This window comes from Haliotis rubra, unplaced genomic scaffold, assembly GCF_003918875.1.
Source record: "Haliotis rubra isolate DU_JTF1 unplaced genomic scaffold, ASM391887v1 Scf857, whole genome shotgun sequence".
Taxonomy (NCBI): Eukaryota; Metazoa; Mollusca; class Gastropoda; order Lepetellida; family Haliotidae; genus Haliotis; species Haliotis rubra.
Window position 1 is genome coordinate 354,198 of NW_025767587.1, and position 72,089 is coordinate 426,286.

Below are 72,089 nucleotides of genomic sequence, written 5' to 3' on the forward strand. Positions count from 1 at the left end.
AATATGGGTGAATTTACTGAGCGAGAGATCTGTGTCTTGAAATATGGGGGACTTTACTGAGCGAGTGATCTGTGTCTTGAAATAACGGGGGACTTTAATGAGCGAGAGGATCTGTGTCTTGAAATAACGGGGGACTTTAATGAGCGAGAGGATCTGTGTCTTGAAATACCGGGGGACTTTAATGAGTGAAAGATCTGTGTCTTGAAAATACGGGGGACCTTACTCAGCGAGAGACCTGTGTCAAGAACATTCTGATGCTATTACTGGTAGAGATCTGTCAGTATTCAGATGACTTTCCTGGTCGAGATATGTGTCTGGAAAATACAGGAGACTTTAGTGAGTGGGGCATTACTGTAGAAATCTGTCCCTAAATGTCCATATATGGAATCTGGGACTGACCATTCCTTATTCTGGGGATGGCCTGGGACCGTGTGTGTAGACTACCCATTTATCCACTACAGATACAAAACCAAATATTTTTGTAGTTTAAACTGTGAGCCTAAATATATTTTGGAAAATAATATCTTGTAACAAAATGGCTTTTGTATGACAGTTATTTTTTAGCTAATTATTTTTGTCAAGCATTTTCTAGGATAATTATCTTTTCGATGAAATCTGAAGCTTTCCTGTCTCCCAGAATACCAAATGGTCAGTTCCTTACAGGTAGAAATTTTATAATAAAATCTGGTGATTCAGGGAGTAAGTATGGTTTTACACCGCTTTTAGAAACATCCAGCAATATCACATCTGGGACAACAGGAATGGTTCTCACACATTGTTCTTTTGTGAGGAATTGAACCTGGTCTCCAGCATGACGAGCGAACACTTTACCCACAAGCCCATTGCTCCAGTTTCCAGACTGACTGACTGAGTTTGGTTTTACCCCGCTTTAGCAATATTCTAGCAACATCACGGCGGGGGACTCCAGAAATGGGCTTCACACATTGTACCCATGTGGGGATTCGAACCCGGGTTTTCCGCGTGACGAGCCAACGCTTTAACCACTAGGCTACCCCACCGCCCCCCAGTTTCAAGAACAGTTACAATAATACTGGCACTGATCTGTCAGTTTTCAGAACATTCAAATTACTGAAACTAAATACAATAACTAAAATGACATTTCACTTTGATTAATTTATTTGGATCCTGATAATGTGACATAACAGTAACAAGTATTTGTAACAAGTATTTGTTTTGTTTGGTTCTGGTGGAGGACAATATGACAGCAGTATGTAACAGACAGTATGTAACAAACAGTCCACAGTGTACAGACAGTATGTACAGACAGTAACAGACACAGTGTAACAGACAGTATGTAACAGACAGTATGTAACAAACAGTCCACAGTTAGAGTACAATGATATTCCAGCACTTAAGTTATTCAGTCCGCTAATCTGTTCCATATGTCACTTTGAATCCCCAGCTTGGATTGCTGGAGATCAATTCTAATGAGTGAGTGAGTTTGGTTTTATGCTGCTTTTAGCAATATTTCAGCAATATTACAGCAGGGGACACCAAAAATGGTCTTCACACATTGTACCCGTGTGGGGAATCAAACCTGGGTCTTCAGCTTGACAAGCGGACACTTTGACCACTGGGCTACCCCACCACCCCTAATTGTAAAGCAGATAATGTTGAATGAGCATTATTCCAGCCATGGCATATTTGTTTGTTCATTAATTTGTTTGTTGTTTGTTTGTTTGCTGCTTGACTCCACACCCAGCAATATTCCAGCTATATGGCAGTGGTCTGTAAATAATCAAGTCTAGACCAGACAATCCAGTGATCTGACATCATGAGACAATCCAAGTTGATAAAGATCATGCATAATCCAATCCAGTAATGAGTTGAGATACAATGACGTTTCAGTCAAGCAATATTTGACCAATCTAATACCAGAATGGCTTACAGATCTCTTTATGTTGGGAATCAAACTGTAATCAGCTGGTATTTGAGATGAGCTTTGAAGTGAACTCTTCATCATGTAATCATGGGGTATTTGGGATGAGCTGAAGTGATGTCTTCATCATATAATCATGTGTAAACATCATAATCATCGAGCTGAATACAATATCTTCAGTCATGTCAGCATACTGGGTATTTGAGATGAGCTGAAGTGATCTCTTCATCATGTAATCATGGGTATTTGAGATGAGCTGAAGTGATCTCTTCATCATGTAATCATGGGTATTTGGGATGAGCTGAAGTGATGTCTTCATCATGTAATCATGGGTATTTGAGATGAGCTGAAGTGATATCTTCATCATGTAATCCTGGTTATTTGGGATGAGCTGAAGTGATCTCTTCATCATGTAATCATGGGTATTTGAGAAAAGCTGAAGTCATCTCTTCATCATGTAATCATGGGTATTTGAGACTGAAGCTGGGTCCCCCTGAAGCTGGAGCATCCAGGGCAGGAGTGGAGTGTCTCGTGGATGAACAGGTCACAGTCAAGACAAAACAACTGGCAGCAGCTCTCACAGGTATACACCTGGAAAAGGAAGTGTGGCAGTAAGCGAATGTGGTCACATTATAACAGGAACTTATATCACCAGGGGTAAAACAAGTTTGTATAAGTTAATGATATTTGCTGATGTAGGGATCATAAATATTCTGGGGACAAATCTTGAAGTAAAGACTGATCACAATATTTCATAAAGGCATATCCAAAACTATTATTCAAATTACATTTGGGACGATCAATTTGAGCAAATTTGACCACATATTGGATATTGTGTTATAGATATTGCTAACACCTTGCAACAAGGAAATACTCATAAATTTTCAGGTAACTATTTCTTGTGATAATGATATGTTTTGTTTATTGTCTAACGGCACACTCAGCAATATTCCAGCTATATGGCAGCAGTCTGTAACTAATCAAGTCTGGACCAGACAATCCAGTGATTGACATCATGAGCACTGATCTACACAATTGGGCTACAATGACAAGCATCAACAAGGTCAGCGAGTCTGACCACCCGATCTCAGTGTTATCCTGGAAAAGCAGCACTCACATGTTGTTCTGTGATTTGGACTTGACAAGAATAGCACCTGAAACAAGAGTAAACAATGTCAAATGTCTTGTCATCCATAAATCATCTAACATACATAATATTTCACCCACATACTGAAAAACGAAAGTTACCAACTTGCGAACACTCGATGGTCTAACAATGATTGGTGTTTGTACAGAGACATCCTGGGTCTAAGCACAGTGAGTATGGTTTTACGCCGCTTTTAGCAATATTCCAGCAATAACACAGCAGGGGACATCAGAAATGGACTTCACACATTGTACCCATGTGGGGATTCGAACATGGGTCTTTGGCATGATGAGCAAACACTTTAACCACTAGGCTACCCCACTGCCCTGTCTAATCACAGAGTATGGACAGAGTAATAATGGTTTTAGCATTCTTAGTTCAAGCATTTATTCTCCAGGGTTCTTGATTTCCCTTGTTATTAGATTTCCTCAGTAAATTGCCATGATCTAAACTTCACAATTAAACTAAACTTTCTGAACCAATCCAATGATGGATATCATGAGGAATAATGTACACAATTATATCAAACAAAATGAAAACCAAACACATCTACAGGGCCATAACATGACTTGTGAAATGTTTCCATTATAATTCCAGTTTGGGTGATTCTCAAGGATATTTACGGAAGGCTTGATGTCAAGCATCAGCATCCCAGTAGGTGGAGATAAATCACTCAGAGAAGCTTCAGAACAGCTCTCCAAACAGGACTACTGAGGTCAAGTTCATTAGAGCATTTCCCAAAGAAAGTTTGGCAGACCATAAACTCCAGTCCTTGATAGAGATAATCTCCAGGGTAAGCTTCTTACCCTGGATGCATCCATGGCTTTTAAGAACCCTTGGCTCTTTTTTATCCAAACAGGACTACTGGGAAGTTGAGCCGCATACTCACAACTCACTTCATTATCTAACCGAGCAACATAGTTTGTTTCAAAGGTGTTCTTTAATATTTTTTTAAAGTTTCATTTGGAATTTGTCATATTTTCCCCAAATATCTGAGTGGCACCATAAAAACTCCAGTCCTCTTTGTTGACACTGGCAAGCTTGGTTGTAAGTTTGTTGTGATTGTTTGTGAGAATCGTAATAAAATCATATAGGATTAGTGTTATGTCAGTTTGCATTTATATCCATAAATATTATATCTTTATATCCAATTTATATCTTTTCCAATGACACTTCTAGAGATGTACCAAAATCGTGCATATGTTTTTGAATATTTTATTTTGATTTTAAACTAAAACACAAACAAAAAAGTAGCTAAAATTCCTGTAAACAAACAACACGTAGTAAAGCTGTCTGAGACTGGAGATAATGAAACACGACTATCAACCATGCACACTGACTTTGGATTGGCTGACAAGTCTGAGACTGGAGTTTCCTTGAATGGTGGCAGCGGAAACAGGTGATGGTAGGACCGGGCGAGGTGGGGAGCGGACACCAGCGTCAAACCTGGCAACAGAAATATACTGTACAACCAACAATATTCGGAAAATCCTGAGTGAAAGATTTTGTTTTTCTCCGTTTCAGAAAAACATTGACACCTAAAACTCGCAAGTGTCAGGCAAAATGTATCCATTTTGAAAGTGTATTAATATTGTTCTCAGTGAAACACTGTCCACCATTTTGATGACTCAACTATTCATATCCATGTTGACATTTACGAGACAGAGGTAGTACCTACCAGAAGAATTATACTCTCCGGGCAGCGCACAGTGATTGCTCTCACAGAACAGAAATTGTACAAGCCCAAAGTGTCTGATGAAATCTCTTGTTATATCTGAGGTTTGTTTCTTGACGGTTCTCACTTACCACAAGCCTTACCTTGTGCAAAGCCCAGAGTAACTGCTCCCACAGAACAGAAATTGTATGAACCCAAAGAGTCTGAAATATATTTCTTATATCTGTGGTTTGTATTTTGATGGCTGGCACTTACCGCAGGCCTTGCACTCTATAGGAAGCTCACAGTACTTGCTTTTACACTGGGGACAGAAGTAACCACTGTTACTGAAACCTTGGCTCCCAGACTTTCCATCAGCATGGCTGGAAACAAATCAGTACTGGCATTATTCTCTTATTTCCATCAATTTAACACTGCAGAGGAATTTAATAAACCAGGATTGGCTTAAAAAGTCAGTCATGCAGTATAACATGGTGGCTATCTTAATTATTTTTGACATTTCTAAAATCACAAAAATAAAAGTAAAGATTAGAAAAAAAAAGTGTTTGCTTCCTGTTTTCTGGGATCACTGTTTCGTAAAGATCCTAATCTGAGTTATAAACCCGGATTCTGGTTAGACTAAGGGACATAACTCTGTATTGTATGTATTTTGTTAGTTTATTGCTTAGTAGAACACTAACAGAACAGCTGATTGAAGGTAATGAAGTATGACACAGACAATCCAGTAGTGATGTGAACAATGATCTGTACAGACATGCTTTGTTTGTCATTTAACGACAGACTCAGCAATTTTCCAGCTATATGATGCATTCTGCAAATAATAAAGTCTGGACTAGACAATCCAATGTCTACATCATGAGTCAACCAAGTCAATGAGTCTGGTCACTCTTATGACAATAATGGGATGCTGAAGGCCAATTCTGGCTGGAATCTTCAGGGGATTTGGCCCCGAGTGACACCTGACCGCGTGGGTATCTGTACCACTGACAGCGCTGCCTACTCACCACATGCACATGGACGGCTTTTCCTCCCTGTCTCGGTCTGCGTTCAGTGTGTGGTGGGGGAAGCCTGTAACAGCAATACTCAGTCTCAGTCTCAGGGTCAGGGTCAGGGTCAGGGTCAGGGTCAGGGTCAGTCTCAAGGTCATCAGTGTCAGGGTCAGGGTCAGGGTCAGGGTCAGGGTCAGGGTCAGGGTCAGGGTCAGGGTCAGGGTCAGGGTCAGGGTCAGGGTCAGGGTCAGGGTCAGGGTCAGGGTCAGGGTCAGGGTCAGGTCAGGGTCAGGGTCAGGGTCAGGGTCAGGGTCAGGGTCAGGGTCAGGGTCAGGGTCAGGGTCAGGGTCAGGGTCAGGGTCAGGGTCTGGGGTCAGGTCAGGGTCAGGTCAGGGTCAGGGTCAGGGTCAGGGTCAGGGTCAGGGTCAGGGTCAGGGTCAGTGTCAGGGTCAGTCTCAGGCTCAGGGTCATCTGTGTCAGGGTCAGGGTCATCTGTGTCAGGGTCATCTGTGTCAGGGTCAGTCTCAAAGGTCATCTGTGTCAGGGTCATCTGTGTCAGGGTCAGGGTCATCTGTGTCAGGGTCAGTCTTAGGGTCATCTGTGTGAGGTCAGTCTCAGGGTCATCTGTGTCAGGCTCAGGGTCATCTGTGTCAGGCTCAGGGTCATCTGTGTCAGGGTCAGTCTCAGGGTCGGCTCAGGGTCATCTGTGTCAGGGTCAGTCTCAGGGTCATCTGTGTCAGGCTCAGGGTCATCTGTGTCAGGGTCAGTCTCAGGGTCATCAGTGTCAGGGTCAGGGTCATCTGTGTCAGGGTCAGGGTCAGTCTCAGGGTCATCTGTGTCAGGGGTCAGTCTCAGGGTCATCTGTCAGGCTCAGTCAGGGTCAGGGTGTCAGGCTCAGTGTCAGGGTCAGGGGTCAGTCTCAGGGTCATCTGTGTCTCAGGGTCATCAGTCTCAGGGTCATCTGTGTCAGGGTCATCAGTGTCAGGGTCAGTCTCAGGGTCATCTGTGTCAGGCTCAGGGTCATCTGTCTCAGGGTCATCTGGGTCAGGGTCAGTCTCAGGGTCATCAGCATTTAGAGTGTGGTTGGGAAGCCTGTAACATCAACACTCAGTCTCAGTGTCAGGGTCAGTCTCATCAGTGTCAATGTCAAGGTCATGTGAAGTGAGCAGTAGGACAAAGAACATGTCTATATATGGTGAATAATTTGGCTATAAGTAACACACTGATATTTCACACAGTATTTTGTTGGTTGATGATGATGATGAAAATAACCTCACTTTCATTTCCTACCTCCTCAATAAACTATCTATCTCACTGTGAACAATCTCTTATGTTTCTATCTATCAAAATTTTACTCACCCATTCTGATCAAAGAAGATTCTGTATTAGACTGAAACAAACCAGCAAACAACAACATAAGGAAACTTCCAAGCATTACAATTGGCATAAAGTACAGCAAGATGTTTACTTCTAGATGGAAAATAATTTCAGAAAAACCCTGCGGAGACATGAGTAGATGGGCAAAATGGTACGTTCCCATCCCTCCAAAATCTTTGTCACACTTTCAAACATATTTATTTCTAAAATATCTGTGGTTTAAACCTTATTAATCACAAAGAGAAATCATGCTGTAATATATAAACATGCTACATCTCATAAAGAGGTCTTCAGCTATTGTCTGTCCCCGTATCACTGCAACGTTTAGAGTTTGTCAAGCAGACACTGTGAGGAGCTTACCGTCGCTGGAGGAGGTGATACGTGTTGGTACAGCAGATCCTTGAAGTGAGTCTCATCCAGGATCACATTGTACTTCCCTACAGACAGTTTATAAAGATACAGTTGAAATAACGTCACCCGGAGTGGAATCTGTCCAAAACCAGATTTATGTATAACTGATAGTTTATCTGGATTAGGTAGTGGTCAATCAAAGCTGTCATGTCATGGGATAGGAGGGTAACAGTTATAAATAACATATTGTCCTACCGGGTACCCAGTTATGACTGGGTGAGTAGGAGCATGTTTTTAACAAAGTCACCAGCCTAGAGAAACTGAGGAGTAGAGCCCTGGAGTACCTGGCGCCAGGGATGGGGGATGGTATAACAAGATATACAAGACTAACCGTGTGTTTTGTGACACAGTTTCTTGCACACTCGGACCTCAGCAGCCAGCCCTATCACAGAGCAGCGGACGTTCAACTCCTCCAGGTTCTGTGGACAAATATGAACAATCATGAACAAAGACATAAAGCATGGACATATCATGGACAATCATGAACAAAGACTTAAATCATGGACAATCATGAACAAAGACAAATCATGGACAACCATGAACAAAGACAAATCATGGACTTAAATCATGGACAATCATGAACAAAGACAAATCATGAACAATCATGAACAAAGACAAATCATGGACTTAAATCATGAACAAAGACAAATCATGGACTTAAATAATGGACAATCATGAACAAAGACTTAAATCATGGAAATCATGAACAAAGACTTAAATCATGAACAATCATGAACAAAGACTTAATTTATGGACAATCATGAACAAAGACTTAAATCATGGACAATCATGAACAAAGACTTAAATCATGGACAATCATGAACAAAGACTTAAATCATGGACAATCATGAACAAAGACTTAAATCATGGACAATCATGAACAAAGACTTAAATCATGGACAATCATGAACAAAGACATAAATCATGGACAATTTATGGACAATCATGAACAAAGACTTAATTTATGGACAATCAAAACTTAAATTTTGTTTGTTTGTTGTTTAACACCACACTCAGTGATATTCCAGCTTTATGGCATCAGTCTGTAAATAATTGAGTCGGCACTCACAGGTACATACCTTTATTGTGGTGTCAATGTCGCCTGGGTCACACGTGGACAGACTCCCTAACACAACCAGAACCTCCCGGCTAGCGTGACTTGGCATGTGTCTGTGATTGGAGAAATAAGACAACTGATCATATCCTTTTCAAGAGGTTCTGGTCATTTAGGAAAGTGAGTGAGTGAGTTGAAAGTGAGTGAGTGTGAGGTGAATGAATTGGGTTTCACGAAGGAGCTTGAGAATATTTAGGAGTGATATGAGCGGCGAGCATGCATGTGTATGTGTTGAAGGAAAGGATTGCTTGTACTAGCCCAGACTTAAGCTGGTTTTATAGTGCTAGCCCACTGAGATACCATGCCGCAGTGAAGCATGAATACCCCACAAATAGATCCCATATAATTAAACACTTACTGAAACACATATATTTGCAATTTTAGAAATGTTTCTCAAAAGTCACAGGTATAAAAGCATCTTCAGGAAGATTCAGTAAAAAGAACTGATTCCAAAATGAGTTTCACACCACTTTTGAAGAATGACATAAAGTGGACCAGGTCATGCATCATTCCCTTCAAATACACAGCACTAACTTGGTGCCAGCAGATAATTATGGTAAAATCTTGGTACCCAAGACCTGACACACTCTGGCATAGCTTGTAGGGTTGAGGGAGCTGGAGTGATGTGCGAAGTCTAGAATTAGAGTTAATGAGTGAATATTGCTTCACGTCACCTCAGCAATTTTGCAGCCATTTGAGATGAAGTAGAACAAAAGACCAAACACATCCTGCCATAACTAGGGTATGTAGGAGTAACATGCGAGTCTAGAAGTGAAGCCTAAAACCCTGATTATCCTCGCACATCTAGCGGGATTCTTTGTGGTACCAGGACAAATGGTCAGCCATGTCTACAAAGAGTCCGAAGATATACAGAGAAGGTGAGGTGAGGTGAAATTGGGTTTAGCGTCGTGCTTGAGAATATTTCGCTCATATGACGACGTGCGTGTGTATGTGCGGCTGCTTGTACTAGCCCAGTCTGAAGCTGGTTTTATAGTGCTAGCCCACTGAGATACCATGCCGCAGTGAAGCATGAATACCCCACTCAGACACATTATACTGACTCTGAGCCGACCAGTCCTTGTTGTACCCATTAATGCCGAGCGCCAGGCGAGACCAACAAGTACCATATTTTAACGTCTTTTGGTATGACGCGGTCGGGGATCGAACCCGCGACCTTCCGCTCTCCGGGCGGACGCTCTAACCACTACACCACGGAGGCGGTCAAATACATAGAAAGGCACATAACAAACTCCACCCACTTCAGAGTCTGCATGGCCAGCTCCATCGAGTTCTGTAACGACGGCTCTCCTTGACATGCTCTCTCTTCCAGTCCTTGTAGAGCTGTGATGTGGCGTCTTGGGTTGCCTGAAGAGTGAGTGAGTGAGTATGGTTTTAACACTATTCCATCAGTATCACAGCAGCGGACACCATAAAGATTGTCTGTTAGATCTGTTACTGACTAAACTCAAGGTTTTAACTATTCCCTTGAGCCTCAACTAACAGGGTTGATATTATTATATAATCTATTCATATAGGCGCCGAGTTCCAGCTAAGCTGCACACAGGTGCTTTGTTTTTCCTTGGATGTCAATCTCAACGGCATATCGTATGATCAATCTCAACTCCCTGGGGAGCATACAACTCATGCATCCACTAGGGTGATGCTAACGTCTGGAATATCAGTATTGCTGGTTTGATCCCACGTGCCTAAAGGTTTCAACCACAGTCCTTTATCGAAAAATGTGAATTTCAACACTGGGATGGTCAAAATGGACATTTCAGTTTGAAAACTGATTCAAGGGAGCATTTCAAAATTTCAGTGTCAATTAATAAATGTTAAAGATCTTAATTACATATAAGTGTATAGGTTTCAGGCACACCTGTACACCCCACTGTAAACATACTGACTTCCTAAAAAATATTCTTTCAGAAATGCAAACACATAAACACTGTACCATATTATTTGCATACATTTTATTCAACACTGTAGGTTGTGTAGCATCATATTGCAACATATCTGTTCATCATGTTTTCATGGTATTAGTCTCTTCATTGTCATTGTGTCACTCACACATTTTATCATATACAACACATACCACCATCATCATCATCATCATCATCATCATCATCATCATATATTCACATCATCTTACTCATGATGATACTGAGGCCTTTTAACGTTCAGTAACAAATGAAATAAAAGGAAAATACTTAAAAATTCTTTTTCTAACCCTGCTAAATTCATTCTGACAGATGGAAATGTCCATCAAAGTCAAAATTATTACTTAATCCATTACAAGGAGTGAGTGGAGTGAGCAGTATTCCAGCAATATCATGGTCGAGGACACTAGAAATGGGCTTCACACATTGTACCCATGTGGGGATTCGAACTCGGGTCTTCGGCGTGACAAGCGAACGCTTTAACCACTAGGCTACCCCACCGCTTCTATCATTACAAGGAACATAACCGGTGCAAACCTGCCATTCAAAACCCATTACTAGCAGTGCATGGCATGACTAAGGGAGACAACTCTGTATATATTCTGGCTATACAGCCACTTACCAGTGTTCTATGTCATATATGAGATGCTGATTATTTAGCATTAATCCTCTCAATGCTGCTGTCGAACCCCTTTGACAGGAGAGCAGCATAATGACAACCCCAACTAAACATGCAATAACTATTGACCAAGTAGGATTTACGTTTCATTTGAATTATTTCAGGATATTTTTGGATTATGATGTTAATTTTTCTACCTAGTATTAATGTACAAAATATTGATTCAGTTGATTCTTATTTAATGACACACCAACTGTTTGGAATCATCCACACTCTTTACAATGCCTTATGCTGAAATTAATTAAAGCTTAAATGAATTTACCTCCAAGTTCTGTAAGTTTTTCTGCACGCTTGTTCCTTGTGGTGAGAATGCCCAGTTGGCTGATCGGGTTCTGATCAAAGTATTCTTCGATGAATTTCTCACAAAGCTGCAAAAATGACAGTGTCCATTACTCTACTGATAACAGACTGAGTGAGCTTTCTTTCAAGCTGTATTGATCTGCTTAAAGTTTGGAGGAAATCCCAAAGTGATGAAGACCCTCAAACATTTTGAAGCCCTCAAACTTTTACCACCTTGGAGAAACCCACAAGCACAGTTATGGGACAAACCAAGAAACATACTCAGTGTGAATCAGAATTTGAACCTGTGATCATAGGTTCCTGACATGTCAAAGGGACATAACTGTGCACAGTGAATTACAGCATCTAAGATGTTGTTTGTTGTTGGTTTGTTGTTTAATGCCATACTCAGCAATATTCCACCTATATGGCTGCAGTCTGTAAATAATCGAGTCTGGACCAGACAATCCAATAATCAACATCATGAGCATTGTTCTACGCAATTAGGATACGATGACAAGTGTCAACCAAGTCAGCGAGCCTGACGACCTGATCATGTTAGTCACCTGTTATGACAAGCATGAGGTTACTAAGACCAATCCAAACCCGTTCTTCACGGGAAAGTGGTAAAAGTAAAGCAGGTTTTTACCTTTATGGACGAAAAGAGTCTTGTTGGTTTCAAATCTTGATCATTCATTGAGTTGGACATGTCAATTATCAAGAAAAGATGTCGCATCTGAAGAAAACACATTTCTTAAAATATGGGCACAACATTAGAAAAGATTACTGAAATGAGAAAAAGTTGTTATTTCAAAGAGAGATTGATAAGGAAATGATTTTACAATTCAAATATATTTAAGTTCAGCTGAATTGTGTCATTGAAAAAACCTCAGTAAATTTGGATAAATTTTTCAACCAATTTTCATGCATTCTGCACAAAGTTCAGCAATCCCGGAAACCCTCAACCCAAACAAGTAGCATTCAAACTTTGAAAATAACCCCATTGCTAAATGTTTAGATGGTAAGATGTTTAGATGATTTTGGTGAAACCCGGAACATAAACAAAGTAAACAAGGATTAGATAACTGGGCTCTCTCCTCCCACGCCCACTAATAGTTGCCATTACCATCCCCAGTCGTATGTTGCCGATCTTCTCCAGCAGCTTCCTCTTCTTGGCCTTCTGGATGATGTCATCCACGCTGGCCTGCAGCGACCCAGAGTCATCCTCGATAAGGGCCTCCCTGAAATACAGGATAGGTGTAATATTAATAATAATAATGATAATCCATTTTCGATGCATCAGATTTCATTCACTATGGAGATACTCATCCCGCTACATATTTATTATCACTTGTTTGGGATGGCGTGGAATCAAATCTTGGAGGTGTTTGCAGGTTAACAGTTGTATTATCATCTCATCCTTCCGGGTACCCATTGACTGCTGAGTGAACAGAGGAGACTTGCCTGAGGAGACACCACACATTGCCTGTGTTTCAGTGTGGGGCCAAAGCCCCCAAACACTCTCATGTATAAAGCTGCCGAGCTACATGGTCAACCATCCATCTCCAGTAAGATTATGAGATCACCTGCTAATCAGGTGTTAATACAAACAAATATGACATTTAGATAGGAGTATATGCCGCAGTCTTGTAATCTTACTGAGGGAAGTGATAACTAGTAAATTGTAGGGGTGAATGGGTATACCACTGTATTAGTAGAAGCGTGGTATTTTGCCTCGGTTCGGTATACCGGTTTTCATAATTTTTTTGTCAATATCTATGCATTTCTTTGCTTGACAGTCGGTATTTTCCCAGAAGTAAGGTTTCATATACCGAACTGAAACAGACCAAACTGAAGGCCTTGTACAGCAATACCGTACCATGATGAGAGCGCACTGTGTCACCCTAGTAAATTGATCAACTGGACAGACTTCTTCTAAATATCAAACTATCCTAGACACTCAACTGACTCTGGCTATAAAACGGTAGATAAAGGCATGTTCAATGTCGACACAACGATACCTTTAAAAACATTTATACATTTCTTAACACATATTTGTGCACGTTGCTATTTATGAAAAAAAGAAAAAGATCAAAATAAAAGAATTTTTCTAAAATTAGCTGACCACACATGGCAGAATACAACATGAAGTGAGCTTAGTGTTTAGTACCAGGTTTTTTCGTATTCTGTTTCCCATCTGTATCCCTTTTCCTCTTCGTCTGCCATCGTCGGATGCTACTTATTCCCTACAACACTAACCGAGGTGCGTAAGTTCAGATTAAATTAAAGAATACGATCTCACAAACTAAACGAAAATCACGCCAAAAAAATAGTCGTCGAGAGTTACGTCCCTTTATGCATTCACAAGCTCCTTCCCAATGCGTAACCCGGACTGCAGACTGGTACCCTGCCGTTCGCCTTCGCAGAGCAGAAGTTAGAACCGCATGAGCCATGGGATAAGCAAACCAGTCTAACGGAGATATCGCTGTGAGGAGCTTGCTTTCACATACACAGTAAATGAGTTTCGTATTTTCAAATTCGAAGAATATGGATATTTTTTCGCTTGCAATATCATGTATAAACAGTTAGGATGGACAATTTATCCAAACTGACACATATCTTACTCTATATAACGTTTTATGGAATGCGAAACTACACTTCCGTAGTCGCAATGCAGTTGGCTACTTTCGTCAGACTGGAAAGAAGATGGGGAAAAACTGTAGTTCCAGAATCATGTTGACCGTGCTATTACGCGGGCAGTTCGGGTTAGTTGTTTTGGGAGAATTGTTGCTTACGCCTCTACACCCGACCAAATAATTGCAAATCATGGCATGATCATGGACTGTTTACATTTGAAATACACAAACTTTCAGTTTCAAGATCATGGATTCTGCCAATGTCATTTGTTGTCATTGTTGAATGATATTCGACATGGAGTGTTTTTTTCATGTCATCTGCTCAGCAAGCTACCGAATGTCACAATTTTCAGTCTTAGAAATCAATCAATGTTTAAAAGTCTGGCATATGACGGGACTCCAGCTGGTTTAATTGTTCCAGAAGTGACACTGACAAGCTGTATCTATGTTTGGACGTAGTGCACATTATAGCAGGGGCACTATCTGGGATTTCAATGAACAGATCGAAGGAGTATTAAATTCATGCTCCCAGTATTAAAATGGTATCTGATAAGCCAGCACTTTACCACAAAAACATGGGCGCTATCACAAAGAATCAGCATGTTACCAAGTCATCAACACCTATACAACGCAGTCCGGTAATTCCGCGCACCTAAGCACATCGATAGCAACACGGCAATTAACGTCTTTTAATTTTTGTAGTTTACGTGACTAAACATGCTGGTATGCATCATATTTACCTAGAAATATATGTTTTATTGACGACTATAATTCTAACGTTGCATTATATGCCATACGGTTGACCTTACCGTTTCTGCTCCTGCTGGAGATCCGAAGTATGGAAGCGTATTAGGGCCAGATTATTTTCAAAACTCACTACATGAATGTAAGGAAGAGTGTTTCATATTAAATCCAATTATGAATAATGAAGAAACCTGTTTAAAAGTCTGAAGAAAACGAATTTTCATAAAACTGTCAATTCATCTGTCAATTACTGTTATTTACTTACCTTTAGTGATTAAAAGCCAGTCCCTTGTAGAAATGTCCCGATAAATGTGGTAGCAGACGATGGTTACCTACGATATGGAAGTACGCTATTGCATCTGCGCAGAATTACCGGACGCACGGAATTACCGTACTCGCTTAATTGTAGCTACTAATCTTAAGAGTCATAAAAGGTCTTTGAACCGAACCAAATAGCTCAATAAAAGCTGTGTCCCATAAACTGCAATGTTGCCCCTCATTCTTTATTATTACACACTATATTTTCTATTTTTGTTCCACGAATACTTATTACATTCTTTGGTATTTCAACTTCATGTACTAAATTTATGCAGTGTTGAGAAAATACATTTCTCATCTTGTTTGATCACAGTTAATACAGAACTCACATCATGAGTGTAGAGCTGTGATTTGGTTCTTCGGTCAAGACATGACGCTACTACATTATGTCACCATCTACGTAAATCCTCTGGTTGGGTCATGGCTTGACTGAAGGACCCTATTGTGTCACCCAGCTACAGTTGGCCGTAATGTGTTTAAAACAGTAACATGCCCATTGGCTGCCATTGGATCTATAAACATAAGTTGCCCATAATTGTGACAGACATTAAAACAACATCTGGGAATATTATCATGATTATTGTCAAGAAATTATTATTGTTCTTTACAAAGCAAAAAGCAGGATCTATAGGGGATTTTTTCAATTTTGGTCATTTTAATCTGAAACAGACTTCTAGTACTGACCATGGCGTCAGTAGATATCATTACTAAATCATCTGAAGGATGTCTCTGCTAATCAAGTTTCATGAGAAATCCTTTTGTTTCAGCCCGTACTGTGGACGCTGTGTGAAGAAGTCACAAGCAGTTGCCCACAGGAGGGACATGCACATATGGTTGCGGACACAGGCTTCACCAAATACAGCAGTCTTGAGGAGCCTTGTCTCCAAAACACAAACCCATAGACAGATACTGGCACTGCAGCCTCGAAATGTGTATCAAATATGTAACTTCTCAGCCCTCAGGATTGCCAGGCCCTTACTCAGGGGCCCTGCTTCACCTTACAAAGTTGTCGTCTTCTCTCAGAGAGACATGTCGGTCATTGGGCGACTGGCTAGTGGTTTTGGGCGATTGCTGCGAGTCCGATATCTGGTACTGACGGGTGCCGTTGGAGGAGGTGTGGCAGTCAACAAGGTTGGTGAACAGACAATCGGTCAATATCCATCTTTGCACAAAAAAAATGTATTGTTACTATTTTCATTTGGTTTTAAATGTTTTCTGTCTACTGTCCTGTTTTCTGGAGGCACATAGTAAAGATGTCCAATGTTTTGATGTTTTGGTTGATAATTTGAACCCTACCGGTAGTTTTGTCCAGATATACTGTTGGCACTTTGGTTTTGGGATTTACCAAAGTATTAAAAGCTTTTTAACTTTCCTCCAACATCCAATGGAACTACTGGTGAAGACTGTTTCAATCTACATTGCTCTGTCTTCTGTTTTCTTACTTTCAATTTTGTGTATTTTGTAGAAGATTGACAGTTGGAAAGAATACTTTCCTGATCTACACTGGATGAAGGAATACATTCCGGAATCGGAGGCTCTGTCCCAGCTCGCATCCAGTATCCGAAATTTCGCCAAGCACACGATGGAAACTAATGAACAAATGGTTAATATGCTCATTCCATGTTTTCTCGATCCTCACCAGGCTCACTGCTGTATATACTGTCACTATAACTTAAACATGGAAATCCTGTTACATGCTGTTTTAAAAATAACACCCTTTAATGTTATAATTACTTTTGAAGATTTGGATGCTTGAGTGAGTGAGTGAGTCTAGTTTTACGCCGCACTCAGCAATATTCCAGCTATATGGCGGCGGTCTGTAAATAATCGAGTCTGGACCGGACAATCCAGTGATCAACAGCATGAGCATAGATCTGCGCAATTGGGATTCGATGACATGTGTCAACGAAGTCAGCAAGCCTGACCACCCGATCCCATTAGTCGCCTCCTACGACAAGCATGGGTTACTGAAGATCAATATTCTAACCGTTCACGGGACTTGGATGTTTGTCAGAAGCATGATGGTAAGACGCAAGTAATGGCATCAGGTTTCAGATCCGCTCACCTGGTAGATACATGTGGTTGTATCCCAGTTGTGTACAAAGATGTTCATGATATTAATCACAAGATTATCAGCTCCAGACTTGATTATTTACAGACATGTTGCTGGAATGTTGCTGAGAGTGTCAATAGACGAACACACAAACAGTTCATTGTAGACCCCAACTAAACAAATGATAAAGCATTCCTGCAGTGTTATGGATATTTTGCACCTTTGCCTCTGTTAAAGCAACAAAACTCCTAAAAAGAATTCCATTGTGAACAATCACTGTGTGTATTGTTGTATATAAGCAGTGTTGTAAACTCCCCAAACTTTCAGCCAGACAACTGGTCTGGTAACTCTCAAAAGTTACCAGACCAGCTGGAAAGTTGCCACTCCAGAATTTTCTGGATTAAGAAAAATAGAAAGGAGGTTACGTTAATAAGAGGAGGGATCTGTTTAATGTCAGGTTATTGTGACAATAACACACGTTTTCAAATGTTTTTAAGTCAAGGCTTTGGTCATCATATACATTACAAAATTACACTGATTTAACAGCCAGACCATCGGGCGGCGTGCAACATTTTTAAACTGACCGTCCGGTCGCAAAACAGACCGTCCCGGACAGTCGGGCAGGTGGGAGTTTGCAACGCTGATATAAGGAATACTCAATGTGCACAATGTGACCCCTTAAATGTATATAAATGAATAATGATAAGCCTCTGTAGTTGAGGTACTCTGGGTTTTGTTTTTACTGGTGTTTATGTTTGTGTTTGTTTTATGTTTTACTTATTCTCTGTATTCTAAGGTCTGCAAGTGATCTAAGTCGTGTATCACTGATTAAGAAAGGAACGGACTAAATTCTGCAGCTGTTCACCAAAATAATTCTAGTTATTTGACATCTCGAGCCGTAACAATGCGATGAGACCATGATGTGACACTTATACTGTTAATACGCTGTTGATATGATCTCTATCCCGATAATCAATGTTATGTCATAAGTTCGTATTCTCCCCCTTTCTGCAACTGAGTCATAAACATAAATAATTTGTTTTTAAATCTCAGACCGTGGAGATTGGATATTATGCAGAAGAAAGGCATAAGCTTTGGGCCTTGTGAACATTGTGCTATTTATTAGCAATAAGGGGCGGTGGGGTAGCCTAATGGTTAAAGCGTTAGCTCGTCACGCCGAAGACCCGGGTTCGAATCCCCACATAGGCACAATGTGTGAAGCCCATTTCTGGTGTCCCCGCCGTGATGTTGCTGGAATATTGCTAAAAGCGGCGTAAAACCAAACTCAGTCAGTCAGTCAATATTAGCAATAAGGAAATACCAGAGAACTGTTATTATGCAATAAAACTAGTAATGCATTGTGTAGCATGTAATATGATTCAGGAGTTGTAAATAAATGTATCACATAATTATGATATAATGTTTGGCCGTATCGTTGTACCACCATTGACAAGATGATGACAGTTTATAATGGTTGCATTACTGTTGACAACATGTCAGTTTGATTGTGGCTTTCTGTTTCAGAGTTGGCTAAAAACCAAACTGTCTGACAATAAAAAGGCTGTTGTGGATTGGCTGAATGAGCACTCACCACCTGACCTAGGGTCAACTTTGGTGGAAGGTAAAACCGGTAAATGTCGTCAGCTTTTTGCATCGAGGTCCATGGGAGATAACTCATGTCATGGATGTTGAATTTGTGTCTTTCCAGAAATCACTCACTCTTCAGTCCTGAAATTCCAGTATGTTGTGACTGTTGATGACAAGCACTGCTGCATGGCTTTAACTTGTATCTCACTAATTGGTCACTTCCACTGGCAAATGCATTACACTCATCTTTATGCCATTTAAATGCCTCACTCCACGAAGATCTGAAGACAACTCCAGTCATCATTGGGTTTCAAATTCGTGAAATATTTACTGTTAGGGGTAAAAACATCTACCACTTGTACCAGACCACTGGACAGTGTACTTTTGAAATTTGACTGTCCGAGATGAAAATAGACCGGGCAGGTGGGAATTTTAAACGCTGTTTATGTACATTGGCAGTATTTTCATTTATGATAATAATGGTCTCATTAATGGAAGAACCTATTCTTTTCATTATAACTATGAGGGATGGTGGGCATTACATTTAACATTACAATGATAAGGGGCGGTGTGGTAGCCTAGTGGTTAAAGCTTTTGCTTGGCACATTGAAGACACAGGTTCGATTCCCCACGTGTGTACAATATGTGAAGCTCATTTCTGGTGTCCCCAGCAGTCATATTGCTAGAATATTCCTAAAAGCAGCATAAAACTTAACTCACTAAGGGATACTTAATGTAAGCCTAATGATGAACAATGTATCACTGTGAATATCATACTGAGATATCTGGATATCATCTCACTATTGTGTTGTATCATTCTCCAGAACTGGAACATTTTCAGGATTATGTAAGATTTTGTTTAATCATATTAATAAACACTTCGGACTCTACCAGCTTAAAATTGTTCTAAGAATAAAATTCGTTTGAGAATTATACATATTATCATGTGGCTTTCTCCAAACTGAGCTCACTAGTAACATTTAGTACTAGTAGAGACCAAACAGAATGTTACTTGACTCTGTCTTTCAGTCAATTGTTTAAATTGGAGACTGAAGTGTGTTTGTAAATTGTGAACTGATCTTCATCGGAGTGAAGTACATTTCTTTGCTTTGTTAATTTTGATCTCGCAATTAACACATTTAGCCCACTCTTACCCAAGATACAAAATATCCAAGATATTGGCTTAAAATGAAAAAGTTATCATGATTGATTTCATGTGCTTTTGTTGAAACGTATCAATAATGATTTTGATGAAATGACATGAGTTATCTCCCCATGCCTTTCACCTGATAACCCAGCATCTTTGGTCTGTATCTTTTGGTTCTGCTCCTCATCTGTTTCATCTCACTTATATTTTTGTTACCATGGTTACAGTTGTAGATTTCTTTTTAATGGTTTTGTTATATGTATGTTTTCAGTGTATGTTTACCAGTTACCATGGTTACTGTTCCTGATTAAATATTATGGAGTATGTAAGTTTTCAACAATTTCTAGTGTCCCCTGCCGTGATGTTGCTGGAATATTGCTAAAATCGGCGTAAAACCAAAAACTCAGTCAGTCAGTCAGTTTCAATAAATGTGTCTGAAACAAGATTAAGAATTAACATGTTCTTAGTGATCATTCTAGTTATGTATTATTGTTGATAATTTATTGTTTAGTTTTTCTGCCCATTTTCTTTCCGAATCTGAAAAAAACCCATATGCATGTGTTTCATGAAGTTTGTAACATTCTATGCAACATAACGTGTTGAGGACTATACCTGTTACTCAAGATGACTTTTAGACAGTGGTCTGTCAAAGAAATACAAGTATGGTAGTTTTGTGTGTCTGTTTGTTGTAATGCTTCACGCACCAGTATTCAGCTATATGACTGTCTGTACATAATCGGGCTGTGGGGTATCCTAGTGGTTAAATCGTTGGCTCGTCACGCTGAAGACCCGGGTTCGATTCCCCACATTGGCATAATGTGTGAAGCCCATTTCTGGTGTTCCCCGCCGTGATATTGCTGGAATATTGCTAAAAGCGGCTTAAAACTAAACTCAGTCAAACTGTAATAATCAAGTCTGGACCAGACAATCCAGTGATTGACATCATGAGCACAATTCAATGGAGCTAGGATAAAATGACATACATCAACCAAGTCATCAAGCCTGACCACTCCATCCCTTTAGTCACCTCTAACGACAAGCTCACGATATGGCTGAAATATTGCTGATGTGACGTTAAATATTAACTCACTCACTCACTCTAACGACAAGCATGGGTTGATGAAGATAATTTCTTACCCTGATCTCTACACAGAAAAGATGTTAGTTATGACATCACTCATTTAGCTGACTTATTTCATGCAATGGTAAAATTTCACCGACAAACAGACCAGTAAATATCTTGGACGACATGGTATTCAGAAATCCTTGGACCGCCTCCGTGGTGTAGTGGTTAGAGCGTCTGCCCGGAGAGCGGAAGGTCGCGTGTTCGATCCCCGACCGCGTCATACCAAAAGACGTTAAAATATGGTACTTGTTGGTCCCTGCCTGGCGTTCGGCATTAATGGGTACATCAAGGACTGGTCGGCTCGGAGTCAGTATAATGTTTCTGAGTGGGGTATTCATGCTTCACTGCGGCATGGTATCTCAGTGATCTAGCACTATAAAACCAGCTTCAGTCTGGGCTGGTACAAGCAGCCGGTATTCACATACCTTGCTTGTCTATGTATTCTCAAGCACGACGTTAAACCCAATTTCACCTCACCTCACCCAGAAATCCTTGCTTGTCTTGTGAGGTGACTATTGTGAGGTTTTCAGGCCGCTGTCATATTGATGCGAGTCATTATAACCCAGTTGCATAGATTGATGCTCTTGATATCAATCACTGGATTCATTATTTACAGACCTTGGTCATATAGCTTGTATATTGCTGAGATCAGCATTAACCAACGAACAAGCAGAAATATGGTAAATTCTTCATAACAACATTATGGGGCTGGGACGATTCACCGATGCACCAATACATCATGATACATTTAAGTTTGATACAACTATTGCATCGTCGACTGGTGTATCGATACAAAACAATACACAACCTTTTTTCAAAACAATATTATCTTAACCATGTTAATGTACTTATTTAGAGAAAAATATGAAAGTATGATAGAGTTTCTTGTTTGTTTATTACAAAAGTGTTATTGTTATACACAAATACCATGAAATAAATCTTAATACTGTCATTCTTTCAAGGTGTATGTATCGTGATGCGTATCGTATCACAGGTAAAATATCGAGATACGTATCGTATCATGACATAGTGTATCATCCCAGCCCTACAACATAAACAGTTTATCATCATGATAGCACAATGATATGCAATTGTAACTTGGCCACCCAAAGCTTTTATGTCTTTAACATGCTGAACCAGCGAGGTGTATCGATTGACTGCATGCTCAGACATTTATGTAATCAATAAGATCACTTCTATATTATTTATCAAATACTGTTGATTATTTGTGAATTGTACTTCTTATTCATGTTGATGGCCAAACTCTGATTATTGGTTCACGGATTTCATTTTAAAATTCCTGGACGACAGTAGTGATGGTGACTGGACTGAATGCATTTTGTTAGAATAATGATTAATGTATAGCCAAACAGACCATTTATCCAACCTACACAATAAAATGCAACATACCCGTAATTTCCGAATATCTTGTGATAGATATTTGCTGGTGTTTTAATAATGGTGTATCAGTTATATCGTCACCTCCAGTCAATTTTGGGGGCTGTGGGGTAGCTTAGTGGTTGAAGTGTTGGCTCGTCACGCTGAAGACCCCGGGTTCGATTCCCCACATGGGTACAATGTGCGAAGCCCATTTCTGTTGTCCCCTGCCGTGATATTGCTGGAATATTGCTGAAAGCAGCGTAAAACCAAACTTGCCAATTGTGTGATCACTGGAATCCGTAAACCAATTTCAGAAAGTCTCGTCTGTAGAATTGTATGTATTCTGACATGTTGCTGCCATTTTGCCTCATCAGGGTTAAGTCGAGAGGTGCCCTTAGTCCTAGGCCCGACTCCAGGTGTGTAGAATACAAGAACATCTCCGTCATATCTGTATGTCTGTATGTAGATGGTGTGTTGTCATAGCAACCTGTGGTGGCCGTGCATCATCAGTACTGCCCCTTCAAAGTAGGATATGTTTGTCCAGTTTAGAGCAATGAAACCTTGTTCGTCATGAAATCAGCTCATGTCCCCTGTCATCAGCCCATGGCTGAGTGGGTAAGATGGCTGACTTTGTGTGCTGGCGATTACCAGTAGGTGGGTTCAAATTTGTTGGTAAGAAATCACACATCACATCGTATACATTTACAGGTTTTCTGGAAACATATATATTCATCCATGCAGTGAAATTGTTAACTGCCAGTTTTCAACAACCATTTGCAACATGCTACTGAAAAAAATAGAGCCTTTTTTTTTTTAATAAAACACTGACAAATTTATGGATTACAAGGTTTTTTATACTTTGTGAGAGCAACGTGATACATTCCTGGTAGACAACAATACAATAATCTGTACCAAACTGTTGCAATTTTTTAAAAAGTACAAGAGAAGTTGTTGTCTCGGTATTGTACTTCCCAACATCTGGAATGCAACTCAAAGAAATGGTTTGATATGTATTTAGATTGTGTCTATTTTTCAAAGCAATGTTCAGGTAAAGACTAAGCTTCTATGAAGTATTTTTGGTTAATTTGATGCATGATTGTTGGAGATTAGTTACCATGGTGATGGTGTTTCTCTTCTGTGTGTCACTTGTGTCAGAGGTGGATCCCAGGGTTGGAGGTGTAGGGTCGAATCTCAGAAACAAAAACTGAAAATACAGGACCGTTTCCTTTCTGTGAACATGATTAGTTGGACAACAGATTTCTTCTTGACAAATGTAGGCAGTGGGGTAGCCTAATGGTTAAAGCATCCGCTCGACCTGGGTTTGATTCCCCACTTGGGAACAATGGGTGAAGCCCCATTTCTGGTGTCCCCCGTCGTGATGTTGCTGGAATATTGCTAAAAGTGGCGTAAAACCAAACTCACTCACTCACTCACTCACTCACTCACTCACTCACTCACTCACTCACTCACTCACTCACTCACTCACTCACTCACTCACTCACTCACTCACTCACTCACTCACTCACTCACTCACTCACTCACTCACTCACTCTCACTCACTCACTCACTCACTCACTCACTCACTCAGTTCTTAAATAATATTATAAGATTCTTTAGCATTTTTATGAAATGTGAGGGATATGTAAATGTGTTCAGCATGTTTAAAGAAAGAATGCACACATTGCTGTAAGTGTCACCGCAACTGTTATGTCTTCATGGATTCATTTTGCACAAAGGGCGGTGGGGTAGCCTGGTGGGCTAAAGTGTTCGCTCGTTACGCCGAAGACCCGGGTTCGATTCCCCACATGGGTACAATGTGTGAAGCCCATTTCTGTTGTCCCCCGCCGGGATATTGCTGGAATATTGCTAAAAGCGGCGCAAAACCATACTCACTCACTCACTCACTCATTTTGCACAAACAATCAAAGGTCACTGAGTGGGTCCATGTTTTTGGCTCAGAATTTTTTTGGTTATTTTTCTCTCAGTGGAGTGATTAACAGGCTTTGTGTGTTGATGTATCCCTTTTCTTTATATATTTTTGTCTGTATGACTGTTAAATGCCATATTATTATACTTCTGGACATTGTTATGTGGACCAAAACATTAGAGTATAGTATTTCACCGCCATCTTGTTGTTTTTGAAGAAGCTCTGGATCCACCTGTGTGTGCTATATGTGTTTGTGATGAATGTGTTTTTAGGTAGGTGGGGGGAGGTGAGTGGTGTTCTTGTATTCTGCACACAGAGGACGGCTGGGTCACGCTCTGTGATCTGTGCTGCTTCCCACCCCTTGTGCTATATCCTCCCCATCCACCTGACCCTTCACTCCTTATCACAACCATCACTGCTTTCACAAAAATAAGTTCGTCCCTACCACCTCATAATTATTTGTCTACCTGTCAAGATCTGAGATAGAATTGATCTTCGGTAACCCATGCCTGTCGTAAGAGGCGACTAACGGGATCGAGTGGTCAGACTCGCTGACTTGGTTGACACATGTCATCGTATCCCAATTGTGTAGATTGATGCTCATGACGTTGATCACTGGATTGTCTGGTCCAGACTCAATTATTTACAGACTGATGCCAAATAGCTGGAATATGGCTGAATGTGGCGTAAAACTATACTCACTCACTCACTCACTCATAATGGTAAGGACTTGATACTGCTGTTCGCCAACACAATCATTTCAAGACGATTAATATGAATGAGTGATGACTTGTTCGATGCATGTGATCATATCCAAATTGTGTAGGTCAATGCTCATGATATCAATCACTGGATTGTTTGGTCCAGACTCAAATAGCCATAATATAGCTGGAACATTGCTGAGCCTGGTTACACAACAAACAATTGGTATGAATAGACAATCAAGTGGTACCTTTTAGGTTAGTGTACATGTTCTCCCTTCACCCAGGAATATATCCATCTGCACTATGATACAATCACAACCTGCATATATTTATATTTGTTGAGAAACTAAGGCCATGTTTGACCAGAATGCGAAACTGACACCCTTCCCTAAGCCCGTGTCCAGCAAAATTTTAGTTTGGCTGAAGATGGTTGAGTTTAATGTATACAACCCTATGAAGTAGTGATTGAGGAATTTAGTGTATATGAAAGTGTGAACTGGTGACAGTGATACTTTAATAAACATTAATTACATGGCAGTTACTATATGCATGAGATATTTTGATATCTGGAAGATGTCTCGCAGTTACTGAGGTACTTAAGACAGCGGCACAGTGCAATACGTTGTTGTGTACATGTGTCTCTTACAAGAAATACAGTAGAAAATACAGACGTGACTGTCAGCTTTAATGTCAGTACTGCAAACATTACTTCCTTGAAACATGGTTTTAACAGTTTTGCAGATGTCAGTGATATGAATGAACTAAATCACCATGCTCATTAAATGTGTGAGGTGAGGTGAGGTGATGGTTTATAGTATTTTGATTCAGTAATTTTGGAATGTCAAGAGTTGAACTGTGACTGACTCGTGTGAGTGTTTCCATGACAACCTGTGTGTTACTATGACTATGTATGTATGTATGTTACCATGACTACCTGTGTATGTTATTATGATGTGTGTATTTGTATTACCATGACTACATGTGCGTGTTGCCATGACTACGTGTGTATGTTACCATGACTATCTGTGTGTGTCAGATGCGAATGTGTCGACCACGACGGCGGTGTTCGGAGAGGCTAAGACTGGCGGTGCGGAATACAGCTCCGACTCAGTGAGTACTGCGATCATTAATGGCAAGGTTCGGAACAGTGAACAGTGCGTTTGCACTGGTTATTTCAAAAACTGTCAGTCATTATAGCATAAATATTGAAGAAACATTGTTTGAATAATGTTCAATATTGTTGAAACTCTTATAATACCATCATGAACTACTCGGGGCAGTGGGGTAGGTGTTTGCTTGTCACACCAAAGAACTAGGTTCGATTCCCCACATGGGTATAATGTGTGAAGCCCATTTCTGGTGTCCCCCGCCGTGATATTGCTGGAATATTGCTAAAAACGGCGTTAAACCAAACTCACTCACTCAAGAGCTAATCACTTCTACATCCTCCATACTTTCATTCTGTAATAGCCAATGTCTTTTGAGCTGGAAGTATTGATCAACAGCTTCATTAGGAGAGAGTTTAGTGCTGTCATTTGATTGTGGCATCATGGTAGCCAAGCGCATCACAGTGACGTAAGACATGTGAGCAGACATCCATGTTAACACCCTGTCCTTTCTCTCCTGTAGAGTGACAAGAAGAGGCTGGAGCGGGTCCAGGGGGAAATGATGGAGGTGCAGGTACGTCCCACAGCAGCGTCTTCATCCATTACCTGGATCAGCTGAATGGAAGTTGGATCAAAATACTTAAATAAAAATAAAAAAATAAAATAGTTAAATAGTATGTCTATTGTTGCAAAGTGACAAACACTGCAACTTAGACCTGGTTGGTTGTTAATGTCTATGATTTTCTGATGTTACCATGGCAGCTGATTATGATGTAATGATGTTGCCTTGGTTACAGCTGCGGTACCAGAAGGAGATCGGCGTCTGGAGAAGGACAATCGTGAGCTACGGAAACAGCTCCTGCTTAGGGAACAGAAGTCCGGGAAAAAGAGGGTCATGAAGGTGGGTAGTTTCATATCTCTGGCATACTCGCTGTGAATAGCTGATGCAGCGTATATTCATTCATTCATTCGTTCTCTGGAATATAACATGGTGTATATTTGTATTTCTTAATAATGGCTAATATTGATGAATTTAATTACTGCATTGAAACTTGATTTAGAAGTCTGTCGGACATGGTACACATTTGAAATTGTCCATGAACATTGAAAATGGGTTTGTGTCATAACCTGAAAAAAGATACAGGGATTTCTTGGGTTCATATACTACAATAATTTGATAAGGATGCATACTTTTCTTCCCAATTGCACAGATCGATGCTCATGCTGTTGATCACTGGATTGTCTGGTCTAGACTCGATTATTTACAGACTGCCGCCATATAGCTGGAATATTGCAGACTCACTCACTCACTCACTCATACTTTTCTATCTAGTATGAATGCTCACAATATTGGTTCAGTTGTCTCCTAATTAATGAAGCCCCAGCTGTTTGAATGACCCACCCTATTCCCAGTGAAGTTCATCCTGCAGACAGGGCTAAAAGTGAAAACAATTCGGCAGGCTAAAGGCTAAAAGTGAAAATAATTCGGCAGACTAAAGGCTAAAAGTGAAAACAATTCAGCAGGCTAAAGGCTAAAAGTGAAAACAATTCAGCAGGCTAAAGGCTAAAAGTGAAAACACTTCAGCAGGCTAAAGGCTAAAAGTGAAAACACTTCAGCAGGCTAAAGGCTAAAAGTGAAAACAATTCAGCAGGCTAAAGGCTAAAAGTGAAAACAATTCAGCAGGCTAAAGGCTAAAAGTGAAAACAATTCAGCATGCTAAAGGGTAAATACTAAGTACCCTGTTACTGTCAAATACTGGGTTTCCATATCAAAGTTTTAGAGGAACATTTTTCCGCCTCCTGTAGTGTTTGTTGTTTGTCACGCCGAAGACCCGGGTTCGATTCCCCACATGGGCACAATGTGTTAAGCCTATTTCTGGTGTCCCCTGCTGTGATATTGCTGGAATATTGCTAAAAGCGTCGAAAAACTAAACTCAGTCAGTCAGTCAGTTTGTTGTTTGTCCACAGAAGTCTCTGATTGATATGTACTCTGAAGTCCTGGATGATCTGACTGTGTACGACTCCAGCTACAACACACAGGACAACCTACCCAGGGTATGTAACAACGTCAGTACAGGGGGATGTACTACTATATGATGTGTTACACAGCAGGTCTTGTTCATAGTCTGTGTGACCTGCCCAGGGTACGTAACAACGTTGTGTCAATAGGATGTACTACTATATGATGTGTTACACAGCAGGTCTTGTTCATAGTCTGTGTGACCTGCCCAGGGTACGTAACAACGTTGTGTCAATAGGATGTACTACTATATGATGTGTTACACAGCAGGTCTTGTTCATAGTCTGGGTGACCTGCCCAGGGTACGTAACGACGACACAATAGGATGTACCACTAAATGATGTGTTACACAGCAGGTCTTGTTCATAGTCTGGGTGACCTGCCCAGGGTTCAGAGAATGTTGGCGACACAATAGGATGTACCACTAAATGATGTGTTACACAGCAGGTCTTGTTCATAGTCTGGGTGACCTGCCCAGGGTACGTAACGACCGGCGACACAATAGGATGTACCACTAAATGATGTGTTACACAGCAGGTCTTGTTCATAGTCTGGGTGACCTGCCCAGGGTACGTAACGACGGCGACACAATAGGATGTACCACTAAATGATGTGTTACACAGCAGGTCTTGTTCATAGTCTGGGTGACTTACCCAGGGTACGTAGAGATGCTGGCTCAATAGGACAAACTAGAGAGTGATATGTTTACAGCAGATCTTGCTTGTAGTCTCTGCCAAGTACCCTGGGTACATAGGTAGCCATGTTTGATGTATTACAGAGTGATATGTTAACATGCCCTTGTTCAAAGTGTGTGTGACCTCCTCCGTGGTGTAGTGGTTAGAGCCTCTGCCCAGAGAGCGGAAGGTCACGGGTTCGATCCCTAGCTGCGTCATACCAAAAGACGTTAAAATATGGTACTTGTTGGTCCCTGCGTGGCGCTTGGCATTAATTGGTACAACAAGGACCGGTTGGCTCAGAGTCAGTATAATGTGTCTGAGTGGGGTATTCATGCTTCACTGCGGCATGGTATCTCAGTGAGCTAGCACTATAAAACCAGCTTCAGTCTGGGCTAGTACAAGCAGCCACACATGCACATGCATGCACGTCGTCATATGAGCGAAATATTCTTAAGTAGAACATCATACCCCATTTCACCTCACCTCAAGGTGTTTGGGAAATGTAGTTCTTGAATGAAAAAGAGGATAAAAATTGCATAATAAGAATAATAAGTTATAGCCATGCTGCATTTTGTTCATAACTGAACAAGCACATTCTCTCAGTCGATTTCTAACATATTTATTTTTCCTTATCCTGACTCATGCTCTTTTGCTTGTCCCCTTCCTCTTGCGAACATAGTGGAACACTTGTATCTCCTTAATTGAAGCTCCCTTCAATGTAAAATCACTAATTGGTACTCACCCAAGAGTTGCCTCCCCTGCCTCAAGCGCGGGAACAGGTGTCGCCACCCTCTGGCCTCATGCTTCACTCTCTCCTTCTTCGCCCAGTGAGCAGGATGTGAGAGCGCCTGTGTCTCCTTACACACTATATCCTTTGGTTTTCTTAGTTAGTTACCTCTTATAGTTTACTATAAAGGTATAGCTAGTATCCTTCATTAATTTGCATTGATAAGTAATCGTATTTCTACTGTTTATTCACGTGAGTTCGTGATTGTTCAGCTAGTATTACGTTGATGAAAAACTGTACTATTTGTAGATTACGTTTTTCCGCTGCGGATCCGCATGTAGTATGCCCTAGTTGTACTACGCCTTGTGCGTTTGATTCACGTTGCAGTTACTGCATTAATTTAACCAATTCTGCCTTTAATAAATACCATCTTTGCGTCTTGAGACGTGTTGCAGATAGGTCACGCAAACTAGGTGTAGACATGGCCGATACATCGGATTTCCCATCCAGTCAGCTGCTGTCGAGCGATCCCCTCCCGTCTGGTGTTCTGCTTGAGACCCCATCGGAAGAGGGACGTGGGATGCAGTCATCGCAGATAAAGTCCAAGAGGGCCTCAACGTCTTCTCAACGCAGACTTCGTACCCCCAGGGCAGCGTCATCCTCCAAAGGGAAATCTACGAAGTCATCGAGAACTTTCTCAGCAGAGATCGTTCCAGCAGCAGAATTGGGCCTCTACGATGATCAACCAATCATCATACCCGACATACGCCACAAGAAGCAACCAGTGACAGCGACAGTGACTTCAGCAGAGATCACCATGCAGCCTGATGCCTCTACACTGATGTCAGACGAGATCGCGGAGGGCCCCACCGCTATCAGCGCAGAGAGGGCACCATCTACTACGCCGCAGATCATCCCAGACGATCTAATGAAGCAGATCATGATCATGATGGAAGGCCACTACAGACTGGAGAAGCAGCCATCCGAGGGTCCGAGCCTTCGCGAAGGCTCCAACGTAGACAGCACCCCAGAGGCACCCCCAGTCAACGTAGCAGCCACGACGATGCCACCTTCGCGAAGGAAGTCACAGACCACCTCCACGAAGGACCCAGATGTACAGCCTTCGCGAAGGCCTTCGCGAAGGCGGGAAAGATCATCACCCTCTTCGGCGTCATACTCAGATACGGAATCTGATCATCAGACCTCACGGAAGCCTTCGCGAAGGTCATATCACCGTTCCCCAGGACCGGACGCAGAGGAAGCTTCGCGAAGGCGTTCGCGAAGGACACCTGAACCCAGATCGTCATCATCATCTAAAAGGACATCGAGGGACTACACAAGAGCTTCGCGAAGCTACCAACGGTCCCCTCATAGGTCGCCAAGAAGATCAACCTATCGATGTAGATCACCAAGACGATCGCCTCGCCGATCACCACGCCGATCTCCACGTACATCACCACGTCGATCACCTCACAGGTCTGCACATAAGCCTACAACTAGATCTCCACAAGCGTCAAACGATATAGAGATAGAGCCACACAGTCCTACATCAGAAGAGCAACAACCTCTCATTTATGATGATGGAATGGAAGATGATGGAGGAATTATTTTCTCAGATGCAGAGATAAGATATTGGATGGTCAATAATCTAGATCTCTCATCACCTTCCAAGAGTGGCAATTCGGCGCAGACTTATCTGATGAAAGAAGACGATGCAGATGCTATTACACTACCCCCAATCGACCCGATTGCGGCGGTACCACAGAACCTAGATACAGCATTCAACAAAGCCACGAAGGTTCAAACACCACATCTGCCAAACTTTCACGCCAAGAAGTTCTCCACGCATAATATGGACCCCTTCTTCAAGGCACAAGACATCGATGAGAACTACAAGCTGATCTCCGATGCCAAGAACAAGTACTACAAGATTGATGATCGAAAATTGGTTCAGATAGAAACCATGACGAGGTGTATGTTCTTTGGTCTAAATAGATCTAGAACAATAAATGAGACACTTATCACCAGATTTCGTAACGACCTACCTCTGAAGATGATAGAATGATTTACTCGGCCCTACTGATGCAAAAGAAGGACCAGCAGTTCTTAACAGATCATCTCACGTCTGTCTCAGCAGCACTGACCTTAGCTCGTCGTCAAGGCCTCCTCGCTTCCTGCAACTGGGGTGAGAACTTTACAGCTCCACTATATACAGCCCCGTGGTCTTCCCCATCCATCTTTGACGGAGGAATAGACAAAGTCTCCAAGGAAGTCACCAAGGATTCCAGAGAAGTCCTGATGATTAAATCGATGGACACGCTAGCCAGTGTCATTCGACAGACTTCACAAAGATACTCAGGGAGATCTAAATTCACGGGCCTACAAAGAGCAAGAGACAGGAAGATAGCCAGTTCCAGGGGAAGAGATTCTTTTACGCCCATATGGCAACTATAGAGGAGGGTCAGGAAGAGGCAGGACACCCAGAGGTTCCCGCAACTATAAACGCTGAAAGACAGGTTCGGAACGACTGGAGTCTTCCACCCCCAGCCGTTCCAGTACAACCGTCACAAGTGGGTGGACGTCTCCAACTACACTGGGAAAACTGGGGAATACTTCAAGACACCTATGTCTCCAACATTCTTCAACGCGGATTTCGTATCCCACTACAGGCCAAGCCTCCACTAACAGTCAACCCTCCCAAGTTCGAGGTACAGGCACAGCAACTACTAAAGTTAAGAGAGGCTGTTACATTACTCCTAACCAAGCAGGCCATAGAAGTAATAGATCAAGGAAACATCGAACCAGGTTTCTACTCCCCAGTTTTCCTAGTACCCAAGAAAAACTCCAAGGAGAAATACAGACTCATTTACAACATGAGCTTCTTCAACAAGACTTATCTACGCGAGACCACCGAAGTTCCACATGATACATCTACCGCGAGTTACGGCACATGATTCGTCCCATGGACTACATGGGCAGTATAGATCTACAAGATGCCTATCTGCACATCCCTATACATCCCGAATCCAGGAAATACCTACGGTTTACTCTAGACGGGTTACATTACCAGTGGAAAGTACTCCCATTGAATAACATCAGCCCCATGGTTATTCACGAGGATAACGAAACCGATTGTCACCTATCTACATCGTCAAAGGGCTCTACGCAGTCGCGTTCTTCCTCGACGACGGGATACAAGTAGATCAAGATCCACAGCATCTCAAACTACAGTTAAACTACATCATAAAGCTACTAACACAGCTGGGATGGTTAGTAAACTTACACAAGTCGGACCTAGTACCATCGCCAAGATCTGCAATTCCTAGGCATTCGATTTATCACCAATCTCAACCGTATAGTGTACCAGAAGACCGTTGGCTCAAGATCAACAGATCATTCCTCCAGCCCTACTCTCTCCGCTACCACTTCGACAATGGCAGAGTTTACTAGGTCTTCTAACATCAGCCCAAGACTTGACAGTCATAGGCAGATTACAGTTACGTCCTTTACAGGTCTTCATCAACACACATCTCGGCGACCTACAACCATTCAGTCTACGGAACATCTCAGACCTCATCTACTATGGTGGACCAAGAAATCGAATGTCTCGCGAAGGGATCTGTTTAGCAGAGCAGGAATTCAAAACCCATTTATATGTAGGCGCAGCGTGCTCCAAGGTTGGGGAGCTCATCTCACCAACCAGGCGGCATCAGGGTTATGGAATCAGCTAGAAAGCAAGCTCCACATAAACTCATTAGAGATGAAAGCTGTAATCAGCGCCATAAGACATTGGAGCAACATTCTACAGAATGCGCACCTGATGATACGTGCCGACAACTTCGACAGTGGCGTTCTATGTGAACAGGCAAGGCTCAGCGAGATCGCCGAACCTTTTGACTTTAACCTTTCAACTGTTCGAATTAATCCAAGATCTAAATCTACATGTCAAAGCATGCCACATTCCCGAGCCAGGAATATACTAGCAGGCGCACTCTCTCGGCCACATCTACCGTCGCCCGACAGAATGGATGCTCAATACAGAGATATTTGCACAGATAATCAAGCAAATAGGGCCGCTAGTAGATCTATTAAGCCACAAGATTCAACAATCAACTACCGACATTACGTGTCACCAGTTCCAGACCCACAAGCATGGGCAACGGGCGCTCTAAGCATATCATGGGAAGGCCTCAATGCGTACGCGTTTCCGCCCCCAGCAATAATACCTCAAGTATTACAGAAAATCAGCCAAACACAGAGCCTACAACTCATTTTGGTCGCGCCCTACTGGCCGGCCAGAACGTGGTTTCCCGCTCTAATACAAGAAATCGGTCAACCGGCACTAGAGCTACCCAAGCGCTCAAAGCTGTTAATACATCCACACACCAAACAGGTGCACAGAAACCCAGAAGTATTCAAACTTCACGTATGGACTGTATTAAAATGTGTTTAAACAAGAGAGGATATTCTACCAGGGCGGCAAAAGCGGTCACGCTTGCCTTACGATACTCAACGCAGCGTACTTGTAATGCGGCGACAAATGGCACAGTTTTGAAAATTATGCAGCAAACAAGGGTTTTACAGCCAGAGATGCTACGCATCCTCAAGTGGCAGACTATTTGTGTTACTTTCGGGCAAAACAAACAATTAAAGGCTCGACATTGTCAACATATCTTGCAGCTTAGTTCTGTGATTTCTATGAGAGCGGGTGTTAAATTGACAAAACACCAGAGTTACTGGCCTTACTACGTGCTTTCCGATTGGAGGACCAAAAGCGGAAGTTCCACGCCCCAGCTTGGGATCTGAATGTAGTGCTACAAAACCTCACAAGTGAGGATTATGAACCATTGGAATCGACAACCTTTGAATTTCTCTCACAGAAAACAATTTTCCTGTTATCGCTAGCCACGGCAGCCATAATATCTGAAATTCACGCTCTAGATTATGAGAGGATACAGTTTGATGACAATCAAAACACAGCGCACCTGGGATTAAGATGGGATTTCATCGCCAAAAATCAACTACCAGGACAACCAGACAGGTTATTTCACGTCCCTGCGCTATCCTCGATTCTCGGATCTCAAGATACATTGGACTTATCTCTATGCCCAGTACGAGCTCTCAAAATCTATTTACGTCGTTCCAAAACAAGGCGAAGATCGCTCAGAAGATTGTTCATCCCGTTATCGCCTACTATTCAGACAGAAGTCTCTCGTACCACCATATCTATATGGATAAGAACTGTCATTCTACGCCACCTACAAGGCAGCAGGACTGGACCCTCCAACAGCATCAAATCCACATGAAATCAGGGCATTGGCCTCCACCCTCGCCCTTCACGGTAACTGTTCATTGAATACAATTATGGAAGGATGCTTCTGGAAATCTAACATGGTGTTTGCTAATCACTATCTGAGAGATATCACCACCGAGGACGTCTCTGGCATTCACCATTTCGGTCCTTTGGTCCTCGCTCAGCAACTGACAGTCCCTCGTAGGCGTTAATATTCACCCCCACGAGATTATTATGTATATTATACATACATTATTTAGCTTATAACTCCACGGAGTTCTAGGGCTATGTATATATTTAGCTTAGGTTATTCAACCTTAAGCTCATACTGAGTTTTATGTTCAGTTGTACAGCTTCTCTATCAGAGTAGCTTGTTATATCTATAATTTGGTATATCAGTCTATTAGTAATGTAATACCCCAGTTATGGTATATATAACCTATGGCTTATTATAAAGGAAATATCCTAAGTCAATGCCTTTATGAAGTTCCCGAGAGGGGTTATTACAGTATAAGTTATTTAAATCACTAATTATTAATCCAAAGTATTCTGTTTATGCCCACCACCACTCCGTGTGGATTCTACAAGCAAAGAGCATGAGTCAGGATAAGGAAAAATATGTAATTTTTGAGTAAAATTGATATTTTATACTTATCCTGACTCATGAGGTTAGCTCCTCCCATCCTCCCCACATAACACTTTGGATTTCCCTGTAAATTCAAGTGTTGGGCTCGCAAAATCAGGAGAGAGTGAAGCATGAGGCCAGAGGGTGGCGACACCTGTTCCCGCGCTTGCGGCAGGGGAGGCAACTCTTGGGTGAGTACCAATTAGTGATTTTACATTGAAGGGAGCTTCAATTAAGGAGATACAAGTGTTCCACTATGTTCGCAAGAGGAAGGGGACAAGCAAAAGAGCATGAGTCAGGATAAGTATAAAATATCAATTTTACTCAAAAAATTACATTTTTCACAAAATGTATAGCCTTTGTAGAAGGGGCAAGAAGTGGCCCAGAATTTCAGGCTTCTTGTTGTCCATACAAACTTCTCAGTTCAAGTAGATGACATCCAGTAACTCCCCAAACAGGTAACGTATCTTTGTGACAGATCCTAATGTATGTTTCCTTGATGCAGGTGGTGGTTGTTGGCGACCAGAGCTCCGGAAAGACAAGTGTCCTTGAAATGATCGCACAGGCCAGGATATTCCCAAGGTAGTTGAAACATTACTGATAATCTCATGCCAATTTCTGTGTTGTCTAAAGCAAGATAATTTTGTTTTTACTATACTGTCAGATTGGAAATATAGTCAGCTTCTGGGTAGCCTAGAGGTTTCAATTCTCCTACAAAATGTGACGGTTATTTCTGGTGTCCCATACCATGATGTTGCTGGAATATTGCTGAGAATAAACAATACTCACTGGAAATATGTATGTGTACAGTATTAGTCGTTAACGTTTGGCAATCTGATCTCGATCTCTCTCCCTACATCATTTCAGTGGATCAAAATAATTCTCAAAAAAATATCTCTGTTAAGCATAGGGTACTGTTAACGTATGGTATTCATTGGTTGGCATGGCTACCATGTGGTATCATGTTGTGTCTGGTATCTGTACGTTTCTCTAAATTCCCTCAACAGGGGCTCTGGTGAAATGATGACAAGGTCACCTGTGAAGGTCACGCTCAGTGAAGGCCCTTTCCATGTAGCAAAGTTCAAGGACAGCAACAGAGAATTTGACCTCACCAAAGAATCTGATGTAAGTGTGTTTGTGCATGTTTAGTTAACACCTTGCGAGTTAATATTAGATGTAAGAAGTTAAGAATTCAAACTTTCATGTAGAGAAACATGTTTCAGCCAACCCTTGTCCTACCAACCCCATGTATAAAACATTTGGAACAAATGATTTTGAAGGTTTATTGTGTTCAGGTGTATGTCATTACGTATAAGCCTGGATTATCTTCATTTTACGTTGATAAATACCCTAGACAACATTATAACAATACAATGCAAAACGTTTTCAACAATTTAAGGGGTCTGGTGGAATTTGAATTAAGTGACCCGTAACCCTTTTTTTTTTAAAAGAACGCAATCGCCTTAGACTTGTGTGGCAATTAAAGAAAATATATTTTACTACTGTACAAATCAAACAAACTATAAATATGGAAAACTGATGAGTCAAACTTCTGTTTAAATTTGTTACCCAGCAGTGAATGGGTACCAGGTGGGATAAGACTGTTGTATGACTTGTCAACTTTCTAGGACCTCAGGGGCATCTTGGGTTAACTGGGGTAAAAATATGTTTGCTCTTTGTGCATAATTTGTCCTCGCAGTACTAAGCATCTTTGAGGTACATATAAGGTGCTCTACAGATGTATTATATAGAAAATTGTTGTTTTTCAGCTGGCTGCCCTGAGACGCGAAGTCGAGCTGAGGATGAAGGCCAGTGTACAGAAGGGCCAGACAGTCAGTAATGAGGTATGCTCAATTTGTTGCATTCATAAAGGTTAGGATTGCCTATGAATTACCACTTATCCATTGTGCCCTTTCAAGAATAAAGCTGTGCAGAGTTGTCTCCCTTAGAATGTCCCTATTCAATAAACAAGACATTGTTATCCATAAAGTCACATTCTTCATGATATATTCATGACCTCTGGGTTGCTGATAATAAACAAATATTGTGGCATGTAGCATTTGGTCATTTGGAATTCTAAATACATGCTGTGTCACAAACTTTCAAGATGATCACTCATTGTAGGGCTTCCAGGTTACGATTGGACCCCAGCAATGTGTGTTTGTTTATGTTTGCCACAAGAGAGAAATAAATGGATTTGGTGGTTAGTGGCCAGATCATGAGTCATCTTGTGTTTGACATCGCTCACAATATAAAAATCTGATCAAGATTTGATACGGATGATGTCCTAAGCAGGAATATTGCAGAGTGCAGTGTTGATAACATCCAGATCCTGTTGATGGATTGTCGATGAGGCAGCATTAAGTTACAAACAAACAAACAAACAAACGTGCCCCTGTTGATGTTTATTTACTGTTGTCAGTGTATCTTCTCCTCTTCCTCCACAGTGCATCTCCATGTCAGTAGCAGGACCAGGCCTTCAGAGGATGGTTCTTGTAGACCTGCCCGGAATCATTTCTGTAAGTTGATGATAGAAATAACACTCTGTTTTATGAAAGTATTGAGATCTGAGTTAAAATATGAAGCATCTTGTCTCTGCAATATTGCTTAGTGTTGCATGAAAAACACTTAAAAATTGTCTGTCTGATTTTCTTGTATTGAACCAGTGGAGTGTTGATCACTGTCATGACAGATGTGGCGACAAGGACTATTTCCAGGTACAATCATGCATTAATTTGTGATTTAGAAACCACTGTTAACTGTTTTCTTGTGAAACGTGGAGAATCATGGTTGTTAGCTCAACTTGTAGACATGATTGGATGAGTGAGTGACTATGAGGAGGTGTGTGAGTGACTGATTGAATGGCACTGATTTGAATGACCCTTTGTTGCAATGACTTATTGTAATGCTGTTCCTTTATTATCCCCCTGGCATGTAATGTGGGGGATATATTGGACGGCTCGTCCGTCTGTCCGTTGGTCCGTCCACCTGTCCGTCCATAATCATTTTGTTTCCTGGAGCATAACTCAAAACCTGTTCAGTATTTTTCAACAAGACTTGGCAGATCTATCAAACAGAACCTAATGGGGTGCCTTTTGCTATTTACAGAATTTTGTCATATTTATTTTTCATGATTTCCATGGAAACATGTTGGACTTAGTCTCAAAAAGGAAGGGTGGGCTTCGTTTCCGGAGCACAACTCAAACACCTTTCAATATATTTTTACAGAACTTAAAAGATATATGAGACATACCCTAAAGAGGTGCCTTTTGCTATTTGCGGATTTTGGGCATTTTTATTTTTCTTGGTTTCCATGGAAATGGTTTGGACTTAGTCTCAAAAAGGAGGCAGATACCAAAATGGTGCCTTTTGCTATTTGCAAATATGTGGCATTTATGTTTTTCCAGGTTTCCATGGATACCATTCAAACTTAAAAAATCAACTTTGAGTAACTGTCAGATGATTTGTTTTATCAAATATGTGGTGGCCGGGGGGATTTGTCATCTTATTGTCATGACTCTGACCAATGGATAAAGCTATGGAATACAAGCAAGTTTTACAGTTCATAAACTTGATTAGGATTCATAAGAAGACCAAACTATCACTTAACATGCTAAATCCTGTCTCCTGTCTACTGCATCTGTTATGCTAATCACTTGAAATTGATTCAAATTGTCAACCTGCTCAAAATAATGGACTCAGGCCATTCCACTTCTTTTGTTCTCTTTTATGCCCATTTCTCAGGTTGCCTAGTTGTCTAAGGTTGAGCAGATCACCATGCAAAGATTATCGCTTTGGCACACAGAAACCTCTGACCAGTTTGGACCTTTGTTTTCCCTGACCATGTTTGTAGGATTTCAGTACCATACCTGGAGTAGCCTAGTGGTTAAAGTGTTCACTTGACACGCCGAAGGTCCAGGTTCGATTCCCCACATGGGTACAATGTGTGAAGCCCATTTCTTGTGTCCCCTGCTGTATACTGTTGGAATATTGCTAAAGGCGGCGTAAAACTACACTGACTCACTGACTCACTCACTGACTCACTCACTGACTCACTCACTCACTCACTCACTCACTCACTCACTCACTCACTCACTCACTCACTCACTCACTCACTCACTCACTCACTCACTCACTCACTCACTCACTCACTCACTCACTCACTCACTCACTCACTCACTCACTCACTCTCACTCACTCACTCACTCACTCACTCACTCACTCACTCGGTCGGTACCATACCTGTGCTCAATAGTTTCACTTATGTGTAAAACATGAGAGACCTGCAAGACTCCTTGCTCTCCTTCCACAGATATGACATACTGTGGCATTACTGGAATTCTGTTCAATATGGCTTTACGTTTAAGACTCTCATTTCGTAATTCACTGACTGTATGTTTGTTGACCAGACGGTGACGACCGGCATGGCGCCCGACACGAAGGACTCCATTAAGGGGATGTGCAAGTCTCACATGGAGAACCCCAACTCTATCATCCTGTGTATTCAAGGTAGAGTCAACATTTCTCTTCTTCATCTTGCACAACAAGAGAGAGGACATTCTCCTCACATTGTTTGGGAAGGAAAACCAAGTTCTACGGATAGTCAACTTCTTTATTTCAATGAGTGTGACGTTTCAGCATAGGTACTAACACCGTTATCAAGCAATTGATCACTTGCTTGATAACGGTATTAGTACCTACGCTAAAACGACCGCCTCCGTGGTGTAGTGGCTAGAGCGTCCGCCCGGAGAGCGGAAGATCGCAGGTTCGATCTCCAACCGCGTCATACCAAAAGACGTTAAAATATGGTACTTGTTGGTCCCTGCCTGGCGCTCGGCATTAATGGGTACAACAAGGACTGGTCGGCTCGGAATCAGTATAATGTGTCTGAGTGGGGTATTCATGCTTCACTGCGGCATGGTATCTCAGTGGGCTAGCACTATAAAAACCAGCTTCAGTCTGGGCTAGTAAAAGCAGCCAGACATACACATACACACGCATGCACGTCGTCATATGAGTGAAATATTCTCAAGCACGACGTTAAACCCAATTTCACCTCACCTCACCTACGCTGAAACATCGCACTCCTTGCAAAAAGAAAGTTGACTATCCATAGAACTTGGTTTTCCTTCATCTTTACAACTTCTAAGATGCCTCTCAAAGAACTTATTGTTTGGGAAGCATATCTTTTGTTCCAGAATTGGTTGTTCTCGTTCTGAAATCATAATGTTCATGGCACTGTTAATCCTGTGAACATGATGGCAGTGCTAGTATTTATCAGGACTGAAAGTACGAACCGATCAAATACCTGTCCTTCTTCTGCAAGAGTCTTTGCCGGTGCTTCACATTCAAAGCTTTGAACTTCTTTGAGTGGCAGTTTAGAAGTTGGAGAGTACAATATTTATTTCGAAATAAAAGAAGTTGTTCTCCATAGAGTTTGTTCAATATTTTAAGCTTTTATGAATATTTTAGAGATAGCAAACTTGGAAATTGAAGTGTGTTGTCATGCTAACAGTTTGCTACCATTAGATGTGGATCATATCATATATGAGAATTATTAATTATCAGAAATTGCACAATATCATTCAAATTTTGGCCATTAACTGATAAATGCAAATAGATTTGGAAAAAATTGTGAAATTTGTGCCATTCAGAAATGTAGAGGTACACTGTTTATAATACAGTGTACATTGTCAATAGTGTGACAGGCCAACCTGTTGCCCATAGTGTGGTGACAGAGAACAAATGGTAAATGGAGGAGAGAATATGATAGCCACAATGACTTAGTCAATTGCTACTAACTCTGTCCTTGATCAGCTCATGGATTGTCACTTACTTTCATACCCAGAGTATGTCTCAAACTAATGTCTGCAAGAAGACTACATAAAGATTACATACTAGTAACTACATTTCTGTGTGGAACATGCAGGGATTTACAGGACGCGAATTCCTGCGTCCTATACGCTTAAAAATTGACAATGGACGCAACCAAATTTATTAGCGCATCCACAAATACTATTTGTAAAACTTCCAATCCAGTGACAATACGTTATCACTGAGTTTGCTACTAGCTGGGCTATGGTATTATTTGCAATTTAATTACTGTAACAATGTGATGATCATGATACACAATACAATAACAGTATTGATAATAATATTTAAGTGTCTGGGACCCCCATTTGGTTGTCCAGGACCGCAGAAAATTTAGAGTATGAGTCCCAGGGACACACAAATACAGGACTCCATGTAAATCACTGGACACTTACATACACACGCATGCAAGTTGTCATATGAGCGAAATATTCTCAAGTATGACGTAAAACTCAATTTCACCTCACCTCACTTACATATATAGCTATTATATGGCACATGCACTCACTCACCCACCCACCCACCCACTCACTCACTCACTCACTCACTCACCTATACTATAGCAAAATTGCAAAATATGATCCACAAGAGGCACTCATAAAATCGTCCTCATCCAAACACCAGTGATGTAAGAGACTGTAACTGTCCTGCAGATGGGTCCCTGGATGCGGAGCGGAGCAATGTGACGGAGCTGGTCAGTCAGATGGACCCCAAGGGGAAGAGGACCATCTTTGTGTTGACCAAGGTGGACCTGGCAGAGAGCAGCTTGTACAACCCAGACAGGGTAGGCATGTCTTCAGTGTGTTACCAGACGCTGGAGCTGATCCTTTTTTGATAATTGATATCTACAAATGTAGGCTATTTACTTGATTAAGTGTCAGGTCTTGATTAGACACAGACCCTTGATTAGACACAGACCCTTGATTAGGCACAGACCCTTGATTAGACACAGACCCTTGATTAGACACAGACCCTTGATTAGACACAGACCCTTGATTAAACACCAGGTCTCCAATATATGCCATTTATTGATTTAACACCAGGTGCTGTGTTCTGCTTGGATTCTACCCAATTTATCTTTGCAATTAAACTCTGGGGTAAAAGTGTCTGAAACAGGCTTTAATTGAGGAAATAGAGTAGTAATACTTTAGTCATTATTTATGTTACATTATTCTCAATATTTGCTGACTTTTTGTCCTAAGCCAATTTTGAACCATTATAATGCATAACTTCATAATGGCAACATGGAGGTTTCAGATTACGTCCCTTTGTAAGTGCTGTCTTTAGAAAAGGCGAAAATAGGTCTTTATTTCACTGGAAAGTGGGGCTGTTTCAAGACCATCGCTAATTTAAGCATGCCGTTTCATGGCTACAGGGAGTGACCTTTTTCTCCCTCCCGAATAAGATCAGGGCATCAACTCTCCGGAGAAGATGGATTAAACTAAATTTAGTGGGTTTGGCCACGCGTCTATGAATAGATGCAATGAAGCCATATCATCGGGAGTCATTAGTGCTGGTAAACCAAGTTCAACTGCCTTAATTGCCAACTCATGCGGTTCTGCCAAAGTGTAATTTGACACAGTCATACCCTTTGCCGTTAGTAATGATCTTAATTCAGGTTTCAGCATTGAATTGATACATTTGGTATTACCTGACATTGAGACACTAAAACACAGCCCCACCTTACGGTTTCTTGCACAACCTATTTGCGCCTCCCAACGCAGAAGAGAGACATCTCGAAACCTCAATATTGACTGAACCGGTATAGCAAATATTTTACTTCTAAATTTTTAATTTTTCATCACAAAATTGTGTTGTCTGTTTTGAATGTGAATGTTGAACTGCAGCTTGTCCTCATGGCTATACAATAACCACAGTTCTACATCCATCCTCGCGTGTTTCCTAAATCTGTCCAACTTTTGTTTCCAGATTAAATCTATTTTAGAAGGACGACTTTTCCCTATGCAAGCTCTGGGCTACTTCGCTGTTGTCACTGGAAGAGGTAGGAGTGTTATTGCTCTGTGTGGGAGTTTACTCCATTCCACAAGGTTGAACAAACAGCATCTGGGTTGTTCATTATATGAAAACCTTTATTAAAAGTATTGTGCTTTGTACACCATGTATGTGTTAAGCCTATTTCTGGTGTCCTTGGCTCTCACGTGATGATATTGCAATATTGCTAAAAGCTGCATAAAACTAAACTCTGTCAGTCAGTCAGTTGTACACCATGTGGCATAACATTATTTGACAGCTATTGAAAGCCTTGTATGCCTTCACTCCTTGGCTCATTCCCACTCACTGATTCATTTCACTCACTCACTTGCCCCTTCCATCCACCCACTCTCTCACTCACTCACTGCCCGGCCCATCCATCTACTCTCTCACTCACTCACCCACTCACTCCCATCCACCTACTCTCTCACTCCTTGCATCCATCTTCCCACTCACTCACCTACTCACTTGCCCATCCATCTACCACTCCACTCACCCACTCACTTGCCCATCCATCTACCCACTCTCTCACTCACTCTGCCCGGCCCATCCTACCCACTCTCTCCATCTCTCTCACTCCGCCAACTCACTCTCCCATCCATCTACCCACTCTCTCACTCACCCACTCACTTGCCCATCCATCTACCCACTCTCTCACTCACCCACTCACTTGCCCATCCATCTACCCACTCTCTCACTCCATCCACCTCACTCACCCGCACTCACTTGCCCATCCATCTACCCACTCTCTCTCACTCCATCCAACCACTTCTCTCACAAGCCTTCTTGCCCATCCATCCATCTCACTCACTCATTTACTTCTACATATCCATCCACCCACTCTCTTCACTCACCCACTCACTTGCACCCACTCTCTCACTCACCCACTCACTCTGCCCATCTACCCACCCTCCGCACCCTCTGCCCATCCATCCACCACCCACTCTCTCACCTCCACCGACTCACTTGCCCATCCATCTACCTCACTTGCCCATCCGCTCACTCCACTCTCTCACTCACTCCCACTCTCACTTTGCCCATCCATCTACCCACTCTCTCACTCACCCACTCACTTGCCCATCCATCCATCCACCCTCCACTCACCCACTCTACTCTCTCACTCACTCCATCTACCCACCCTTCATCTACCCCATCTCTCTCACTCACCAACTCTCTTGCCCATCCATCTACCCACCCACTCTCTCCACTCACTCATTTACTTATCTACCCATCAAATTACTCTCATTTCACTCATTAACTCCACCACTCACTCATTTCACTCACAAGCACAGGCACCCACTTATCCGTCACCCACTCACTCACTCACTTATCCGTCACCCACTCACTCTCCTGGTTTTATTCATTTCCAGGCAATACCAATGACAGTATAGCAAGTATCAAAGACTACGAGGATCGATTCTTCAGAAACTCACGGCTCTTTAAGTAAGTCTCTGTAAATGTATTCAGTATATTTCATTTGTAACCATAAGCAATAGAAAGCCTGAGGGGTGTCGCTATATGTCTACATCATGTATTGCTATACCATGTTTCCATGAATTCACAATGTTATTCAAAGATAACAGTAAATGAGAAATTCTCCTCTTGGATCGGCTTATCCTGTGTCTATTGACAAGTGTGATATTGGATAGAACTGATATTGTTGACTCTTGACAACCCTCCTTAAGATATTGTCAATCTTTTAATCTGAACGGAGCGGTGGGGTAGCCTAATGGTTAAAGCATTGGCTCGTCACGCCGAAGACCCCGGTTCGAATCCCAACATGGGCACAATGTGTGAAGCCCATTTCTGGTGTCCCCCGCCCTGATGTTGTTGGAATATTGCTAAAAGCGGAGTAAAACCAAACTCAGTCAGTCAGTCAGTTTAATCTGAACATGGGTCACAGGTTAACTTAACTTCCTAGGACTTCATGTTCATGCTATCTACCACTGGTTTGGCTGAATAATATTTGACTATATACAGGTTCTAATATAGCTGAAATATTTCCGACTGATTTAGTGCTAAGATTATTATTTGTCAAACGGGTGTCTAAATGAATACTGTATGAATCTCTTTAACGTGTTTGACGTGTCAAAGTATGTTTGACATTGTTCATAACATCAACCTCTGGTTTAGCCTGGTCCTGTTTCTGTTTATACAACTACAAGCATATTGCTTCAACCATCCATTTAAACCTGCATCAGCAATATGTGTAAGAGTTATCTGCTCCTGACAGAGACGGCGTGTTGAAACCCACTCAGATGACGACACAGAACCTCAGCATGGCTGTGTCTGACATATTCTGGAAGATGGTCAAGGAGACGGTGGAACAGCAAGCTGATGCCTTCAAAGGTAAGCATTGTTGCATATATAAACTGTTGTTGTCCAAAAGCCACATTCCACAATACACAATACACATAAGGCAATGGTGATATTGGCTCACTCATTAAAGCTGTAAGATTATCAAGAGCACCTTTGGAAATGGTCTCATCACTTTGACTATAATATGTCTTAACATGGATAGTTGCATCAGACATACTGAGCGCTTTGATTGACATGAAAGCATATTTAAGATTGGGTAAGATACGATTATCAATAGCCAGCCAAAATCATCATACAAGCCTAGACATCAAAGAAATATAATTTGCTTTGCATTCTTTCCACTGGAAATTGATTTCCTTTTTTTAACAGCCACAAGATTCAACCTGGAGACGGAATGGAAGAACACATTCCCTCGCATCAGGGAATTGGACAGGGTAAGATAACGCTCCTTACTGTCATCATCATCATCATCAGCAGCAGCAGCAGCAGCAGCATCAACCAAAGCTTCATGTACACTTTCTAGACACTTTGCCTGATACCTTATTCACTGAAGATTTGAGTACTTTCTGAATTTGGCATCTGCTCTCATTCTAAATCACCTGGTACAGTTTGCCCTGTCTACTGAAGCACTGCAATGTGGTGCGCAGAGTTGCCTCCCTTGGGAGCACCAGGAACTTGTGATTGTGGGTTCACATTCTGGTTCACCCTGAATATGTTTCTAGATTTATTTAGGACTTGACCTTGTTCATGCGCTTGATCAAAGCAGTAAACATCTTAAGACTGCTTATATTTATATGATATGATATCCTGGGTACGCTTCATTACATCTTAAGACTGCTTATGTTTATATGATATGATATCCTGGGTGTGCTTCATTACATCTTAATCTGTTTTCTGACAGAACGAGCTGTTTGAGAAGGCACGGGGTGAGATCCTCGATGAAGTTATAAATTTGAGTCAGGTTACTCCAAAACAGTGGTAAGTGCAGACAAAGCTAGAGATCCTTTGATAAGAACAAACACTGTAAACTTTAATTCACATTAATTAACTCTAACTCTCTCATCCACTTAAATGTGCAGCAGTTGAGTTTCCTTGTATGTTTTGACAATTATATTTGATATAAAGATCTACTGTATCATGTTAATATTATACAGTAAACTACGGTTGAAATGAACAGGGATACAGATTTTTGTTTGTAAAACCCTGTAGTTTGTTATGCACAATTTGGCTTAATATCCTGGAAGTGGCAAGGACCAAACACTCAGTTAGTTTTATCTGTCAGTTAGCTATTGTTGTATACACAGTTAACTGTGTTTTATAATTTAATCATTAGGACAGTTGTTACCACTGAGTGCCGGCTTCCTCCTACAATACACTCAGTCTACCACCATGAACGTGTCTTGTGTTCTTGTTGGCAGGGAGAATATTTTCTACAAGAAGTTGTGGGAGAAGAATGCCACGCACGTACTGGAGAACATCTACCTACCAGCAGCCCAGGCCGAGAACTCTGGGTAAGAGTACCACAAGCACTAGCTGTGTGTTCATAGAGACAGATTATTGTCTATACTCACTCACTCACTCACTCACTCGACCGCCTCCATTGTCTGAGTGGGGTATTCATGCTTCACTGCGGCGTGGTACCTCAGTGAGCTAGTACTGTAAAACCAGCTTAAGTCTGGGCTAGTACAAGCAGCCATACATACACATACACACGCATGCACGTCATCACATGAGCGAAATATTCTCAAGCACGACGTTAAACCCAATTTCACCTCACCTCACCTCTCACTCACTCACTCACTCACTCACTCACCCACTCACGGTTGTCATTTAGCTGGAATACTGCTGAATGCGCTGGTAAACAATTCCATATTCATTCACTCATTCCTTTACTTTTCACTCACTCCATTTCCCCTTCACGCACTCCTTCACTAATTCCTGCTTAACTCCTTCACTTTCCCTTTACTCATTTATTCACACACTGACTATAGTACTTTTGTTGTTACAGGACCTTCAATACTGCTATAGACATCAAGCTTAAGGCATGGGCCGATGTGCAACTTCCAAAACGATGTGTTGAGGTATATCTATATCACTCTCCTTACGTTGCAAGAATTATATTCAGTGTTGTTCTGTGTTGCCTGCCACTGGCTGGTGATAATATTAAGATATGGTCCAGACAGTCACATTTTAAGATGGTGGAAAGAAATGTTCAGAGGTCAGCATCACTGACCCAGAACTTCAAGATAGGTGAAGATTTTGTTCTTCAATCAACAATAGCTAATATATACTTCCCATCAAAAGTTTAGACTCCCTAGTGTAAACATAGCTTACTTCAGTTCTAAACTAAATTTTGCAAAATATTACATACAGTTTAAAGGTACTGTTTACACATGAACAGATGTATTGTAATCAAATTTGTAACTTTGAAAAGATTATTGTCATGAGTTCAATAAATGATGAGTGAAAATTGGCAAATACTTAACAAAACTTTACTCCAAGACGCAGCTGTTCACATGCATATTTGCAATGCTTTTCAGCAATTTGATGCATGTTCCTCTTGCAGTTCATGTGCATAAAGTTTGTAGTTGGTTCCCCCAAGTCAGTGGAGAAATCAATCTTCGATGTAACCATGTATATATACATAACGTATGGTGAGTGTTTTAGGTGAGTCTAAACTTTTGATGGGAAGTATGTTTTCTGCTTGTTGAACCCATTGATTGATCACTTTCCTTGGTCTGTCAACATGATGCTTATGTGTATCAGGGTAACACCAACCTGGCCAATGCCTTTATCAACCCGGTAAGGTCCGGGTTAGAATTGGCCTTCAATAACCCATGCATGGCATAAGAGGCGACTAACGGATCAGGTGGTCAGGCTCGCTGACAGAGTTGATACATGTCATCATCATTACATAGATCGATGCTCATGTTGTTGAGGGGCGGTGGGGTAGCCTAATGGTTAAAGCGTTGGCTCGTCACGCCAAAGACTCGGGTTCAAATCCCCACATGGGCACAATGTGTGAAGCCCATTTCTGGTGTCCCCCGCGGTGATGTTGCTGGAATATTGCTAAAAGTGGCGTAAAACCAATCTCAGTCAGTCAGTCAGTCAGTCAGTCAGTCATGTTGTTGATCACTAGATTGTCTGGTCCAGACTGGATTATTTACAGACTGCCACCATATAGCTGGAATATTGCTGAGTGCGGTGTTAAACAACAAACAAACAAAACTGAGATGTTTTGCTGAGAGTTCTTCACTGAAATACAGTTAAGCAACTCACTCACTGTAATGGCTGGTTTCAGGTCGGGTGGGAGACTCTACATGAAGAGTTTGAGAAGCTGGTTGGCCGAGACCAAGACAAGAAGCACCATGATGACATCTTTAACCAACTCAAGTCTGCCGTCATTGAGGGTTCCAAGGACCGACACAAGTGGGATGAGAAGGCAGAGCAGAGTCTGGTGAGTTGATGCCCAGAGTCAGATGATGTATGTGTCGGAGAGTAATCTACGTGTGAGGCAGAAAGTAATCTACGTGTGAGGCAGAAAGTAATCTAAATGTAACCTGTGTAAGAAACCAACCTTTGGTGTATCAAAAAGGAACCCACCTGTGTTTCAGAGAGTAATGTATGTGGCTGAGAGATTAATATGAGTGTTTTATAGTGTAGTCTACCTGTGTTTCAAATAATATGTATGTTTGTTTCAAAGTTATCTACCTTTGTGTCAGAGTTATCCACTTTGTTTAAGAGAGATATCTATCTTTGTGTCAGAGTAATCTCCTTTGTTTAAGAGAGTTATCTACCTTTGTGTCAGCGTTATCCACTTTGTTACAGAGAGTTATCTACCTTTGCGTCAGAGTAAACCACCTTTGTTTCAGAGAGTTATCTACCTTTGTGTCAGAGTAATCCACCTCTATTTCAGAGAGTTATCTATCTTTGTGTCAGAGTAAACTACCTTTGTTTCAGAGAGTAATCCAGGTGAACATCTTGGAAGACCGGTCTGTGACTGACAAGCGACACTGGGATGCTGCAATCAAGTTTATGGAGGACACCTTGAAAGAAAAACTGAAGCAGTGTGAGTATTTACTGTATTGTCAAGGCAGTATAGGCACCTAGTGGATAAACTGTATCTGTGGCCCAGGTTCCTGGAGTGTAACTGTGGCCCAGGTTCCTGGAGTGTATCTGTGGCCCAGGTTCCTGGAGTGTAACTGTGGCCCAGGTTCCTGGAGTGTAACTGTGGCCCAGGTTCCTGGAGTGTAACTGTGGCCCAGGTTCCTGGAGTGTAACTGTGGCCCAGGTTCCTGGAGTGTATCTGTGGCCCAGGTTCCTGGAGTGTATCTGTGGCCCAGGTTCCTGGAGTGTAACTGTGGCCCAGGTTCCTGGAGTGTAACTGTGGCCCAGGTTCCTGGAGTGTATCTGTGGCCCAGGTTCCTGGAGTGTATCTGTGGCCCAGGTTCCTGGAGTGTATCTGTGGCCCAGGTTCCTGGAGTGTAACTGTGGCCCAGGTTCCTGGAGTGTGGCCCAGGTTCCTGGAGTGTAACTGTGGCCCAGGTTCCTGGAGTGTAACTGTGGCCCAGGTTCCTGGAGTGTATCTGTGGCCCAGGTTCCTGGAGTGTAACTGTAGTGTAACTGTGGCCCAGGTTCCTGGAGTGTATCTGTGGCCCAGGTTCCTGGAGTGTATCTGTGGCCCAGGTTCCTGGAGTGTAACAGCCATGTTTGATTGAATGTCATCAGTTTGATCTGATCTCAAGATTAGATAAAGTTTGTTTATTCGATGCTGTATTTCACAGTCAGCTGTATTCAATCTAAGACAGTGAGTTCAGTACATTGTAGAGATTAGAACATACTAGTGGTGGACAGTACGAGCATCAACAATGTCATTGACTGAAGTCAACCAACTCTCACTGCCTTGACTTGTATGGAGTCTTTGAAGGGCATTTAGAAGTGATACACATACAGGCAAGAATTTTATGGATGTCAACTTCTTTATTGTGAAGGGTCACGACATTTCGAAGTATATCCTACTCCTTCATCAGGTGAATGAAACAATTAGGAACAGACAGCTATATATGTACATGTTGAAACAACAACAGGTATGAGATAACAAGGAAAACCAGTAGTTAACTGGTAGATGGACAAGTGGAAGCCAGGGATTGCTAATCCAGGCCTGATTTCAATAACAAAGGTGGGGCGGTGGGGTAGCCTAGTGGTTAAAGCGTTGGCTCGTCTCGCCGAAGACCTGGGTTCGAATCCCCACATGGGCACAATGTGTGAAGCCCATTTCTGGTGTCCCCTGCAGTGATGTTGCTGGAATATTGCTAAAAGCGGCGTAAAACCAAACTCAGTCAGTCAGTCAATAACAAAGGTGGCAATTTAACAAGGGACAAGAAAAAAACAAATAGAAGCCAGGGGGATATAATTAGCACTAACTTGGTGGAAGGACAAGTAGAAGCCAGGGATTGTTAATCCAGGCATAGTTGATGAGGTAACAATAGTGGCATATAACAGGGGGTAAGAAAACAAATGGAAGCCAGGCCTAAAAGTATTAATTACAATGAGTTGTATGATTCAATAATGTTTTGGTCACTAATGATACACTTTGGATTATAAATATATTACTATAATATAATTCTGAAGGTGGTGTACATCTCATACTTCTAGTACCAAGGAAGCTCCATTGGTGACACGGGTAGTTGTCAGGGTTAAGGGAGGTTCACTGTATTCATGTGGGGAATAAAACTGAAGCTTCAGTGGCACTGTCAAACACATGATTAGGCTTACCACCCACTATGTCAAATCAGTAATTTAATTTAAAAACTAGTTCTATAGTAGTGGTGGTCCGATTAATTGAAATAATCGAAGATTGGTCGTTGGTATTGAACCAATCATCAATTGTGAGATTTCAACCAATTCCCAACACTGTTCTATAGTTAGTGTTACGTGACTGTGTTGGGAAGATCATGTGTGTGTGTTCGTGTAACAGCGGAGGACTCGCTGCGGAAGCTGACCGGTCCAAGTTCGATGGATCAGTGGATGTACTGGCAGCGACAGACGCAGGACAACAAGGACAGGTCCGCCGCCAAGAGTGAGCTGGAGAAGCTCTTCAGCACAAACCCAGTGAGTAGGACCAGCCACCATATGTTAACACTATCAGTATAGTACTGCAATGCTTGAAACAGTGAAATGGTATTGCAGGAACTTCAGACATGGATTTCGTTGTATTGGGTATCTAAAGACATAACGATTGGTTGGTTTGTTCAACACTGCACTCAGCAATATTACAGCTATGTGGCGTTGGTCTGTAAATTATCGAGTTTGTACCAGCCAGTAGAGTGATCAACAGCATGAGCATCGATCTACACAACTGGGATACGATGACATGTGTTGACCAAGTCAGCGAGCCTGACACCTGATCCCGTTAATTGCCTCTTACAACAAGCATGGGTTGCTGTAGATCAGTTCTAATCTGGATCTCCACAGGTTTTAAATACATAAGGAGGCAGAATAGAAATAGTATCATCATCATGGGATATAGGTTCAACTGGGAGTATATCCCAGGCATTCCACGAGCTATGTCTCAGTTTCTGTTCTATGTTCCAGCACCACAAGTCCCACCTGTCCGGCGATGAACTGACCACAGCAAGGAAGAACCTGCAGAGTCACAACGTGGATGTCACCAATGACTTCGTAAGTGATCATATGACTGAGGTCTGGTTGATTTATTACATGCTCTAGGGGCACAGTTGGTGCAGTCATCTGAGGTGAGGCGCTTTTTTGAGTTTGGACCAACAGAAATGCCAAAAATAACCCATGCTCATGGTTTTGAATCCCAGAATGGCTGTGATTTTGGTTTGTCAACTCACGCATTTCACCAAAAGAATCAAGACTTTTACTTTGGGCTTTCCTACAGCTTGAAAGTGATAATTGCAATAATAATAATAGATTGGACATTTATATAGCACATCATATCCAGAGATATCCCTGCTCAAGAGTGCTTAGTCATATGCTCTAGAGAAAAGGACGGTATCAGGGTGGAACGACGGGACTGTTAGCAGTCGTGATATGACTGAAATACTATTCAGAGCAACATTCACACCCAAATTATTGAAGTTATATTACCATACAATGTACATATTTTCATGCTGTATGTCAACAAGTCTTCTGTGTATGTCATCAAATTTGACTGTTATGAATGAATTATAGGTGAGAAATCCTGAGGTATTTAAGACAGTATTAAATAATCTGGTAATTGTAAAATCACCAACAACCTTCCATATTACCACCACACAAGGGGGGACACACACACGGACACAGAGACACACGGACACAGAGACACACGAACACGGAGACACACGGACATGGAGACACACGGACATGGAGACACACACACGGACACAGAGACACACGGACACGGAGACACACGGACATGGAGACACACACGGACACAGAGACACACGGACAAAGAGACACGAACACGGAGACACACGGACATGGAGACACACACACGGACATGCAGAGACACACGGACATGGAGACACACGGACATGGAGACACACACACACAGGACATGGAGACACACACACACACGGAGACACACACACGGACACAGAGACACACACGGACACAGAGACACACAAACATGGAGACACACACACATGGACACACGAGACACATGGACACACACACACGGACATGGAGACACACGAACATGGAGACACACATGGACACACACACACACAGACACAGAGATGACAACAAGGAGACACACGGACACAGAGACACACACACACACATGGAGAGACACACACATGGAGACACACACGGACACACACACACGGACATGGAGACACACGGACATGGAGACACAGACATGGAGACACACACACGGACATGGAGACACACGGACACAGAGACACACGGACATGGAGACACACACATGGACACAGAGACACACGAACACGGAGACACACGGACATGGAGACACACGGACATGGAGACACACACACGGACACAGAGACACACGGACACGGAGACACACGGACATGGAGACACACGGACATGGAGACACACATGGAGACACACACACACGGACACAGAGACACACAAACACAGAGACACACACTCATGGAGACACACACACGGACACACGGTCTGTCATTAAGGAGAACAATCTTATCGGTGGTACATTCTGGCCATGAACATCTTGTGTCCTTGTTTGATAAGGAAGTACCTCTGTTCCTCTTTCAGATCCGAGAGACTTGGTACTATGTGTTCCGGCTGAACTTCTTCAAGAAGGCTCTGTACCAAGCCCAGCAGTGTAAGAAGGGCTTCTACTACTACCAGAGAGGATTCTCAGAGTCCGGGGTAAGTTAAGGGAGTCAGAGATATCTGACATTTTACTCTCTTACAGAGTTTCCGTATATCACTGTCTTTCATGCGACTCTCTCTCCCCTAAAAACCTTCTAAAATGATGCTAATTTATATAAATCGTCTTTAAGTCAATCTGGAACAAAGCATATCACCTGCACATACAAAATCCTTACGTTTGCAGTGACAATATGTATGTCTTCTGCTGCTCTATACTGTGATTCGTCTCACAGAACTCCATTGGATGGCGCCGATTGGAGGGTTGACAGAGTGACACCAAATTAGTGACCAAAATGTGATATAGGAGATCTTCTACCCAATGCATAAGGCGATTCCCCTTAATCCCTTCTACTTCTAGATATGAAAGACTTGCTTAATACACAACAATATATGGTAGCACATGAAATGTGGGATGAGGCTGACATCCTCCGACGAAACACAAGTAATACAAACCGACATGGTCATGAGACATCTCTGCAGGCCGGTACAGTTGGTTAATCTTTAGGACAATACCAGGATATTTCTAGGCCTGCTCAGATTCGATCTTCTGTGCCAAGTCTGCATCTAATGTCAGAATTCCGAAACTGGAATTGCATTGATAAGTAATTCAACTTGAACCCCCTGGTCTTTTAGAGAGGTCCTGTGGCTTTCGGCCTATGGCCTATTTTACTGAAACCAGAATTGTGAAAATGGAAGAGCTGTGATGTATTGCTGTACATTGTTGTATTGAATGCAGTGTCACAGTAATCTTATACAGTGTGGACTTGGTTTTAGTTACTAATTTGGATGACGGGATAAAATCAGGGCTGTTTCCATATGTATTCAATAGGTAGTGTGTTGTCAAAGTGGATGTTAAAGGGAGATAACTGCAGGTATTGATATATGGAACCAAGTGCCATATTGATGTGCACTAAAGGTAGAATATTTGAGAGGGTAATGAATGTTGATGATATACCAGTATTGTCCTTGTGTTGGTAATGATATATGGAATCAAGTGTCATATTGATGTGCACTAAAGGTATTGTGTTACCAGTATTGTCCTTGTTGGTAATGATATATGGGATCAAGTGTCATATTGATACGCTCTAGTAGTTGAACCTTTGGGAGGGCAATGGAAGTTGATGTTACCAGTATTGTCCTTGTGTTGGTTCAGCTGGAGTGTCACGACGTTGTGCTGTTCTGGAGACTACTGCGGATGTTGGAAGTGACAAGCAACTCCCTGCGGCAACAGGTTGTCAATAATGAAGGTGGGTGTCATCTCTAACTCACTCACCTCAGTGGGTTCAGAGTAATAGTGAACAGTATGGCCTCTGTATTCACCTGCATTTCAACTGTGGGGTGAGGTGAAATTGGGTTTTACATCGAGATTGAGAATATTTCGCTCATATGACGACGTGCATGCGTGTGTATGTGTATGTGCGGTTGCTTGTACTAGCCCAGACTTAAGCTGGTTTTATAGTGCTAGCCCACTGAGATACCATGCCGCAGTGAAGCATGAATACCCCACTCAGACACATTATACTGACTCCAAGCCGACCAGTCCTTGTTGTACCCATTTATGCCGAGCGCCAGGCAGGGACCAACAAGTACCATATTTTAACGTCTTTTGGTATGACTTGGTCGGGGATCGAACCCGCGACCTTCCGCTCTCTGGGCTGACGCTCTAACCACTACACCCCGGAGGCGGTCCCATTTCAACTGTACATTCATGTAGGATGTGTGTATATTCTTCTTGTGTGTCTGTTGCCATCTGTGTCTATTTCTTCAGTGGTCAACTGTTTCTCTTTCTGTGTGCTAGCCTGTGTCTGTGTGCAAACCTGTGTCGTGGCCATCTGTGTCCATTTGTATTTATCCATTCGACTGTGTACACCTGTATTTGGACCCGTGAATATCTGGTTCAGAATCCCTCATGCTTATCATGAGAGGCGACTATCGGGATCGGGCTCGCTGATTAGTTGACACATGTCATCGTATCCCAATTACATAGATTGATGCTGGTGATGATCACTGGATTGTCTGGTCCAGACTCGATTATTTAAAGACCGCCGCCATATGGCTGGAATATTGTCGAGTGTTGCATTAGCAACAAACCAACCAAACCAACAACACCTGTGTCTGTGTGTTCGCCTGTGTCTGTGTGTTCGCCTGTGTCTGTGAGTTCACCTGTGTCTGTGTGTTCAGCTGTGTCTGTGTTCACCTCTCTGTGTGTTCACCTCTGTGTGTGTTCACCTGTGTCTGTGTGTTTACCTGTGTCTGTGTGTTCACCTGTGTTTGTGTGCTCACCTGTGTCTGTGTGTTCACCTCTCTGTGTGTTCAACTGTGTCTTGTGCTCACCTCTCTTTGTGTTCACCTGTGTATGTGTGTTCACCTCTCTGTGTGTTCACCTGTCTGTGTTCACCTCTCTGTGTGTTCACCTGTGTCTGTGCGTTCACCTCTCTGTGTGTTCACCTGTCTGTTCACAAACCTGTGTTCACCTGTGTCTGTGTGTTCACCTGTGTCTGTGTGTTCACCTGTGTCTGTGTGTTCAGCTGTGTCTGTGTGTTCACCTGTGTCTGTGTTCACCTCTCTGTGCGTTCACCTGTGTCTGTGTTCACCTCTGTGTGTTCACCTGTGTCTGTGTGTTCACCTGTGTCTGTGTTCACCTGTGTCTATGTGTTCAGCTGTGTCTGTGTGATCACCTCTCTCTGTGTTCACCTGTGTCTGTGTGTTTGTGTGTTCACCTCTGTGTGTTCACCTCTGTGTGTTCACCTGTGTCTGTGTTTTCAGCTCGGCGCGGCTAGAACGGATCATCAAGGACACGCTGGAAGATCTCGGGGAGGACAAGGAGCGGCTGGAGAAACTCCTCACAGGGAGACGGGTTCTGCTGGCCGAGGAACTCAGTGAGTACTGCTTCAAACACCCAGAGTATTGCTGAGAGATGCTTTCAACACCAAATAATTAGACATCCTATAGTTTTACAATAAATAAAATTATAATAATACCTTTATTTAATTTTGTTCAATTTGTTTCAGAAAAAGTTCGACAAATCCAAGATAGATTAGAAGAATTCATTCAAGCATTGAACAAGGAGAAATAGTGCATAATCTTTGTAGGATAACTAAATCATCCCGACCCGGTTGCAGTGAAGACAGGAAGTTTGCAACACGTGCAATGAAAGGGACTGACAAGTCATAAACAAACCATTGTCTATGGACGACTTGGACAGTGATGAAACTATGGTGTGCCATGTTGGGTTCTGACAGACTGGCAGATCAACTTTCTCTATAGCAAGGCCATGAGATGTCTACCCTTGAAAATGGCTGTGCTTAAGTGCTATATATCATGTAGGGTGTGTGTGGAAGAGTGATGTAGCTAGGTCTGCAGAATGATGAAGCCATTAGATTTACAATGTGACTATTATTTATGACTGTTTTCTCATCGTGTGCGTCGTTCCTGTTTATCAGGGACATTCATTCTGGCGTCCATTCCTTGTCCGGATCAATTCCTGCAGCATCAGCCATGTTGTGATGATGTATTGGATCTAGATGATGCCAGATTAGTGTTGTAGCTTCAGGACATTAGGTGTGAAAATTCAGGAAATGCAGTTCCATAAACATTTATGCTTGTATAGTGTTTTGATTTATGAAAGCAGATTCATAAATTAGGACCGAGGGTTTGATAATGGCTGGATGGAGAGTGTATTTGATAAGTAATAAGTCATCCCTAAAAAGGGGCGATTCGATTCCCCACATGGGTACAATGTGTGAAGCCCATTTCTGGTGTCACTCGTCCTGATATTGCTGGAATATTGCTAAAAGCCGCGTAAAACTATACTCAATCAGTCATCCCTTAAATGGTTGATAATAGTATCAGTGCTTCAGACTGTTGAAAAGAAAAGAAATTGTCTACAACAAAAGAGTCATTGTTACAAGACAGTATAAAAATAATATCTTAGCTCAGAAAAAGAGGTAGGCTTGCCATACAAAATTAAGCTTAGAATTCCATACAAAGTCTCTTCGGGGTCCCTTCATGTAGAAATATCAAGTGCTCAGTCTCATAATTATGGGTCCCTTCATGTCCAAAGTACTGATCTCCCTCAACATCAATTGTCTACATAATTATTCTGTAAGTTCAAACAACATCCTTATCATGCTTGATGTTGGAAGCAAAGTGTTTCAAATGAAATTTTGCTAAGTATGCTTCACCATTACATTAATGAAATCTTAACATTTTAAAGAACATGTTGTTTCTATGATATTTTGTACAGAAGTGAGTGAGCATCGTAATAATAATTCCCTCTGTCGGCTGTCCATTATGCTTACTTGATGACCCCCGGAAAATCCACTGATGTAATAAAAACATGACATATTTATATCGACAGCCTTACCACCAAATTGTCTGCCATGCATCATTTTGTTGACCTTGTGTACCAAAATCAAGAAAAAACCAAGTGTGTTTGCCTCCTTTCTTGACTGGGGCGGTGGGGTAGCCTAGTGGTTAAAGCGTTGACTCGTCATGCCGAAGACCCGGGTTTGATTCCCCACATGGGTACAAAGTGTGAAGCCCATTTCTGGTGTCCCCCGCCGTGATATTGCTGGAATATTGCTAAAATCGACGTAAAACTAAACTCAGTCAGTTATTTCTTGACTTGATGCAGTCGTCCATCATACAGGGGATATACTTAGCTTAAATGTTACAGCTTTTACTCATAGGAAGCCTACAGTGCTGATCTGGGTAGGAATTGATCTTTAGCAACACATGCTTGCCCTTAGAGTTGACTAACAGGAGCGAGTTGTCAGACGTGCTGACTTGGTTGACACGTGTAATCAGTTCCCAATTGTGTAGATCGATGTTCATGATGGTGATCACTGGATTGTCTGGTCCAGACTCAATTATTTTCAGACCGCCACCATATAGCTGGAATACTGCTCAGTGTGCAGCATTCGACATTAATGTCAGTCCTTAGGCCCAAAACTGACCGTAAACCACTGGGACCCACAGCTTTTGTTTTCTGCAGGCCCTTATGGCCGACAGCTTTTTCATCCCCTGTAACTAAGAGTATTATTTCCATATTAAAGTATTGGGCCTACACATTCTGATCACGACCCACAACTTGTTATGGTTCTGGGTCCTAAGAGCCTGCATGTTTTCAGGGTTAAGGGCAAACACTGAGTGTGGCATTAAACCAGACCAAACAAACATACAAAGCCCAGTGGTGATGTCCTCTGCTCTGCTATTGGTGAATTTGCAGAAAACTGTTTAAGAAAACACAATATTTATTGCTTACTGCCTCATATTTTATGGATGAAATTCTTATAAATATGTTGTGACATTTATAACTCCCCCAAGGGATGAAGAGGGACTGGGTCAGTTTTATAAGATAACTGGTAGAGGTTTCCTTCTCATTAATCACCAGTACACTGGGGCTTGCCAAGACATGAAGTGATCGATGACTTCTCCATTTGTGATCTAGCACATCTAATGATTTAGTTTGTGTGTGTGTGTGTACTGTTATTTCTTATACACAACTAAAGGGAGGTTCTTTGTTTTATGATACTGTTTCTGGAAATAATGCTACTATTGCAGAAACAGCTTTAACATAACTATGAACAACCAGAATTCTGCCAAACACTTAACAGAACAGGGCCCCGTTTCACAAAGCTCTCGTAAGCCTAAGGTCTCGTAACCTTTCTCGTAGCATCCGCACCTCCTATACGCTAACAAAGGAAGTACGAATGCTACGAGAAAAGGTACGAGGTCTTAGGCTTACGAGAGCTTTGTGAAACGGGGGCCAGAATTTTTACTCCATTCAAACACTTCTGTGAAAGCCTGACAGACCATCCATAGGTGTTGTTGAATTCAGTCTCATCATGATTTTAAGTTACATTGTATATTAATAGAAACTACTGCGGTAATCTAGACTTGGCATATTGTAGAGTTGCTTAAGCTGCAGTAGGTATATTTGTTTCAGGGGCAGGACCAGAGTGAACTGTGTGAAAGCAAAACACTGTTGACGTAAATCTGTAACTGGATGGAACTAAACAGCGTAATTTAAAATAATAGACGAGCTGATACTTGTATTGAAAGGTTGCATGGTGGACACGAGTTCCCCCAAGATATAGCCAAGTGGACTTAAATCTATCATCATGTTTCTTTGTTCTATTGTACAGAGCCATCTGAATCAAAGTCGAGAACAAAGATGAAGTTTTGTGATGCCAGGATCTGCTGGTGTTTAAGTGCTACATTAAATATGATTAAAGAGATGGCTGACTGTGTCGTCTTTTGTTCTTGTATGAGTGAGGTGAAGGTGAAATAGTACCAAACAAATAGGAGCCATATGAAGAAACTGAATTAAACACAAACGCGTGCGCCAGCGGGAATAACAACTATTTGCATCATTGTAAAAACAGAACATTTCTGATGTCACTTGCTGCGATATTGTTGGAATATTTTTTTAAGCAGTGTAAAACCATACTCACTCATTTAAAACATAACAAATCGTCTGCGAGATCACTAACACCTAAAATAGTAATTAAAACGTTTAGTTATACAACATGTAAAATTACAAGTCATCCCGGCTACAGTTTATGTGTGTCTAACCGCCAGGCATAGACGGACATAGCAGCAGTGGGCCAGACGTCATCAAACTTGACGTATGAAGCACAGGAAATCACTTAAATGACCATTTACGACAGGAAATAATATTTCCTGGTTGGTTTAAACCCAGTTTACGCACCCTCGTCTGTATTAAAACATAAAATCCAATTCAACTGCAATTACAATCAAACGTTGTGTGAAAGTTGAAAGAACTTACGTAAATTCTTTGAGTTATCCGAGGTTCTACACAACCGTAAGTTCAACTCAACGGCCATTTGTATCCCATTAACTGTACTAATTGTGTCCAAATGGCAAACGAGAATATAGCAGACGACATGTTTCAGGTTATCTTCATCACGTGACTGGCTTATGAAGACCCGAGGGTTGTAAGATACTACAGGATATAAAGCATGAATATATTGGCTCACTTATTGTAAATACATTTTGGGGAATTATGTCATCAAATCATCCACATTTGAATAACTAAATGAGCTCTGCAGACTATTCAGACCATTTGTTATTGTGAACACTGAAGACAACGCACACACATCTGACATGCTAGCTTTAATTCAGAATCAACTTTTATTGGGCACACAAAGTAATCTTTTTACATGCAGAAATTATATTATAAATAAAATAATTCTAGGTTGGTGTAAATGTTGCGTTTTGACTCGCATATTCAGACTGGTGTCTTGTTAATGCTCTTAAATATACTGAGGAAAACAAATAAGGGAACACCATTTCGTGTCAGTGTTCCTTTATTTATTCTCAGATTTTCACCCACAGCGCTATTCAAAGCTGGTGAGGAAAACTGGAAAATATTAAAGGAACACTGAAATTTTCCTGTGTTCCTTTATTTGTTTCTCTCAGTATGTGTATACTATACATGTAAGTCTAACCACACTTTTTGTCGAAGAAAGTGGTTCAGTTTTTTATTACAGAGGTGTAGCTACCATTTAAAAAACGCCCGGGCTTACAGATGATACTTGCTAAAGATCACCTTGAAAGTTTGACAAGCCTTTACTACTATCTAAATACATATATAAAGCTTTGCAACCTATCGGGCTTACACGAAAACAGTGGCTTGCTACACGGTTGGCTGATCATAAGATCACGTTCGAGACAGTTTCAAACGTCTGCATAAATGTATTGGAGTAAGTGAGTGAGTTTAGTTTTACGCCACTTTTAGCATTATTACAGCAATATCACGGCGGGGGATACCAGAAATGGGCTTCACACATTGTACCCATGTGGGGAATCGAACCCGAGCGAAAAAAATGTATTGTAAAGGCGTGTTGATTTAAACAGAAAAAAAACATCATACGTCATATGCATAATTCTATGGAAATAATATAAGTAATACGTCGTCAGTTATCAAATATTGGATGTTATTATGACAAAAGGAATTCAATATTCATATTTGGACATGCACATAGTCTTACAAAGGTGTTATGTCATGTTCAGAGGAGCGGAAGCGTATACAAAAGGGAACCAAGAGGAGGGCCAGGATACAGCTGTCGTGGCTCTAGCTACAAGACGGCATGTTGTTTGGCGGTGCCGTTGTCGCAGCTGTATTTCCGACCGATCACCGTTGCAGACAACAGCGGGAGATCCAAGGGATTGTTGGTGTCGAGAGTGCCGTTCTCGAAGCTCAACTGCGTCTGCGCAAGGGCGAGACTTCCGTTGTCTGACATCAGCACTTCCGGGAAGAGGTAGGGTGTGCTGAATGTGCCCCATATGGTAATGTTGGAGAAGATGGACCTGGCATCTAATGTTGGTGAGCCGCAGCTTGAATAAGACGAATTGGCACATTTAAGCACTGTGCATATTTGATGGTAAAAGTGCCCCCGGTATGTGTGTAGGCCATCAAATGCGCCAAGTGCATACCTGTCACCTTCATGGATGTTGGCCGTGTACTTGGCGTGGCAACAGAGAGCGTTATGGCAAACCTTGATTTCGTCAGCGTGAGAATCTCGAAGGGAAACAAAGTTAAACAAATCATGGAAAGCGTAGGACTTAAATTCAAACTGGTCCACGCTGAGCATCCTCGAATCTGGTTTGCTTTGATCGTTGCCAAGGCGACGTGTAGGTTTATCCAGAACCTCAATGTCCGCAATTAGGAGTTTTCCACCTCCAGAGCCGACAGTGTCGTTGTAATAGTATACTGCAGCGCCGTCCGGTGTGTAAATGCCGCTGCCGTGAAACCTATGCCGATGGATGTTTGCGGCCAGGAAGTTCACACCCATCCCCATAGCGAAGGCTGAATGGAACTCCACTGCAGCAAAGAAAGGTAGAGCATCAAACCATGCTGTGGGGAACACGATGTTGCCAACGCCGAGGTCGTTAACGAGGGAAGTGGCTGGCTTCTCGAACAAAATATCATAGCAGGTGAACACGCCAAATTTGCCAAACGGCGTCTCAAACACGATGTTTTCGGCTTCAGATGGTTCGTCAAATTGGTATTCGTAGTAAAGGTGCGTTTTGTGGTACCTAGCAATGAGTGTACCGTTAGGGTCGAACACAATGTCTGTGTTGTATTGGTAGTGACCAACAGAGGGGCAGTGGGAGTCGTTCTGGACGGAGCAGGGTTGCATATCGCCGTAGTTTGCCACCAGGTAGAGGGTGTTGTTACGTGCGATGCAGCTGAGACGTCGTTGGACGTCAACGTTGGGTATGTCTGCGGAGGCCGTGCATGGGTTCCATGTCACGTGCTTTGGGTCAGGAATGGTTTCCAGAAAAGGCCTTATTGTTGTCCTCCCGTGAGCTGTGCCGTAGATTCCATCTTCAGGGGTGACCAGAATATCAACATCCTGCAACGAATAGAATCTAAATAAAGCTTCATATGTTAACGATTCCATATGACAATATGTCGTTATGACTACGGTGTCAGTATCTACACCGAAACATGGCCTTATGGCAACATGAAAGACGTTGTGATATTCAACAAATGTTGTTAATTTTGAATTGACTGATGAATAAATATATTCAGTTAACTACGTTTTCAACGAACTCAACGAGACCACTAATTGTAGTTCATTACCACTAGTTCTTTACACGCGTATAGTATAGTGGCACTGACCAAGGAAACAGTTCGTTATATCCACCATTTCGCTATACGCATGTTCGCTATAAACGTGGCTTACGGTACACTACACGCCAAAAGAAAGTTACCCTCCAACTTTATGAATTACTGAATCACCGAAAAACTATCAAAGATATGTCAGAAGGTATTAGTTTACAAGAAAACTCAGCAACACAGCTTTTTGCAAATCACTAAAAAGAAATTTTAAAATGCATTCATATATACGTGAAATGCATCCTTTTCAGAAGAGTTAAATTGTCCTATTTTCGTTCATTCCAAAATCAACAACAGTGATTTAGATTTCCGAAAAAAGGTTGAAATATAAATCTGCTTTGAGACAAAGATAAACCATTTAAAGTCACCATTTTTCAACTATTAAAACAAGAAACAAACTGTTGTAGAGTGTGTAAAATTGTTAAATAATCATTCCTATGATTTCAATCTTTTAAAATATTTTCTACTGATTATCATCAGTGAAAACAAGTAAAACGTGTCTTTGGAATTGTGAAGAAGTGTTTAGGAACATCTAAAATTATCTTTGTTAACATTTGTGCTTGCAAAGTAATATTTTTCCATTTTCTGTGTAGACATAGCAATATCAATCGCCAAAACGCAGCAATATTCAAGCAGTGTTTGCATCCATTTCACATGTAGAATGATTCTGTGGGGTATAAAGAGAGACTAGAATGCATGATGTGATACACAAGTACGAGAAATATGCCGCGGTTAACAGCTGAAGAGAGAGAAAGCGCCATTGGGATGGTGCAGATGGGGTCGACGTACAATGCTGTTGCCAACGCCTTCGGATGCCATCGCATCACGGTTATAAGACTTATTCTGGGCTTCAGTCAGACTGGGGTTCCCGTAGACAGACCAAGAAGTGGACGTCCACGCATCACAACGCCAGCTGAAGATAGGTACCTCCGTCACTAGGGCAGGAGGGTAACGTTTCTTTTTGCGTTTAGAATATTTCATAACCATGTGTTATTTATTGTAACTATTATCATTGCTTTCATTTAGGTATGTCTGGTGCTGAAGACCAAAGGTTAAAAGGCCAATGGTTCCTTGCCTAAACCAGATATTAATCAGTACTTAATGCTAGTACCTTGCTAAGATGAAATTAATGAAGTAACTATTACAATGTCATTGATTCGATTAAGATTCGTGAATTAATTAATGAATTAAGGATATACTGAAGGACATTAATGATATCTTGAAAAGAATTGCTGGTTTAATGATATCATAATATGATTTAAAAATATGTACACATTCATGTTTTTAATATCTGTAATTCAGTTCCTGGTACCTTGCAATAAAATACAGATATCTTTAATTGAATTGAACTGAACTGAAGATATCTTGAAATGAATTAAGACATAGAAAAGAATAGAGTTAAGTTTTGCTGTTCTTTCCTGTTTCTTATATCATCATGTATATCAATCATTGATTTGAAAATATCTTCAAACGTATTTAATAATATTTTTAATTTGACTTCGATATCAGTAACGGCCAGAATTGAAGCTACCCCTAACTGAATTGAAGATATCTGTATTGCATTTGTGGATATGTGTAAATTATTTCATATTTGATATTTTTACATTTAGAAATATTATCACGAATATGTTTTTGATATCTCAAAAACATTTTAAGACATCAGTCATTTTATTTTGGATATCAGAATGTAGTATAAGATATATAGAGATTAATAACCGAGCGTGTTTCCGTATCATTAATATCATATATACTGAGTCAAAAAAGAAACTTCACAAAATGTAATTGGAAAAATAATGAATAATTTTTCTCTGATGATACATCTGCGTATCCGAAATGGGATCCCCATCCTTCGACTCTAGAAAAACGTTAGCAAAACCCACTCAAACCAATCCATTCGTCGTGCAAATGACGTTAGTGCCAAATCAGGTTTTGCACGTGCAGTCGATCACGTGATCTTCGTATCGAAGTTTTCTTCATATGCACGTGTTTGCATTGGCCTCAAGAATTGAAAAAACACTTTTAAACCACAGTTCTAACGGTACTTGAAATGCCACGATTGTCAAATGTGCAACGTGAACGTGCCGTTGGCATGTTGCAAGCGGGAAGATCAGTTATTGACGTCGCAAGAGCAATGGGATGCAGCCGTCGTACTGTGTATGACTTGCGAGGTCGTCCACAACAAACTGGCACCACTTCTGATAGCCCAAGGTCGGGTCGTCCACGTGTGACGTCACGAGCAGAAGACCATCAAACCATCTTACGTCACCTACGTGACAGATTTCTGCCGGCTACACGAACCAGGGCTGAGATGTTTAGAGGTCGACTGTCCTCACAGACCATTCGAAATTAGTTGCGGGCTGCCAATCTCCATTCTCGACGTCCATATCGTGGGCCAATATTGACGCCGTTTCATCAACGTCAACGTCTGCTGTGGGCCCAACGTCACCTCCGATGGACCCAGAGAGACTGGAATCGAGTCGTCTTTAGCGATGAATCCAGGTTTACCCTCAGATTCGCGGACAGCAGGCATAGAGTCTGGAGACGACGTCGTGAACGGTATGCCCAATGTTGTGTACAGGAAGTCGACAGATTCGGGGGCGGAAGTTGCATGGTGTGGGGTGCTTTCTGTGGGAACAACCGTTTCCGACTTCTGGTCATCCGTGGAAACCTCACAGCTGCTGCTTACCGCGACCAGGTGCACAGCTCTGAACTCGTTCCTTTCATGGCGGCTCATGGCCCAGGTCTACAGTTCCAGCATGATAATGCTCGGTCGCATACCGCGATGTTGACACGAAATCTCCTTGAAAACGCTAGAATCAACGTCATGGACTGGCCATCGAGGTCCCCTGACCTTAATCCAATAGAGCACGTTTGGAATGCACTTGGGAGAAGGCTTCATGGTCTTAGGAACCAACCTCAGAATTTACAGGAACTTGGCGCTGCCTTGCAAGAGCAATTGCGCAGAGTCCCCAACCACTTGTTCACAAGCATCAGGCAGTCGATGAGGAGACGGTGTTTGGCAGTGGTGAATGCGCGGGGCGGCCATACACGATATTGAACTGAGAAATTTCGAATTTTTATTCTTGTGACTTGACATTCTGTATACCCATTTTTGGAACGGCGGTGTAGCCTAATGGAACTGATTATGGCACTGTCAGTGTATCGAGTACACCGCACAGATCTCAGCAATGAAATAATAACAATTTAACCATCTTACCATTTCTTGTTCTTTTATAGTGCCCTGAAGAAAGAATGTGAAGTTTCTTTATATGATATTAATGATACGGAAACACACGAGGTTAATACTCTCTTTATCATATAATGTCATTCTTAAAATTATTATAAAAAAAGAAGCAACTCGTACGTGAATTTATTTGAAGAGAATCGAGCATTCGCGTAAGAATACTTAGCGGTACACCAAGGTGAAGGTCGTTCATGACGGCGTCATATGGTTGTGACTAGTCGCTAATATAGTGCAAACGTAACTCGTGCTTAAAATAAGATCTTTCTGTCTTCAAAAGAACAACAAAATCGGGCACTGTTTTCTTAGCTGTGTTTCTAATTTCATTGCGGGTAATCACCTCATCAATATCAGTTTCTGATACCTGACGGAATCGATTCGTCGTCTGTATTGTGATCGATAGATGACTGACTCACTGAGTTTAGTTTTACGCCGCTTTTAGCAATATTCCAGCAACATCACGGCGGGGAACACCAGAAATGGGCTTAACACATTGTGCCCATGTGGGGAATCGAACCCGGGTCTTCGGCGTGACGAGCCAACGCTTTCACCACTAGGCTACCCCACCGCCCCTGATCGATAGATCAAAATCCTTGGTTGGTACCTTTCTTAGACGACTGCCTTTCATTGGTGCCTCATAGTCCGTACCTTCAATTTGAACGAAGTTCTCCGTTTCATGTTTTCCAAAGTCAATTACTGCAGTAACGACTCCAGAACCCCTGTCATCAATTCTTACAGAATATCCAATTTTGAGAATAGGGGCAGCCATGTTTGTTTACAAACAATGTTAACGTTATAGGATTCGCATGGCGTGTATGGAGTTTTGTGAAAGTAGTTCCTGGATTGACGTAATTTGCATAGTTATCAGGATACCAAGTTTATCACATTGCTTTATTGCACCGATAACACCTTCCATTAGATGATAACTTCAAATATTTATTGATATCTTTAAATAGAATACAGACAGTTTTTATAAAAACAATTGAACATGTCTTTAGTTTCTTATTGACAATCAATTAATGTGTCACCGTTATTACAAAATACTTAATACAGTAATGTATTTTTGAAAATAGCTTTATCAAACAATGCGATGCCCCCTTTCAGCCGGCGAGATTAAGCGTGTAACCTTTAGACTGTACTCTACCAGCTATGTTGGTCGACGTCAGGTGAGTATACAGTATGTGCGCTGCACTTGACTATCTTGGGATTATTATCACAATTCCATCGCGTCATACAACTCCTTAAAATCTCGTTGCATTGGTCGCGTTACCACATTCGAGGCTCAATAAATTTGTCCAAAAAAATTATGGAAGACGTGGAGGACATTTGCAAAAATGAAATATCAGTCGAGTTTGTTCTTTTTTTCAGCTGAACATTTGACATGCACTTTGCATGTGTTTGTGAAGAGTGGCGGGGCAGGTACGCTTACATTTCGCAAAAGCCTAGCATCATAAATATTTGATAGTGATTCAGAGACACATGTCTGTGACACAGGATCTCAAGGAAACTTGTTTGTTTGTTTGTTTAACGCCGAATTTCGGAATATATCCCAGCTATATGGCTGCTCTCTGTAAATAATCATACCCGAAAAAGACAATCCAGTGACCGACATTATGAGCATCGACCTTCGCAACTGGGACACGATGACATGTGTGAACCAGGTGAGTGAGTCTGACGACTCAGTGGCGTTAGTCGCTTCTTATGACGAGCATGGGTTGCTGAAGACCAATTCTTGCCCTGATCTTCACGTTGATTTGTTTATACAGAAGTGGCACTCTGATTTAGAAGTATCATTTAAGGGTAGATTCTATAAATCTATTAAACTTAATACTGATATTGAATTCTAACTACAACATTTACCTGATAAACATAAAATTGCCCTAACATTGTTTAGATTATCATGTCATCGATTACCGATTGAGACTGGTGGATGGTACAAAACTGATATTGTTGATAGAAAATGTACCCTATGTGTTTCAAATGATATTGGGGATGAATACCACTACTTGTTTAGTTGTAATTATTTCAACGATTTGAGAAAGAAACTGCTTCCAACACTGTACATCAAGAGACCATCTGTATTTAAAATGATACAGTTTATTTCAAAGTAAAAATGTCTCGGATTTGATTAAACTGTCGACTTTTTGTCGCTCCATATTATGCAAGTTTAAATAGACTTTATGTCGCCGTTGCTTACTTTGCATGACCTCTGTAAACCCTCATTATGCTATGCCCGGTAAACGGAGGTTAGTAAAAAAATAAAGAACCTGGCCCAATTGGAAGCTGCTTTGCACGAGGAATTGCGTAGGCTGCCCCCTTCAGAGGATCAGGAGGTTGACAGGGGGTATAAGGAGGAGAGTGCTGGCTGTCATATAGAGGTTACACTCGCTATTGACCTTGAATCGTGTAAGACACGCAAAATGACATTTTGAATGTTTACATTCACCAATAAATTCAACCGTAAACATTTCAGGTGCATACTTGTACAGACATGGTTTGCATGAAAATCAGTGAATTTATTAAAATGAACAATTATCATCATAAAATCAACATGGATTCCAATCGTTTTGTCATTTTTTTATGAGTCAAAGGATCATACGGGTCAGAAAAACTCATGTTTTTCCATCGTGGTCACCACGATAGGTTTTATGTACGTGTTGAAAACCTATCATTGTAAAAATACAGGGGATGGTTAATTAAGTTCTTTGTGTATATTTGTCGTTGGGTGTTCAAAACACAACTACAATTGGCTTACATGCTGGAAGAGACTGTCCAGCGGCCATTTGGGTTGCTTTTACATTTTTGTCAATTTAAAGATCATGCAAGTATATATACTAGGCGGGTTGGGGAAGGGCAGTGCATGTGTGGTCTTACAGTGACGCTATGATATCTTGTTTACCGATATCACTGGTAAATATGCTGACAGTATTATAGAGGTTTAACCTCAACCGACCGACAGAGTAATGGCTAATAACGGGATCGGGTGGTCAGGCTCGCTGACTTGGTTGACACATGTCAATATAGAACAAACTTTATGGATAACAACTTCTTTTTATTCGTGAGTGCGACGTTTCGATACAGATTCTTGTACCGTTGTCATATCGTTTCGATACAGATTCTTGTACCGTTGTCATGCTTGACAACGGTACAAGAATCTGTATCGAAACGTCGCACTCACGAATAAAAAGAAGTTGTTATCCATAAAGTTTGTTCTATATTGTACTTCCCAACTTCTAAAATGCCACTCAAAGAAGTTGACACATGTCATCGGTTCCCAATTGCGCAGATCGATGCTCATGCTGTTGATCACTGGATTGTCTGGTCCAGACTCAATTATTTACAGACCGCCGCCATATAGCTGGACTATTGCTGAGTGCGGCGTAAAACTAAACTCACTCACTCACTTAGTTCGTGATAACCGTAGTTCGTAATATGTATTTGCACTAAAACATACAGCAAATGGCCGCGACCAAAAACGGTTTGTTACATCCGTCAGTTCGTTACATCCGTCAGTTCGTTATATCTGTCAGTTCGTTACAAGCGTGCTCGTTAAAGACGAAGTTTACTGTACATCAAGTCAGTTTGAAGAGTCCTACCTGTGTTCGGGCGATTGCGGCTTGACGCTCGAATTCGGCCAAATTAGGTTCAACATAAGCCAACGCTTGTTCTCTGGATCTGACAAATAAGGTCCTGTTGGGAAGGCGCAAGGCGTGTTCAAGAACTGCGGCTCGAAACGTCCGTGACTCCCCCAACTCCACACACAGCAACATCGTCAGCGTGATGTATGTCCATCTTGAAACCATGACTTCGGGTTGTCAAAGGGTCGTGTTGATAACCGATTCCAATAAATTCTTCAAAACTATTTTGTAGATGGCTAAATGTCGTCGATGTAGTTGGGGGGCTGGCCGTTATCTGTTTGGGACTTTGGTAAACGACGGATAGGTTACGACATTCCCCGATGATGTGCTATTTTGCACGTATGTAATTGAAATCAAAAGCGGCGTCACAGGACCAAAAGCTGGATAGCAAACCATTGAAATAAACGTGAATACAGTAGGCAATACATGCCATGACCGGATTTACGTATGTTGGCAGATATTTCCTAACTTCGGGCATATATTTCATATGAATCTATACCTTTGAAACATATGCCCATCGTACATTTTCGTATGCACAAGTACCTCGTTCATGTATGCCATGACCGGATTGTCAAGTATTTTCAAACATGACTTGCAAAACAGATACCCCAGTAAATACATGATCATACAGTATTTCCGATGCATTCCTTTGCATTTCAATGGGTGCTGAAATTTCCGATTTCGTTCTAAGTTTACATGTAAATTTACGTAGGTGGAGAAACACATGTAAATTTTCAAATTTGCAAATGTTTACACACCTTAGATATTTATGTATCATACCGGATTTCATTGGTATGTATACGAACGGTTCATACGTCTTCATGTTACCTGTGCTCAAGCAAGATGATCATTTGTTTCCATCGTGTGAATTACTTTGTTCATGTAATTTCATTTTCATAGTAGGGTTGAAATCAACGTTCACCTGACCTCATTATTCTTATCATCAAAAGAGCCCGACTAAGAAAGCAATATTACGCAAGCTAAGATGGCTTATTAAGCTGCACTCGCTCTTGCTACCAGTACCAGTTACGCTTTGTGTGCGGTGTTGGCAGATCTTGTGAGTGGTGAACTTGTCTTTGCAAGTGTCCCCATCTGTCCCAACAGAATAGCACTTTATCTCTCTTAGAGCGCGGCCAAAAACGCTACACGAACCAATTCGTAATTTCTTAAGTCTCTTCGGCTCGCGCATCAGTACTGTAAAATAGTTTTTGGCAGTGCATAATTGGAATATTTTTGCACTGCATGTGACCTTTCTTAATAGTTTCACAATGCCTGAACCATATTTTTTCTCCTTCCGCTCAGTCTTTGCTGTAATAACGCCATACATGAACTTAAAGTTGTCCACATTTGTTTCATTAACACAAACGTATACGATAACAAACATTGCCATATCAAATTATATATTCTGTGAGACATGAAATGAAAAATAGTTTT

At 41.6% G+C, this 72,089-nt stretch overlaps 3 protein-coding genes across 3 annotated transcripts; 1 reads left to right on the forward strand and 2 right to left on the reverse strand.

Moving 5' to 3' along the window:
• Positions 1 to 2,099: 2,099 nt before the first annotated feature.
• LOC124262816 (general transcription factor IIH subunit 2-like) lies at positions 2,100 to 13,852 on the reverse strand. Its single transcript, XM_046697382.1, has 14 exons — positions 13,682 to 13,852; positions 12,638 to 12,752; positions 12,161 to 12,247; positions 11,495 to 11,600; positions 9,873 to 9,978; positions 8,579 to 8,669; positions 7,831 to 7,918; positions 7,449 to 7,525; positions 7,071 to 7,101; positions 5,727 to 5,790; positions 4,978 to 5,084; positions 4,388 to 4,493; positions 3,018 to 3,054; positions 2,100 to 2,491 (listed from the first exon to the last, which is right to left on the reverse strand). The coding sequence occupies exons 1-14, from the start codon at positions 13,735 to 13,737 to the stop codon at positions 2,354 to 2,356; spliced, it is 1,209 nt and encodes a 402-aa protein (XP_046553338.1). The 5' UTR covers positions 13,738 to 13,852; the 3' UTR covers positions 2,100 to 2,353.
• A 330-nt stretch (positions 13,853 to 14,182) lies between these two features.
• On the forward strand, positions 14,183 to 57,967 carry LOC124262806 (dynamin-like 120 kDa protein, mitochondrial). The gene is given in 31 exon segments (XM_046697354.1): positions 14,183 to 14,276; positions 15,977 to 16,340; positions 16,675 to 16,812; positions 18,787 to 18,892; positions 22,877 to 22,918; positions 26,170 to 26,243; positions 26,763 to 26,813; positions 27,037 to 27,055; positions 27,058 to 27,140; positions 28,208 to 28,294; positions 36,087 to 36,163; positions 36,589 to 36,706; positions 37,351 to 37,425; positions 38,029 to 38,100; positions 39,991 to 40,090; positions 42,106 to 42,236; positions 43,382 to 43,454; positions 44,815 to 44,887; positions 45,678 to 45,793; positions 46,133 to 46,197; positions 46,665 to 46,741; positions 47,182 to 47,274; positions 47,772 to 47,844; positions 49,065 to 49,220; positions 49,724 to 49,832; positions 51,741 to 51,874; positions 52,358 to 52,444; positions 54,005 to 54,121; positions 55,278 to 55,375; positions 56,891 to 57,003; positions 57,136 to 57,967. Coding segments are annotated over 31 exon segments (3,045 nt in total). The 5' UTR covers positions 14,183 to 14,217; the 3' UTR covers positions 57,201 to 57,967.
• Positions 57,968 to 61,251: 3,284 nt separating this feature from the next.
• On the reverse strand, positions 61,252 to 70,983 carry LOC124262810 (pantetheinase-like). Its single transcript, XM_046697376.1, has 2 exons — positions 70,614 to 70,983; positions 61,252 to 63,510 (listed from the first exon to the last, which is right to left on the reverse strand). Exons 1-2 carry the CDS (start codon positions 70,818 to 70,820, stop codon positions 62,230 to 62,232), a joined length of 1,488 nt encoding a protein of 495 aa, XP_046553332.1. The 5' UTR covers positions 70,821 to 70,983; the 3' UTR covers positions 61,252 to 62,229.
• Between the last annotated feature and the right edge of the window lie 1,106 nt (positions 70,984 to 72,089).

Coding starts and splice junctions, on each gene's coding strand:
- LOC124262816 (XM_046697382.1), bottom strand. CDS start 13,737: ATGGCAGACGAAGAGGAAAAGGGATACAGATGGGAAACAGAATACGAA. Junction 12,248..12,637: donor GCAACATACGACTGGGGATG/GTAATGGCAACT, acceptor TGTTTTCTTCAG/ATGCGACATCTTTTCTTGAT. Junction 7,526..7,830: donor ACTGTGTCACAAAACACACG/GTTAGTCTTGTA, acceptor AACTGTCTGTAG/GGAAGTACAATGTGATCCTG.
- LOC124262810 (XM_046697376.1), bottom strand. CDS start 70,820: ATGGTTTCAAGATGGACATACATCACGCTGACGATGTTGCTGTGTGTG. Junction 63,511..70,613: donor CCGCAATCGCCCGAACACAG/GTAGGACTCTTC, acceptor TATTCGTTGCAG/GATGTTGATATTCTGGTCAC.